Raw genomic sequence first — 72,089 nt, forward strand, 5'->3', positions numbered from 1 at the left:
TGCGGCTCAGAGGACTCCGTGCTGTGGTCTGAGTCGTCGTCGTCGGGGTCTCCTCCAGTGGCTCCTCTAGTAGCTCCTCCAACAGCCGGGACGTCCCGCGGTGGTGCAGGGGGCGCCTCCAGCTGGGCAACAGAGGAACGGGGCCTCACGGACTCCACCTCTCGCTGGGGTGGGGAGGAAGAGCCCTGCTGCTCTCTGTGCTGGCGCCGGCGCTCCTGCTCCTCACGCAGGCGGTGGTGCAGCCTCTCCAGGTGACTCGACTGACCGGACACGGTGCGGTGCAGAGGACGCTCCGCAAGTCGAGACGGCAGGAAAGGAATCACCGACTTACGTGCAGTGTGTCTAAGACGAGCCATCTACAAAAGACACCGTAAGCACAAGAGTAAGAGCAGAACTAATATGACAAGTGAGTAAACCATAAACAGAATGAGATAAAATTTTTTTAACAAGGTGTAGTATATATAGATAGTAAAACATAGGGTTGGTCGAGGTGACCGACTTTTGAAGTAACATCAGAGGTCAAGGTGAGGGGGAGGGTCAATAGTCCTTAGTACGACCAGTGCTACTCTAGGTCAGCGGTCCTACAGTCAGCACGGCTTTGATACCACTTATGTCACACCCGGTTTTGGAAGGCAAACCGAATGCGAACTATGTACGTGCCAGGATCAGAACTCACGTACACAGCGATTACATAAATGAACATCATCACACAATGCTCGAATAATAACATAAAAGAGTACTTATTACATCATCGAGTCATAGACATCCACATAGTCATTGTCTTAACAAGTAAATCAAAGTGCTAAACGAAACGCAGTAAAGCTAAGGCCTTCACAGGCAGCTGACTGGGGGTTGCCGCCAACCCACACCTAGAATTCGTCGTAGTCTTGGAACTCCTGGAAGTCTCCTTCCACGGCTTCACCTTCTCCTGAGCAGTGGTTACAATGCGGACAACCTGGTGTTTTGTGGTAAAGCAAGGATGAGTACACATCAACGTACTCAGCAAATGTCCCGTTTGGCTGAAGTGGACTAGCTTTATGTGGGGTTAGGCTCAAGCAGTTGCTTTTAGTTGGTCAAGTATTTATCATTAGTAGAAGCCAGATTTTAGCATTAACCAACTCGTAAACCATTTCCTCATCGAGGAACATCATCATCATAGTCGAACCAAAACCATATCATAATCATTGTATCTCGAACCATCTGTATCTCTAATCAAAGAGGATCCCAAGGCTGCTCTTAACCGTGAGCACGGCTGATATATCAGTTTCACTACCCTCTGCAGAGGTTGCACACTTTACCCATGAGTCATGATTCCCTTTCTACCCGGGGAGAGCTAATCCCCATTGACCACTACCTAGGTGGTCCGGCAGGGCATCACTACGTAGCTTTTACAAAGATTCCCCAGAGATCATAGCTGCCCGTTAGGTTTCTCCAGTTTGATAAACACAGTACCCCTCCCCGCAGGAGAGTGACTAACAAAGAGCAAAACGAAAGAACCTCGGCACTCAGCCTCGGTAGAGCAAGCACTGTGCCTGGACCCCATTGACGGCACGACGGCTAAGCAACTACACCTCTAGTTCATCTAATTAATCGGCTAAGGGCATCCCATTTCACCCTCATGGTTGCACTGTTATCCCGGGTGGTCTCTCAACGAACCAGTCCTTACGGAGAGGTACTCAGGAAACAGCCTGAGCCCCCTAGAGTATCACAAGATCATCAACATCATCAGGATAACAGTATCATAAATAGTCACATCATGTTCATTGATTATGTTAAAGCAATAGCAAAGTGCTAACCATAATAGTCCATAAGGTCATCAAGGATAAAGTAAAATGTAAAGCTAGTCAATCCTTAGGTTTCAAGTAAGTAGTGCGGGGTAGTAAGTTATAAATGAATAGGACATAATGGGACAGAGGACACTTGCCTTCACCAAACTGCTGATCAGGGACTTCCTCTGCAACTTCCTCGGGAAACACAGACTGCTCGTTGTCTACGTAAAGTAATCATTCACACTATGCACTTGGGAAGATAACAAACAAAAGCAACATACCAAACATATGCAGCAAAGAGATCACAAGTTCATAGCAGAAAAGGGATAGGCACTCTGGTGTTCCCTAGGTCTGGGGTAGAGGACTATACAAAGTGATTCATTATCCACTAATCAGGTTTAAGTCAGGGGTGGGATTAAATCATTACATGGTTTTAAGTTCCTAAACCTAGGTGTTTAAGTCCATAAACTTAAGTACTCTAACTTTTATTAAAGTCTACCAACTTCTAATTATCTCAAATAGGGTTCCAATAACCTTAATCCTATCCTAATGATTAACCATTAATTGGTACATGGAAACAGCAGGGAAACATTGTTTAAATAGATAGACAAAAACATCATGAGCATTTTGCAATTTGAAGCACCTACTTTGGAGTTCATATGACAAAGTTATGGATTTTACAAGTTTAGGGGTTAAAAATATACCCTAAATACCTATTTTGAATTAAATAAAAGGGCCAGGGACTTAACTGCGAGAAACCAGGGACGGCGGGTTCAAATTCCAGAAAACCGGGGGTCTCTTTAAGAAAATGCGCAGGCGAAGGGGTATCGGGCTCCTACGGCCGTCGGATCTCAAGCGAACGGCCAGGATTAGATCCTGCGGGCGGGCGCGCGAGCGCGCGGCGGCCTGGGTGACTGACAGGCGGGACCGGGCAGGCAGAGCGCGCGCGGGCAGGCTGACAGGCGGGGCCGGCGGGCAGGGCGAGCGCGCGGGCGGGCTGACAGGCGGGGCCGGCGGGCAGGGCGAGCGCGCGGGCGAGCTGACAGGCGGGGCCCAACTGGCAGGGAGATGGGGTGAGGGGGAAGTGGGCCTGGGCCGCTGGATCTCCGGCGGACGGCCAGGATTAGGTCCGGGCGAGTTGAATCAGGGCCGCCCGATCTGGGATGAACGGCGGGGATCGGGTGGGCGGCCTGGGTCTTTCCTACGGCTAACTGGGGCGGCGGCGCTCGTCCCCGCGGCGGAGGGCTCGCCGGAGACGAGGGGCGCGGGCGTTTGGCGGCCTCTGGGGCGACCTGAGTGGCCGGGAAGGTTGGGGAGGGCGCGGGGAGTTCTCTGGTGGGGTCTGGGTCGGGGCAGAGGCACCGGAGGGGGGCGGTTCACGGCGGAGCGGCTCGGCGGCGGGATTACTCTACTCCGGCGAGGAATTACACACGGCAGAGAGCAAAACAAAGGGCGATAGGGGCGGGAGAGGTCCCTTACCTCAAGACGGGCTCCGGGGACTCCTCGGCGGCGACAATGGCACGACGGTGGTCCGAGGCGACGGTGGGGGACCTCCGCGGCTGCACGGGGAACGGCGGGTGAGCGCGAGCAGAGAGAAATAGGGAGGGGGAGAGGGAATTGGGGCGCGTCCCGGGTTGCGGACGCCGTGGCGAAGCTCACCGTGGCAACGGACACGACGGAGCTCCAACGGCGGCCGGGAAACGAGCTCGAGACGGCGGGGGTTATGGCGGCGGCGCTCTGCGTGCGCGCAGCGAGGGGGAAAGAGGGTCTACTGGGGCGCAAATGGGGGAGGGGTGAGGGCGAGTGGGGTTCGGGGCTCAAGTGGCCAGGGGCGGGTCAGTTCCGAGCTCCACGCGCGACGTGGGCGCGGGGAAGGCGGACGCGCGCAGCTCGGCGGCGGTTACGCGGGGACGACGGGGCTGACAGCCCGGGCCCGCGAGCAGAGAGAGAGGGGAGAGCGGAGGCGGGCGCGCGGGAGGCGGCTGCGCTGACGGGCGGGCCCGCCAGGGCAGAGAGAGCGGGGGGGAAGAGGCGCGCGCGCGGGATGGGCCGGTTGGGCCGAAAGGCCGAGGGGGCGGCGGGGTTGGGCCTATTTCTCTTTTCTTTTTATTCTGAATTTTTTTCCCTTTTCTTTTTACTTTCCCTATTTGATCCAAATTCAAACAAGCCACAAATTCAAACCAAACCTTCCAAGAATTATGCACCAAGCAAAAGTGAAATCTAGGGTTCAACATGATGCAACAATTCATACTCCCTTAGGGTTTAACATAATAAACTATAATTACAAATAAAATAAGCACTTATCTCCTATAGAAATGAGAAAGAAAAGAATGAGGAAGGATGAGAAAAGGAAGTAACACCTGAATTTGTGAATATGAGCAAAGAAATTTTATACCCCCAAATTCAGGGTGTTACAATCGGTCATACAGACCGGTCGATGCTTCTCCTTAATCACTTGGGTCACTAAGAGCCCGCAAGGATCACCACACACTTAGGTGTCTCTTGCTAGCTTTACAAAGCACTTAGAAGAATAAGAATGAGAAGGAGAAAGCAATCCAAGCGACAAGAGCAATCAAAAGAAACACAAATGATCCTCTCTTAAGTCTCTAAGCAATTGAGTTGATTTTGGAGCTTGGAGGGAATTGAATGCTTTGATTGTATCTTTGCAGTATTGCCTTTGCTCTTGTATTGAATGTGAAGTTAAGAAAACTTGGATGGCTTGAATGGAGGTGGTTGGGGGTATTTATAGCCTCCAACCACTTCCTAGCCGTTGGCAGACTTTGCTGTCGACGGGCACATCGGACAGTCCGGTGGTGCACCGGACATGGCACTGTTCATTGTCCAGTGTGTGCCACGTCAGCTGCCCGTTGGGGTTTCGAGCGGTTGACCATTGAAGTCATTTGTCCTCTTGCGACACCGAACAGTCCGGTGTGTTCTGACTTTGCAGCTCTGACTTCTGACTTGCGCACTGTGTGCTTTTACTGTTCACACAGTCGACCGTTGGCGCATTTGACTGTTGCTCCGTTGGCTCACCGGACAGTCCGGTGAATTATAGCGGAGCAACTCCCTGAGAAACCCGAGAGTGGCCAATTCGCGTTGTGCTCGCACCGGACACTGTTCGGCACGCCACTAGCGACACCAATGCTAGTCTTTGCTCCAAACTTGGTTGAGTCCCCAACTTAATTTCTTTTTTGGTTTATGTTGAACCTTATGCACCTGAGATAAATGATAACTAGGCAAACTAGTCAGTCCATGTGGTTTATCATGGACGTCAAACACCAAAATCGATTATAAAAAATGTTTTAAGCCCATTTTCCTTTTAGTATACATTTGGGCCGCCCAGCTCAACCTGGTCCAAGCCCGAAATGGCCCGACCCGTTTGAATTTCGGGTTGTGCCAGGCCGGCCCACGGGCCTAGCCGTCGGCCCACGACCTAGCACGTAATTGCTTAAACGTGTCGGGCTCATTTCGGGGGGGGCGAAATTATAAAAAGCCCAAAATTCAATTTTGGCCCCAAATTCACATTAGACCCCTAAATTCAAAACAAATTTAATATAACAAATAAAAGATAAGACAAATAAAATTGATCAAAAGCAAACTTAATATTTGTATTAAGTTACTAGAGCTATGCAATGACTAACTCGTTTAAAAATTATTTTTTTAGAAGGAAAAAAGAGAATAATTAGCTCTTTACAAAGTTCGTAAGTTCAGTTCATTATCTAATGTTCATAACAAAAGTAAAATTACATCACATATTTTAATTAAAAGCTACAAAAAAACATCTAACTAGCATCATCTCTAGGTTTGTGTTCTTTATCAAGTACATGAAAGTGTGAAATGAAGTATAGTTTTAATGAATGTATGGGCCTTTTCGTGCCTCTATATGAGCCATTTCGTGCATGCCTTAAACGGGTTGTGCTCGTGCCCGCCCATAGGCCGCGACTCGGCCCAAACTTGGCCCGACACTAAAACATTCCGGGTCGTGCTTTTTTGTGCTTCGGGCTAGCGTGACACTCCCGACCCAAATGTACACCTATAGTTCTAACGAGTTTAGCTGCATGTTTGTTGGAGTGATCTTATATTTATGGAGCAAATAAAGCATTAAATACGTTTTTTGGTTTCCATGCATGCCAATTCATTTCCTTTCATTGCACATTCTTGTCATCTTAAATTTGTGCGCATGCAGCAGAAAACAAATTTTTACTTAGTGTACCAAATTGCATAAATACATAAATCGTGTAGCATAATTAGTATCAATATATATCATAAACGAGTTCTAACGAGTTTGGTTGCATGGCTGTTGGAGCTGCCCTATATTTATAGAGGAAATAAAGCATTAAATATGATTTTTTTCCATACATGTCAATCCATTTTTCTTTCATCGTACATTTTTGTCATCCTAATTTTGTGCGCACGCAGCATGTAACCGATTTGTACGCAGTGTACTAAATTGCATAAATATCTACACCATGTAGCATATTTAGTATCAATATATATCATAAACTGGTCCTAACGAGCCTAGTTGCATGACTGTTGCAGCGATCATATATTTATGGAGGAAAGAAAACATTTAAAAATAAAAATCGTCACATATCTCTTTCCTAAATTTATGCGCATGCAGGAAACATGTTTGACTCATGCATACATTCCTTTTTTTTGTGCGCAGATGTAGGGTGGGGGGCACACCCGACAGCCTGGCTTGGCGAGTGGGTGGACACGCCAGGATAGACAGTGGAACCGCTACCCTTTGGAACTGCCGCCTCGTATCTGGGATGCGCCACCACTACGTGCCTAGGGGAGGCTGCCGTCGTCGCTCGCGCCTAGGGAAGTTTGCCATCGCCGCTCCCGCCTTGGATGGCATCGCAGTCGTACGCGCTCAGGGGTTGACCCGGGTAATCGTGCATCCCGAGATCCGTCGGACCAGCCGCTCCCACCTCGCCGTCATGCACGCCTTAGGGGTGCCGTCGTTGCTCACGTGCCCCCAAGATCCACCGTCGCAGCCGCTCCCACCTCACCGTCGTGCGCACCTCAAGGGGTCGCTGCCGCGTGCATCTCAGGGAGACGCCGTCGCGCTCGTGCCCCCCGGGATCCACTGTCACGTCCGCTGCCACCTCGTCGTCGTGCGCACCTCATGGAACCGCCGCCGCGTGCGTGCCCTTGGGATCCGATGCCGCAGCCGCTCCCACCTCGTTGTCGTGCGCGCCTCAAGGGGGCCATCTGAAAGGGAAATGTGCCTTGGGCCATTTCTAAGTATTTTGGTGATTTAGTGTCAAACACAAGTGCTTAAGTGTAAAATGGTGGTCAAAGTACAAACCAAGGATAAATGTATGTTTCTCAGACTTAGTACATTGTTTTATGTACTAATGTATTGTGTCTAAGTGCTGGAAACAGGAAAAATCCAATTGGAAATGTCTTGGCTCGAGCAGCCAAGACTCTGCTCAGTCTGGGAGCACCGGACTGTCCGGTGGTGCACCAGACAGTGTCCGGTGCGCCAGGCTGGCTCGAGCGAACTGGCCGCTCTCGGGAATTCATCGGCGACGTACGACTATAATTCATCGGACTGTCCGGTGTGCACCGGACTGTCCGGTGAGCCAACGGTCGGCCGCGCGATCTGCGCGGGACACGTGGCCGAGCCAACGGCTAGAAGGGGGCACCGGACTGTCCGGTGTGCACCGGACATGTCCGGTGCGCCAACGGCTCTCAAGCTGCCAACGGTCGACTGTACCATTTTTGGAAGGAAATCAGGCACCGGACAGTATCCGGTGTGCACCGGACTGTTCGGTGCGCCAGTTGACAGAAGGCAAGATCAGCCTTCCTAGAATGCTCTCAACGGCTCCTAGCTGCCTTGGGGCTATAAAAGGGACCCCTAGGCGCATGGAGGAATATACCAAGCATCCTTTGAGCATTGTTGATCACTCACACATCATTCCTGCGCACTTGTTCGACATTCTAGTGATTTGAGCTCCGTTCTAGTGTGCTAGTCTCTTGAGCTCAAGTCTGGGTCTTGTGTGTGTGTATTTGCTGTGATCTTTGTGTCTTGTGTGAGTTGCTAATCCCTCCCTTACTCCGTGCTTCTCTGTGAACTTCAAGTGTAAGGGCGAGAGACTCCAAGTTGTGGAGATTCCTCGCAAACAGGATTAAGAAAAGCAAAGCAAAACACCGTGGTATTCAAGTGGGTCTTTGGACCGCAAAGAGGGATTGATTGCAATCCTCGTCCGTTGGGACGCCACAACGTGGAGTAGGCAAGCGTTGGTCTTGGCCGAACCACGGGATAACCACCGTGCCATCTCTGTGATTGATATCTTTGTGGTTATTGTGTTTTGTTGAGACTCCTCTCTAGCCACTTGGTGATTATTGTGCTAACACTTAACCAAGTTTTGTGGCTTAAGTTTTAAGTATTACAGGATCACCTATTCACCCCCCCCTCTAGGTGCTCTCAATTGGTATCAGAGCCGTTCTCTTCAAGAAGGGACTAATCGCCCGAAGAGATGGATCCTAAGGGAAAGGGGATGGTGGTCAACAACAACGAGAAGGAGTCTATCTTCAACGAGCCGAAGGATGACAAGCCTACCGACTCGGGCTCGGGCCACAAGCGCAAAGATGGGAAGAAGAAGAAGACAAGACGCATCAAGGAGATCGTCTACTATGACGACAGCGATGAGTCCTCTTCTTCCCAAAAGGACGACGACGACTACGAGAAAAAGAAAACGGTCAATTCGAACTTTTCTTTTGATTACTCTCGTATTCCTCAAAGTACAAATGCTCATTTATTATCTATTCCACTTGGTAAACCTCCTCATTTTGATGGAGAGGACTACGGATTTTGGAGTCACAAAATGCGTAGTCACTTGTTCTCTCTCCATCCTAGTATATGGGAGATTGTAGAGAGTGGAATGCACTTTGATAGTACGGATAGTCCCATGTTCATTAATGAGCAAATTCATAAAAATGCACAAGCTACTACTGTTCTTCTTGCTTCATTGTGCAGGGATGAATACCACAAAGTGAGTGGCTTGGATAACGCCAAGCAAATTTGGGACACTCTCAAGATCTCTCATGAGGGGAACGACGTCACAATGCTCACCAAGATGGAGTTGGTGGAGGGCGAACTCGGGAGATTCGCAATGATAAGGGGAGGAGAGCCAACCCAAACGTACAACCGGCTCAAGACCCTTGTCAACAAGATAAGAAGCTATGGAAGCACGCGATGGACGGACCACGACGTCGTCCGCCTAATGCTAAGGTCTTTTACTGTCCTTGATCCTCATCTTGTGAACAATATTCGTGAGAATCCTAGGTACACCAAGATGACGCCCGAGGAGATACTTGGAAAGTTCGTGAGCGGGCGAATGATGATCAAGGAAGCAAGATACGTGGACGACGCATTGAATGGTCCAATCAATGAGCCTCAACCTCTTGCTCTCAAGGCAACAAGAGGCAAGGAGACGCTACCTAGCAAGGTGGCACAAATTGAGGCGGCCAGACTTAATGATGAAGAGATGGCCCTCATCATCAAGAGATTCAAGACGACGCTAAAAGGTCGCAAGGAGCACCCCAACAAGAACAAGATGAAGGGGAAGCGCTCCTGCTTCAAATGTGGTAAGATTGGCCATTTTATAGCTAATTGTCCCGACAATGATAGTGACCAGGAAAAGAAGAATGGAAAGTGGGAAAAGAAGAAAAACTACAAGAAGGCGAAGGGCGAGGCACATCTTGGAAAGGAGTGGGATTCGGATTGCTCCTCGTCCGACTCCGACAATGAAGGACTCGCCGCCACCGCCTTCAACAAATCATCCCTCTTCCCAAACGAGCGTCACACATGCCTTATGGCAAGGGAGAAGAAGGTATGTACTCGAAACTCTACTTATGCTTCTTCAAGTGAGGACGAATCTAGTGATGAGGATGAAATAGATTATTCATGTTTATTTAAGGGCTTAGATAGATCTAAGATTGACAAAATTAATGAATTGATTGATGCTTTAAATGATAAGAATAGGCTACTAGAAATCAAGAGGCTCTTTTGTATGAAGAACATGATAAGTTTGTAGAGGCACAAAAATCCCTTGCATTAGAAATTAAGAGGAATGAAATGCTTGCTTGTGAGTTGTCTACATGCCATGATTCTATTTCTAACTTAAAGAGCATTAATGATGATTTGAATGCTAAGTTAGAAATAGCTAGTAAATCAACAACTTGTGTAGAAAATGTTGTTATTTGCAATAGATGTAAAGATTTTGATATTGATGCTTGTAGTGAACACATAGCTTATATTGCAAAGTTAAATGATGAAATGGCTAGTCTTAATGCCCAACTTAAGGCTAGCAAAAGTGATTTTGATAAACTAAAATTTGCTAGGGATGCCTACACGGTTGGTAGACACCCCTCAATTAAGGATGGGCTTGGCTTCAAGAGGGAAGCCAAGAACTTAACAAGCCATAAGGCTCCCATCTCCGCCAAGGAGAAAGGGAAGGCCCCTATGGCAAGTAGTACTAAAAAGAACCATGCTTTTATGTACAATGATAGAAGACAGTCTTATAGGAGTTGTAATGCTTATGATGCTTTTAACTCTCATGCCATGCTTGCTTCTAGTTCTTCCTATATGCATGGTAGAGATGTGTTTAGAAGAAATGTTGTTCATCATATGCCTAGGAGAAATGTTGTTAATGTGCCTAGGAAAGTTAATGGACCTTCTACAATTTATCATGCTTTAAATGCTTCATTTGCTATTTGTAGAAAGGATAGGAAGATAGTTGCTAGGAAATTAGGGACAAAATGCAAGGATGATAAAACTTGCATTTGGGTCCCTAAGACAATTGTGACTAACCTTGTAGGACCCAACAAGAGTTGGGTACCTAAGACCCAAGCCTAAATTTGCCTTGCAGGTTTATGCATCCGGGGGTTCAAGCTGGATTATCGACAGCGGATGCACAAACCATATGACAGGGGAGAAGAAGATGTTCACCTCCTACGTCAAGAACAAGGATTCCCAATACTCAATCATATTCGGTGATGGGAACCAAGGCAAGGTGAAAGGCTTAGGCAAGATTGCAATATCAAATGAGCACTCAATCTCTAATGTGTTTTTAGTTGAGTCTCTTGGATATAATTTGCTATCTGTTAGTCAATTATGCAATATGGGATATAATTGCCTTTTCACAAATATAGATGTGTCTGTCTTTAGAAGAAGTGATGGTTCACTAGCTTTTAAGGGTGTATTAGACGTCAAACTTTATTTAGTTGATTTTGCAAAAGAGGAGACCGGACTAGATGCATGCTTAATTACTAAGACTAGCATGGGCTGGCTGTCGCATCGCCGCTTAGCACATGTGGGGATGAAGAACCTTCACAAGCTTCTAAAGGGAGAACACGTGATAGGTTTGACTAACGTGCAATTCGAAAAAGATAGACCTTGTGCAGCTTGTCAAGCAGGTAAACAAGTGGGAGGAGCGCATCACAGCAAGAATGTGATGACCACTTCAAGACCTCTGGAGCTGCTGCATATGGACCTCTTCGGACCCGTCGCCTATCTGAGCATAGGAGGAAGTAAGTATGGTCTAGTTATTGTTGATGACTTTTCCCGCTTCACTTGGGTGTTCTTTTTGCAGGATAAGTCTGAAACCCAAGGGACCCTCAAGCGCTTCCTAAGGAGAGCTCAAAATGAGTTTGAGCTCAAGGTGAAGAAGATAAGAAGCGACAATGGGTCCGAGTTCAAGAACCTTCAAGTGGAGGAGTTCCTTGAGGAGGAAGGGATCAAGCACGAGTTCTCCGCTCCCTACACACCACAGCAAAATGGTGTGGTAGAGAGGAAGAACAGGACGCTCATCGATATGGCGAGGACGATGCTTGGAGAGTTCAAGACCCCCGAGTGCTTTTGGTCGGAAGCCGTGAACACGGCTTGCCACGCCATCAACAGGGTCTACCTTCATCGTCTCCTCAAGAAGACGTCGTATGAGCTGCTAACCGGTAACAAACCCAATGTATCGTACTTTCGTGTATTTGGGAGTAAATGCTACATTCTAGTGAAGAAGGGTAAGAATTCCAAATTTGCTCCCAAAGCTGTAGAAGGGTTTTTGTTAGGTTATGACTCAAATACAAAGGCGTATAGAGTCTTCAACAAATCATCGGGTTTGGTTGAAGTCTCTAGCGACGTTGTATTTGATGAGACTAATGGCTCTCCAAGAGAGCAAGTTGTTGATCTTGATGATGTAGATGAAGAAGACGTTCCAACGGCCGCAATACGCACCATGGCGATTGGAGAGGTGCGGCCACAGGAACAAAATGAGCAAGATCAACCCTCTTCCTCAACTATGGTGCATCCCCCAACTCAAGACGATGAACAGGTTTATCAACAGGAGGCATGTGATCAAGGGGGAGCACAAGATGATCATGTGATGGAGGAAGAAGCGCAACCGGGACCTCCAACCCAAGTTCGAGCGATGATTCAAAGGGATCATCCCGTCGACCAAATTCTGGGTGATATTAGCAAGGGAGTAACTACTCGATCTCGATTAGTTAATTTTTGTGAGCATTACTCCTTTGTCTCTTCTATTGAGCCTTTCAGGGTAGAGGAGGCCTTGCTAGATCCGGACTGGGTGTTGGCCATGCAAGAGGAGCTCAACAACTTCAAGAGGAATGAAGTTTGGACGCTGGTGCCTCGTCCTAAACAAAATGTTGTGGGAACCAAATGGGTGTTCCGCAACAAACAAGACGAGCACGGGGTGGTGACAAGAAACAAGGCTCGACTTGTGGCTAAAGGTTATGCCCAAGTCGCAGGTTTGGACTTTGAGGAGACTTTTGCTCCTGTGGCTAGGCTAGAGTCTATTCGTATCTTGCTAGCATATGCCGCTCACCATTCTTTCAGGTTATTCCAAATGGATGTGAAGAGCGCTTTCCTCAACGGGCCAATCAAGGAGGAGGTGTACGTTGAGCAACCCCCTGGCTTCGAGGATGAACGGTACCCCGACCACGTGTGTAAGCTCTCTAAGGCGCTCTATGGACTTAAGCAAGCCCCAAGAGCATGGTATGAATGCCTTAGAGATTTTTTAATTACTAATGCTTTCAAGGTTGGGAAAGCCGATCCAACTCTTTTCACTAAGACTTGCGATGGTGATTTGTTTGTGTGCCAAATTTATGTCGATGACATAATATTTGGTTCTACTAACCAAAAGTCTTGTGAAGAGTTTAGTAGGGTGATGACGCAGAAATTCGAGATGTCGATGATGGGCGAGTTGAACTACTTCCTTGGGTTCCAAGTGAAGCAACTCAAGGACGACATCTTCATCTCCCAAACGAAGTACACGCAAGACTTGCTAAAGCGGTTTGGGATGAAGGACGCCAAGCCCGCAAAGACTCCGATGGAGACCGACGGACACACCGACCTCAACAAAGGAGGTAAGTCCGTTGATCAAAAGGCATACCGGTCCATGATAGGGTCTTTACTTTATTTATGTGCTAGTAGACCGGATATTATGCTTAGCGTATGCATGTGTGCTAGATTTCAATCCGATCCTAAGGAATGTCACTTAGTGGCGGTAAAGCGAATTCTTAGATATTTAGTGGCTACGCCTTGCTTCGGGATCTGGTATCCAAAGGGGTCTACCTTTGACCTGATTGGATATTCAGATTCCGACTATGCTGGATGTAAGGTCGATAGGAAGAGTACATCGGGGACGTGCCAATTCTTAGGAAGGTCCCTGGTGTCATGGAATTCTAAGAAACAAACTTCCGTTGCCCTATCCACCGCTGAGGCCGAGTATGTTGCCGCAGGACAGTGTTGCGCGCAACTACTTTGGATGAGACAAACCCTCAGGGACTTTGGCTACAATCTGAGCAAAGTCCCACTCCTATGTGATAATGAGAGTGCTATCCGCATGGCGGAAAATCCTGTTGAGCACAGCCGCACAAAGCACATAGACATCCGGCATCACTTTTTGAGAGACCACCAGCAAAAGGGAGATATCGAAGTGTTTCATGTTAGCACCGAGAACCAGCTAGCCGATATCTTTACTAAGCCTTTAGATGAGAAGACCTTTTGCAGGCTGCGTAGTGAGCTAAATGTCTTAGATTCGCGGAACTTGGATTGAATTATAGCATACATGTGTTTATGCCTTTGATCATGTTCATTCTGCATTTTGTTGCTTATTGTGGTGCTCAAGTTGTACAAGCACTCCCCGGATCTCACAAGTCCTTGTGCAAGTGATGCACATATTTAGGGGGAGGTGTGTTACAACTTGACCCTTTTGAGACTAACCATGTGCTTGAGTTTGTTTTAGCCTCAAAGGAGGATTGAAAGGGAAAAGGTGGACTTGGACCATGCAAGACTTCCACTGCACTCCGATGAAAAGAGTAACTTCTCCAAGTTCATCTTTATACTCTTATTGCCTATTTGCTCTTAGTTGAAGATTTTGGTGAGGCAATGGGGTTAAAGGGCCAAGATTGATCTCGTTTTGGTACTTTATGCCAAAGGGGGAGAAAATAAAGGCCAAAGCAATAAATGGATCAGCTACCACTTGAGAGATTTTGAAAATAGTAGAATAGAGCTTTTGGTTTGTCAAAACTCTTCTATTGTCTCTCTTGTCAAAAGTTGGCTTCTTGTGGGGAGAAATGTTAATTATGGGAAAAGGGGGAGTTTTTGAAATCTTGAATCAATTTCTCTTGTAATGACTCTCTTTATGGTTCAACATGTGTGTTTGACTTAGAGATAGGAAATTGAGGTTGATTTGCAAAAACAAACCAAGTGGTGGCAAAGGATGATCCATATATGCCAAAATTGAATCAAAACATATTTGAGTTCTTATTTGAATTGATTTTGTGCTTGTTCTACTTGCTTTATATTGTGTTGGCATAAATCACCAAAAATGGGGAGATTGAAAGGGAAATGTGCCTTGGGCCATTTCTAAGTATTTTTGTGATTTAGTGTCAAACACAAGTGCTTAAGTGTAAAATGGTGGACAAAGTACAAACCAAGGATAAAGGTATGTTTCTCAGACTTAGTACATTGTTTTATGGACTAATGTATTGTGTCTAAGTGCTGGAAACAGGAAAAATCCAATTGGAAATGTCTTGGCTCGAGCAACCAAGACTCTGCTCAGTCTGGGAGCACCGGACTATCCGGTGGTGCACCGGACAGTGTCCGGTGCGCCAGGCTGGCTCGAGCGAACTGGCCGCTCTCGGGAATTCATCGGCGACGTATGGCTATAATTCACCGGACTGTCCGGTGTGCACCGGACTGTCCGGTGAGCCAACGGTCGGCCGTGCGATCTGCGCGGGACACGTGGCCGAGCCAACGGCTAGAAGGGGGCACCGGACTGTCCGGTGTGCACCGGACATGTCCGGTGCGCCAACGGCTCTCAAGCTGCCAACGGTCGACTGCGCCATTTTTGGAAGGAAATCGGGCACCGGACTGTCCGGTGCGCCAGTCGACAGAAGGCAAGATCAGCCTTCCTAGAATGCTCTCAACGGCTCCTAGCTGCCTTGGGGCTATAAAAAGGACCCCTAGGCGCATGGAGGAATATACCAAGCATCCTTTGAGCATTGTTGATCACTCACATATCATTCCTGCGCACTTGTTCGACATTCTAGTGATTTGAGCTCCGTTCTAGTGTGCTAGTCTCTTGAGCTCAAGTCTGGGTCTTGTGTGTGCGTATTTGCTGTGATCTTTGTGTCTTGTGTGAGTTGCTAATCCCTCCCTTACTCCATGCTTCTCTGTGAACTTCAAGTGTAAGGGCGAGAGACTCCAAGTTGTGGAGATTCCTCGCAAACGGGATTAAGAAAAGCAAAGCAAAACACCGTGGTATTCAAGTGGGTCTTTGGACCGCTTGAGAGGGATTGATTGCAATCCTCGTCCGTTGGGACGCCACAACGTGGAGTAGGCAAGCGTTGGTCTTGGCCGAACCACGGGATAACCACCGTGCCATCTCTGTGATTAATATCTTTGTGGTTATTGTGTTTTGTTGAGACTCCTCTCTAGCCACTTGGTGTTTATTGTGCTAACACTTAACCAAGTTTTGTGGCTTAAGTTTTAAGTATTACAGGATCATCTATTCACCCCCCCTCTAGGTGCTCTCACCATCGCGCGCTGGCCTCAGGGATCCGCCGCCGCGAGCGTGTCCCTCGGATCCGCCATCGCGCGCTTGCTCCCAGGATCCGCCACCGCGCACACCTCTCGACGATGGGGGCGTAACTGTCGGCGTCGCTAAAACTGAACTCTAGCGATCTGGAACTTCTTTTATAGACGCTTCGGACCTGGTGTGACTGAACTGGTTGGCAACATCGGGTTAGGGCTTTCGCCCAGCTATTGAAAGCCTCTCCTTTATATATATATATATATATGCTTGGTAATAATCTGCCCGGTCGGGCCCAGCTCCACCATATCGCATTGTTATGGACATTGGTTCAATATTTTGCACACAGGGAGACCGATAGTAGGCTATCTCCAGCAGGATACTTATCGCATTCTATATCTCACCATTTATTTTAAACTTCACTCTATTTATAAAGTCGTCTACAGTATAAAAACAATGTTTTGCACACACGTTGAGTCAGCTAAACTCGACTCCATTTATATGTGGCCGATATCATCCATGGCAGAGCTAGCTGGGACAAGGACAATGCTTGGAATCTAATGATGCTCTTGTCTATTTCCGTACGTTAGTACGTACCAACCGTGTGTAGCAACTTCTTCTTGGCATCTAGTTTTAGTTACATGTATGTATCAATCAAAGAAGAAAAGCACAAGAAAAACGAACAAACCAAACCTTCTCTCGATAACGAACCAATCGAACAAACCAAGAATAAGACGATCCATCCGAGTATGCTCTCGCGCTCCATTACTTTTTATTAATTCCCACTGTATGTGTACGTACTAGCTCATCGCCTGCTTGTCGTTGACTTAACGGCACCGCCGCCACCCGGTCGCGGTGATCAGCTGCGCTCTACCGTCTCTCCACCCCAGCGACACGGCCCTGCCACCATCCCCCTCCTCCACGACCCGGAACCCGCCGCCGCACCCGCTCTTCATCTTCAGCAGCAACTTCGCCTGGCTCACCGCTCGCGAGCTCAGCTCCACGCCCTCGAACCCCGCGCGCTCCATCATCTGCCTCCAGCTGCAGCCGGCAGTGGCACTGCTGCTCGGCTCATCATCGCCGCCGTAGCTGCTGCTGCTGTAGTCTGCTAAAGAGGCCACGGCGTCGCTGATCTCCGCGCCGAGGTGGTCCCTCTCGATCGCGAGCCTCTCGGCGCTGTCGGCGGGGAGGCGCTCGTGCAGCGAGTCGAACACCGCGGCGAAGTACCGGAGGCTGGCCGCGAACGGCGCCAGCAAGCTTGGGCGTCGTCCTCTCGACGTGGCATTGCCGCCGCCGCCGCCTTTCTCTACCAAGAACACCAGGGAAGGGTCCAGTGAGCGGATGCGAGCCAGCGCGCTGCACGCTCCTTCTCTTGTGCTGCTCGTCGCCGAGGAGCTCCGTGCTGCTGCTGCTGCCGCCGCCGGGAACACCAGGTTGACAACCACGGTCGCGCCGTCGTCGACCGTGATGCGTTCACTGTCGTCTGCGCCATCCACGATGCCCTCGAACTCGAACCGTAGGTTGGGGCACCCGCTCGCGAACCGCGCTAGCCGCGCCTCGGTCTGCCTCAGCTCGTCGGCGCTCGTGCCGAAGCCGGTGATTCGCAGGGAGACCGGCTCGGCGCAGTCGCCGTCGCGTGAGCTGCTGCTCGTGCTCGCGGCGGCGTCCGACAGGGACTGCATCAGGGAGGGCCACTGGAAGCCGTATGACACGTCGAAGTCGACGACGTGGAGGCGGCCGCCGCCGCTCTCGAACGCCTCGAGGATCGCCTGGTTCGCGGTGAAGTGCGCCAGCTGGTAGATCGGGGAGGCCTGGTAGAACATGGTGTACGCCAGGAACTGCTCGGCGCGCGTCGGCGGCGGCCGGCCGACGAGCCTCGACGCCAGCGCGTCGGCGAAGTAGGCGGCGACGCGCTGCGCGGGGTCGCCGCTGCGGAACGACGCGCGGCGGCAGGCCTCGCGCAGGGCCGCGGCGGCCTCGCGCGCGTCGCCGGACTCCGCCGCGGCCACCGACGACAGAAGCAGGTGCATGAGCCGCAGGCCCCCGCCAATGTCACCGGGAGATGTTTCCGCTGCAGCCACCCTCGGGTCGTGGTCGTGGTCGTCGTCGTCGGCGGCGGCGGCCTCCAGCTTCGCCAGCTTCCGTTCCCTGGCCTGTACCTGTACGAGCCTCGCGACGACCCTGCTGCTGCGGTCTCCTCCACCATCGCGGCTCATCACGTCGTCGTCGGCGCTGTCCCGCAGTAGCTTGCGCTTCTTGGTCGTGCCGCCGCCGCCGCCATCGTTGATGGCTAGACTGAGCGTCAGGTTCATGTAATCGCCGACGACGACGGCGACGCGGCGAGGATGATGGGGACGATCGGAAGGGAGGGAGAGAGGAAGGGGGGTACGGCGCGATCGAGAGCTATATATAAGGGCAATAATGCCAAGGCAGCAAGGGAATCTAGGAGATCTCGGCAAGAGGAGGAAGAGGGAATAGCGTGTAGCTTTGGATGCAAGAAATGCTGCGTGCTTCGTTTTGGCTCCGTCCCCGGCGACGTGGCCTTGGATTCCAAGGATAGGATATGCCTGCCGGGGGTCGTAGCTAGCCTAGCGCTCGTTGGATTGGCTACCATCTAGCTGCTGCTGCTGCCTCTTTGGTTTATGCACGAGGAGGATCTTCCTGTCTCTACCGGCATCATCAGGGCCACCAGACCCCCTGCTGGCCGTACTTGGAAACATTGTTCAAAGGCGGATGCTGCTGCTGGTACGTACTATGTGTGTGTCGTACGTACGTATGGCATGCATCTTCTCCGTGCTGCGGCGTCCGAGGTGTGCTTTTACACTGTGAACTGTATATATCGACGGGTACGTACGATTTCTATACGGCTTAATTCAGTTCTCCGAACTCTTGATTCGCTTCTAATTAAGCTGGCGACCCGGCACCATCGTATACGTCAAGGCCATACGTTCTGTGGAATTTTGACTCTGTGTGTCTGGACATGGGAGTGCTGGAACCGGTAAAATCCGTGGAAAGGGGGGGCGGTGGTGGTTGCCGGTTGGGAGGGAGGTGAAAAAGGCGCCGCCGGCGAGAAGATGCGACGAAGGGGGGATATGGCAGTGGACCCTGAAAAGTGAAAAAGGAGCTAGCTAAAAGGGCTACGGAGACACTTGAGTCCGAGTCTGAGTCCTCTCTCTAGAGTCTAGACCGCCATTCTGGAGACTATCAGAGGAGCTGGTGGTGGTGGCCTTGTTCTTGTTGGTTTACATTCTGGGTGCCTGGGTCCAGTTCATTCCAAACCCTGGCGCTGGCGGGCGTGCAGCCGGCCGGGAGGCGTACCAGCACAGCACGACGACCCATTGGCATGCGGATTACGTATCGCGATTTGGAAAGGGTAGTAGTGGTAGTAGGTGTAGCCTGTAGGGCAAAGGAAATGGTCAGCGAAAATAAATAAATAATGGTCTGTTCGTGCTGCCACACACACACCATAGTCAAACTGGCGGCATGCATAGCCCGACAACGCATGCCCATATAATCATTTAAAACAATATTTTATATTGTCTAACAGTGTATTTATATGATCTATTGTACTGTTTATTAAAATAGGAGATAAGAGCAACTCCAAAAGGATGTTAAAAAGTTTACCCAAAAAATGATTATTAAGAGCAGGCTAAAAAAATTTAAGAGCATCTCCAAAAGGATGCTAAAATCAATCCTTAAACGTGTTTAGGGGTGGAAAAACGAAATTTCTCCGTCCAACAGACCTCCCTTCCTTCCCCTAAATTACATGCGTCCCGCATCCATGGTCCGCCCTCCCGCAAATATCCGTGAGCAAGGTCTTTCCCCAATCCATCCTTGCGCACGCTTCGCCAGTCGTTTCCCGCGGTATTTTTCGCTTGGGTGATCGGGATAGAGGCCAGCGACAGCACCTGCAAGTGGCTAGTTTTGTTTGAGCGTTCGTTTTTGCGTGAACTGATGGAGCTATACTTTGTTTACACCATGAAAAAGATTTAGTATGTCCCCCATAATCAGTTTTTGACGAATAATTTTGTATTTCCTTTTGGAGATGCTCTAAGAGTGAATTATGATGGGTACTCCAACAGTTTCTTTAATTATGACATGTGGCGCAATCTGTACAGTCGTCGGGAGGCCGTGAATGATATGATACGTTGATGAATGGATTGGTGAGAGATAGAACACACCAAAATATGAGGGAGAGGAGACTGTGGATGCAGGACGCTAATTTTTTGGGGGCAAGAATGAGGGAGCTGTTGAAGTAAGAAAAACAACTATTCTTGACTAATATTTGTTTTAGGATTAGTTTACACATTCTTTTGGAGTTGCTCTAAGACGAGAAAAATGATGAGTAAACTAGTAGATCTAATCTTAGCGGCCCCTTTAAACCCGTCTAGTTAGTCGGGCTTTGTTGGGATAGCCCGCGTAGCAGCGGCTTGTCAGACTATTAACCGTGTCAGACCGAGGTGTTAATTTGATATTTTCATTATGATATAATGTGAATAAATTACGAAAATAGCCACAAAATAAGTGAGTGAATAGGACTCAAAACTGTTGTTGGTTTGAGAAAGAAATACAGCCGCACTCTTCTAACCGGTGTAACTCAAGTTTAATTATGTTATACGAAGGATATACCCCCTCGCGCCAATGTATTGTCCAAGAGACTAGCTAGATGTATTGCTACTGAGTACTCAACTGACATAACAGAAAAAGGTTGGAGGAGGAATTAGCGGAAAAATAAAGAGCAGAGTGTGAAACAATGGCGAGGCAACGAACTCCAGCAGCCAAAACCAGCTGGGAGGCAGCCTGGCCGATCCGGCCGGGAGGTTGACTTGGATGGCCTGTTTGGTTGGTCGCCCTACATGGCCGGTTTTGAGCAATACTATGGTTTTACTGTGGTAAAGTAAAACCGTAGTATTTGTGTTATGTATAATTGTAAACTGTGGTATTTCAAAATTACAGTATTTCAAAACTGCATTTACAAACAGTCCCTCACAATGCAAGATGTTAGACTATTACTAGTTACATCTAGAAGTCATGTAGTTTCAAAATCATCGAAATAAAATATGCTTGAAAATTACAAACTTTTTTTTGTAGGCAAGGAACTACACATCTCAGTCTAACTTGTTGCAAAACAACAAGGACTAAAGAAACCGAACCTACTAATTTGATGGACATGGAAATGGAGAGCATCTATGGAGTAAGAATCCCATCGCTGTTCAAAAAGACCAGCCCTTTACCAACTAATTTGATGCACCCTGCAATATCTGTGTATAACTAAAAAAAGGGCAAATAAACCCTCTTTTTGTATGAAAATCAATGAATCGAGCAGTATGATTGTTTGGATTTTAGATTTTGAATGCGTCAGAACTTCACTACGTTTCGAAAGTATTAGGAACAATAAAAACTGGGTATACCTAGCAACTCAAACCCCAATCAATATAACACAATCCAGAATAACAACTAGTATAGAACATCTTGCAACAGCATGCGCCAGATTTAAAACGAGATTATCAGCGTTCCGCGATTATTTAACCACCTCAGATCCTATCAGGATTGCGAGCGAATTCATAACAGCCCGCCTAAACCATACCACCAGTCCACCACCGCGTACTAAAACGCAAGTCACATAATATTAAATTAGCCGGAAGGCGAAAAGGAATCCCATAATAATAATAAAATGTGCCGGAAGGAAGGAGAGACAGAATTCTTAGATCTTGTCGATGTCCTCGTCCTCGAACTGGATGTAGTTGTAGTCGCCGTTCTCCTCGCCCTCCTCGGGCCCATCGACGTCGACGCCCTCGTTGAGCCTGAGCGTCTCGGGAAGCTCCCCGTAGGCCTTGAGCAGGCGCGCCTCGTCGTTCATGTACTTGAGGATGACGTCGGCCTTGTCGTCCTGGTAGTCGCGGAGGCCGACGAGGACGATGTCCCCGGCCGCGATCCACACCTTCTTGTGCATCTTGCCCCGGATATGGCAGAGGCGACGCGTGCCGTCCACGCAGGTGGCCTCGCACCGCCCGTTGCCGAGCATCCGGGTCACCTGCGCATACTCCTGCCCGTCTTCCTTGAAGACGAGCTCGCGCTTGTCGTCGTCAGCCTCGTTCTTTCCACGCTTCCGGTTCTTGCCTCCCTTACCCTTGTTCTTCGGCATCTTCGCGGAGGACGAGAGCGGTGTGGCGAAAACCTAGCGCGAGATCGAGGTGGGGAAAGGGCGTGCTGCGGGCCGCGTTTCCTGCGGAACTTTTTTAGAAGTGTGCGGCGGTGTTTGGTGAACGCGAGGGGAGGAGGTCTTGAGCCGTATGGTTCGTTGGATCTAGGGTTCGGCGGCGTGGACCGCTCGCATAGGAAGGGCGGTGTCTGTTTCTGGATAAGCAGGGCGCGGTGTAGGCTGAAAACGGGTCGGACAATATTTTTAGGGTGTCTTTAGATTCACCAACTAAAATCTAATCACTGTTATATTAATGTTTGGTGCTTATTATAAATATTAAATATAGTTTAATTATAAAAATAATTATGTAGACGAGAAATAACGACAAAACAAACCTATTAAGGTGTTTGTTTCTAAACCTATAAAACTAATATTTAGCGTCTAAAATTAGCCGAGAGGTTTATAACACATCAACTAATAGACCAACTAATGATTAGTTATATCTCTCAAATAGTTATTAGTTGTTAGCTAGTTCAACCTAGCTAATAACTTATTAGCTATCTAACAACTAATGATTTGTTTTGTTTTACTTTTTGGTGACAACTTCACAACTAGCGAGTACCATAGCACCAGAACAGTCTATACATCATGTATTAATTGTACAAACGTTCAGTAGCAGAGTATGATAATAAATATATTTTCACAGAAATGGACTCTGGAATGGACAATTTCTAAAATACACAGGCAGAGGCTAATTTCTAAGCTCTAAATTAAAGAACAAATTGAAGGGCACAAAACAGAAACATAAATAGGCAGGATGTAGAAGTTGGTGTGGCCAATAGAAATTGAAGAATCTCAGCATCAATAGCCAAATCCACTCTTCAAGACTTGCGTCCGTTGAAAGTTTGAAATCTATAACCTCTGAGCTACATCTCCTGGTACATTAGCCATCTTTACACTTCAGGTGCAAGAAGCTCCCCAAGCTTCCATCACTCTTCATGAATTCGTCTTGGCTGTGGAGTATCATCTTGCCCAGCAAAGTACACCATGACAAACAGAAGGGCAATGACGAATATAAGGATGTACAGCGAGGTCAAGCTGACCAGAGAATTCAGGAAACCCATGAAAGAAGGGCCGCTAATTTTCTTCTTTGTTGTTCTTCCTGCTCTGTATCCCTCAAGAAATTGGCTTATTTGAGATGCTTGGTCAGTACCTTCTTCTAATCTCTCTGAACCATCCACCTTCACCAAGAACCATTTTAATTCAATCCCAGAAAATAACAAATTCTTATTTGATGATTATCGGAGAGATGGTAGCAGTTTCTTTCTTAATCAAGTATTAACTTTCTCAGGGAATTATGAGGGTCAACAAACAGGAACCTATAAAAGCAATACCTTTATTGATAGAAAAACTTTTGCATCATTAGTCAGAAACATGCCAGTAACACTTTATATGGATGGTGGTATTAGAAAATAGAATTAATTACTGAGGATACTGTACTTACGAGCTCATACTCCTCATTTCTATCCCACACAAGTAGCTTTGGCAGCTGTGAGCTTTTGGAAACATCAAAAGTCTCCACAAACTCATCCCATTGCTTGATTCCAACATATCCAAACACCAAATCACGGTTTGCGCTAGCAGCAGATCTCAAAATCTTTACCAGCTGTGTAGAATTTTCATCTGAATCATCCTCCAAAATTGTGAGAACAACTTTCCTCTGATCATCATTCAACATTTTTATCGTCTCTGTATTGATTGGGACAACCAAAGGGAGAAGGGATTGTCGTACAAAATCTTCCAAGAAATTTTCTATATCCAAAAAACAACACCATCAGCTATGGCGTTATGGGGAAATCAACATGGCTATGTATGGTATATTAAACGACCATAAGACAATACATGGTGCCTGAAATTACTTCTCAAACTAAGAATCGACATAGAAAAAAAAAGCCATGAACGAACACAAGAAAGGGATAACAATTACCTTCAAATGGGCCATAGAACAAGCTTTGTTCCTTATACTTTGGATGGATTGCAACTAGCGCCGGAACCTTGTCAAATTCATAGGCTACCATGACGTCCTCAGAGAAATCTTTAGCAACAGCAAACCATGCTCTTTTCTTGTATTTCCTTCCATATTCAGCAATCAATGAGTCATTCACCCCAAAACCAAGGAACATAGGAAAGCTTGTACCAGCATTCTCAACAAAGTTCTTTATCGCAGAGTCTGACTCAAGGATAGAAACATCTGGCGCAACAAACTTCTTCAGATTGCGGACAAGCTGATCAGCCTTCCTCGAACCAGTGTATTCAATTGGAACACCGTGGATAAAAAGCATGAGGGTAGGGAACCCACTGCATTTAGGAACTAATAAGCATTAGGCATCCAATCTAAGAATATCTACTCTCCAGCGAAACCAAAATACTTTCAGGCAAGAACTTACTCAACTCCATATTTTGATCCAAGTTTCCTGTATTTATCAGCATTAACTTTGGCAACAACAATGGGCTCACTCAACCCTGCCAACATTGGTGCAGCTTCATCTAACTGCACCAACAAAAAAAAGGAGTAATATCATAACTTCGTTTTCTTAATCCAATTCCCTGGAATTTCTGGCTTTTATGCAATTGTAAGTAAGCAAAAAGTAGTATTTGAGAACGTACTAATTCAGGTGTGTCACACCTAATAGCACTTGTCTTTTTCCACAGGCTAATGTACCGAAATTCAGGTGGTGTCACGCACTACCACTCTGTTTGTTTAATGACTCAATAACAACATTTTTCGTTAAATATTCTGAAAAAATAGCAAGTTGTGTGCTCTCCCACTTCGCTCTAATCTGCTCGAGTTTTCGGGAGTTGGGACTACCCACCCAAAAAAACAAGGAATCCCAGAGTCCGGTGGTGTCACACACTGCTCCATGTTTGTTTAATGACTCAATAAAAACATTTTTTGTTCAAAAAACGAATAAATTTTCTGGAAAACAGTAAGGCTACTCTCCGTGGGAGTTCTATTTCCATTTAACAAGTCGCCACATAAGCGTAGTTGATGATATGACAACGTGTTTAAGAGATAACTCTCTTAGCACAATTACGAACTATTTATGAGTCATTAAAATTAAATGTCTATAAAACTATAGAATGAAACTTCTCATTGAGTGTGTGTGTGTGTTTCATCCATGTTTCATTTCAATGGTGAACGAACTACCGGAAACTACACAACAATGAGCGAGCCTGAGATTGCCTACCAGTCATTTCGTTGCTTGAAAAAATTAGCATGGATCTTAGGAGGAAGGATTGAAGAGCTCTAGAGAAGGTCTGCAAAGGACGATCGGCCACTAGAAAGCAACAATTCAGCTGGAAGTTTGGACACATTGGCTGCAACCCACTTGAACGTTCTAAGGACCACAAATGATAAGATCTAATACCTGGTTTGCTGTAATTCCAATTCTCGGAATCTTTGTTGAATCTCCATAATCTTTAGACTTTTAGATATTCTTGTGGTGCCAAGTGACATGGCAATATTGGAAACAACGCCGCCAAACTCTCCACTCAGACCGGACTGGCCTAAGTTCTGTACTCTCCCACTTCACTAACACAGAATCTGAACTCCAGAGACCCAATTAACCCGTTCCCACAGCACTAACACAGAAGCCAAGATCCACCCCGATCCACGGCAACGGCCCACGGTCGGTATCCCAACGCGCAATCACATCTCATAGGTCTACTAACAACCACCAGCAAGCGACAGGTCGGCAGGAGTTCGTCGTACCTCGGGCGCAAGGCGCTTGCAGTGGCCGCACCATGGCGCGTAGAAATCGACGAAGAGGAAGTCGATGACGCCCAGCGCCGCCTCGAAGTTGCTCTCGTCGAGGTCGATCACCCGCCCGTCGCGTGGGAAATCCTCGCCCGCGGCGACGGTGTCCCGGGCTGAGAGCGGGAGCAGCAGCAAGAGGAGTACGAGAGGGAGCGGCGGCGGCGGCAGGACTCTAGCCGCCATCGCCGTGGCGGGCGCTCGACTCGATCTCCGCCGCGACGGAAGTATGGGGGCACTGAACTTGACTAGTTTCCAAGGGCAAGGGGGTTATTCGGAGAAAGTTCGCATTTATTTACCCTCCTTCGGAATCTGAGTTGTTTTGGTGACTTTTTTCTTTGATATATTAGTATAAAATTCATTTTTATGTGAAATTGAGGGCCACATTGTGCTGTTTGGTTCAACCTTTTTTATAAGCATTTTTAATAATCTGGCTATGGGAGAATTTAGCTAGGGAGAGAATTTGAATATCATGGATATTATGTATAGAGGAAGATAAAAATATCCATGACGTTTAGGATATAGAAAGTGATGGCTTACTACTAATTCAGCGATTCAACTGATTATGTGTTTATGTTGATTTTTTCGATTTTTTACTAAAATGATTCTTATAAAAACTATTTTAAAAACTAATCATTTGTCAGTCTACAACACCTTATGGTGACCAAAAGCTAAAGAACTGAAACAAACAAGGCCATTAATTTTAGATTATGTATACACTCATGGGCTACCTAAAGATTTTGAACATCCTTGCATACTGATCCTACTAAATTGAAGTTTTTGTCATTTCCAGGAAACGAATGTTAAAAACATAAAACCTACTCGTATGACACGAAACACTTAGACCGTCTCCAACAGCATACTCTATATCTATTATTTACCGTCTCTTCTAAAAGATTTCAGCCTGTATATCTTCTTTATCTCTAACAACGTCCTCTAAATCACGTCCTCTATACGTAAATACCTATATTAGAGACATTTTTTATTTTAATTTTTTTATATATACGTAATTATCATACTCTCAAATATATTATATATTAGTTTTGTTAAACCGGTTGTTTAAAGTATTCAAATGGATAGAGCGGAGGAGAGAGAAACTCTATATATAGAGGATCCAGCAGCTTTCTCTAAATTTAAAGGACCATTTAGAGAACGTTACTAGAGGGAGTAGAGGACGAAATCTTCTCTACAATTTAAAGTAAAGAACTCTTTAGAGGGTCTGTTGGAGCTAGTCTTAGGCCTAGTTTAAGAAAGCTTCACTTCAAAAATTTTAAGTCTATTTCATTTTCTTCTATTCAAACAGATCCAGCCCCATTAGCTCTAGCTTCAAAAAATACTATAACTAGAGCCTAGTTTTATGAAATTTTCAAAGCTCCTCAAAGGGTGCTCAAAAACATTGTTTTCATACATTCTCATGAAGTTGCATAAAAATTACCCACCATGACATCGTTTACATGATCTACCGATACATGTTTCTTTCTCATTCCACTAATCATTAAGGGTAATTAAGGAAATTCATACAAATAAATTGTATTACAAAAGCTGAAGTCTATGTGCAAGCCAAACACTCTTGATCCCCGTCTTACCAATCTATTGAATCTGTTTTATAGTGAAATTAGAGAACCAAAGCTAAATTTTTAAAGTGAAGTTCTTCCAAACATGACCTTAAAAAAGGAAGAAGTAACTGGGCACTTTGAATCTAATTTTCAGCTGCTACCTGATGGTCACCGTCTCACCGAGGCTTTAGTCCAGTAATGTCAAAAGGGCGGCCACCACAGAACCTGATATCAAAGATGCACCCCTTTGCTACTACATAATTTCCATTCATTATTATAAGACTATCTCCAATAGTTTTATATTATCTTATATTTTAAAAAATACTTTGTAAACAGTGTTATCTACAGTAAAAAAACATCTCATGTTCGTACATGTAAACAGTGTTGTGTACAGTAAAAACATCTCATGATCATATACACAATCTACTGTAAGCAACATATGTTGGAACCGGACCGCCGACACATGGCGTGTCCGTCGGGGCCGCCCGCACTCACGGCGCGCCCACCCAGGCTGTCGGGCCGCGACACACGCGCCCACACGTATAGCAGTGGGCTTTAGGTCTCTTGGGCCAATACTCCCCCAAAAAGCTAGCCCTTCAGGGGGTTGCACCTTCAACCATATAAACCATGCTTTTTCACTCTCACCAGACAATGTGTGACTATTCCCAACAATCTCCCCCTCACACATTGTGAGCCGAGATTTGTCTGAGAATGCACTGGGCCAACCTGGCTTTGATACCAATTGTTGGAACCGGACCGCCGACACATGGCGTGTCCGTCGGGGCCGCCCGCACTCACGGCGCGCCTACCCAGGCTGTCGGGCCGCGACACATGCGCCCGCACGTATAGCAGCGGGCTTTAGGTCTCTTGGGCCAACACTGATGTTGGATCCTGGACTCGGCAGCTGGCTTTGCAGACAACGGAGCTGGGCGGCGAGTCGGGCTTCTGGGGGCGGTCACCGTGGTGGAGCGAGCGCCACCAGAGAAAACCCCAGAAAACCCCAGGTATGAGAAACACAAGCACAGAGAGAAAATGAGATGGGTCTGCGCAACTGTCACAGCGCAACCTTTTGCTTTTCTGTTATTTAAAGTAAAAAGCAATTACATGGCCTAATGCCCGGATCTCCCGCCGCCACAAGTCCATGCCCCACATTCTCCCCCTTTTAAGGAACACAGTGGACAGGTGCAGCATGTTCAGCGACAGGATATATCTAACTTGGCGGTCACGACGCAGTCAGGCACCGCACTGACACGCTCGCGATTCTACGCCTCAACAATCAACTAGATTACAGAAAGCAAATGTTTATGGAAAAACTAACAAATCACCCCCTAATCTAGTTGAACCGGAGCCACTCCCAACTTTGTCCTGAGCTCCACGAACTTGATTCTGCCCAATGGCTTGGTCAGTATATCTGCAAGCTGATGATCACTTCCCACATGGTCTACATCTACCATGCCTTGTTCAATGCAATCACAGATGTAATGGTAGCGAGTGTCAATGTGTTTGTTCCTATCATGGTGCACTGGATTCTTGCTTAGTTCTATTGCTGACATATTATCGATGAGTAGACTAAACTTCTGCACCTCTTCTTTTGTAATATCGGCTAACAGCATACTTAGCCAGACCCCCTGACACACACCCAATGCTGCTGAAATGTATTCTGCTTCACAAGATGACAGAGCAACCACTCTTTGTTTTTGAGATGACCAGGTTACTGGATTGATGCCCAAAAAGAATAGGATACCTGAGGTACTTTTCCTGTGAACGAGATCACCCGAACAGTCACTGTCAGTGTATCCTAGTAAAGACAGACCCCCTCCTCCTTTTTTGAATTTTACTCCAAAATTGATTGTTCCAGCTATATACCTCACAATCCTTTTCACAGTATTCCAGTGCTCTTTGTTTGGAGTCTCCATGAACCTGCGAACAAGTCCAACTGAGAAAGACAAATCAGGTCTTGTATTCACCAAATACCTTAGACTGCCAATGATACTTCTATATCTTGTTTGATCAACTTCAGTTCCTCTTGCACCGGATGTGAGCTTTGTTCGTTGTTCCATGGGAGTGTCTGTAGGATTACATCCTGTCATATTACACTGATCAACGATCTTTGCTGCATAAGAGCTCTGGCAGATTGTAATCTCACTCTCCAATTGTCTGACCTCCATACCTAAATAGTAACTGAGCAAGCCTAAGTCACTCATGCTGAAAGTATGCTTCATCTGCTGCTTGAAAATTGTGATTTCTGTCACAGAGGGCCCACAGATAATAAGATCATCAACATAAACTCCTACCACCAACAAAGAATGACCAATCCCTTTCCTGTACACAACATGTTCCACCTTACATTTCTCAAAACCCAGAAGAGTTAACTCAGAGTCAAGTCTGGCATTCCAAGCTCTTGGAGCTTGTTTCAAGCCATATAAAGCCTTCTTCAATCTCAGAACTTTTCTAATTCCTTTTGGGTCTTCAAAACCTGGTGGTTGCAATACATACACCTCTTCTTGCAGGTTGCCATTTAAGAAAGCTGACTTTACATCCATATGATGTACCTGCCAGTTTCCTTGTGCTGCCAGTGCCAACAGAACTCTGACGGTCTCTAATCTAGCCACTGGTGCAAAAACTTCATCATAGTCCACACCTTCTTTCTGTGCATACCCTTTGGCAACAAGTCTCGCTTTGTGTTTGACAACATTACCTGCAGCATCTTTCTTAAGTTTGAAAACCCACTTCAAACCTATGGCTTTGTGACCTCTAGGCAGATCAGACCAAAACCAAGTGTTGTTGGCTTCTATTGATTTGAGTTCTGATTGCATAGCTTCTCTCCACTTTAGACTCTTCAGAGTTGTTTCAACATCCACAGGTTCATCCACTGCTAACATACATACAGCACTGTACTCATAATCGAGTATTTCTTCAGTATTTTCAAACAGGTCAGTCAATGTCCTATATTTCGCAGGAACCATTCCTGAACTTTCTGAACTAGATGGTTGTGAATTGTAACTAGTAACTGAAACTGAGCCTAGATTTTGTGCTTGTGATCCTGAAAGTATAGGTTGAGTTCTTGAATTTTGAGGGGTCACAGGTGATTGTGGTAGTGGTGACACAGGTGATTGTGGTAGTGGTGACACTGAGGGTACTTCACCACCCCCAGAACTCTCACCCTCCTCACCTGTACCAGAAGGATACAACATAGCCTGACTGGGAACAGTGAACTGAAACTGAAAATTTGAGTTTTCTGGGCCAACTTCAGTCAACTGATCTTTGTTATTACTGTCCCAGTTGAGAGCACCTAGAGGGGGGGGGGGGTGAATAGGTGATCCTGTAAACTTCAAAACTTAAGCCACAAAACTTTGATTAAGTGTTAGCACAGTTAATGCCAAGTGGCTAGAGAGAAGATCTTGCACAATATGATAATCACAAGGAGTTCAACACAGAGAAGACACAGTGATTTATCCCGTGGTTCGGCCAAGTACAAAACTTGCCTACTCCACGTTGTGGCGTCCCAATGGACGAGAGTTGCACTCAACTCCTCTCAAGTGATCCAATGATCAACTTGAATACCACAGTGTTATGCTTTTCTTTCAATATCCCGTTTGTGAGGAATCTCCACAACTTGGAGTCTCTCGCCCTTACACTTGAGATTCACAAAGAAATACGGAGTAAGGGAGGGAAGCAACACACACAAATCCACAGCAAAACGCGCACACACACGGCCAAGAGTCGAGCTCAAAAGACTATCTCAAGGTTCTCACAAGAACGGAGCTCGAATCACTTAGAATGACAATCGGATGCGCAAAGACTGAGTGTGGATGATCAGGAATGCTCTAAGGTTGCTTGGTTGTCTCCTCCATGCGCCTAGGGGTCCCTTTTATAGCCCCAAGGCAGCTAGGAGCCGTTGAGAGCAAATCCAGAAGGCCAATCTTGCCTTCTGTCGTCGGGCGCACCGGACAGTCCGGTGCACACCGGACACTGTCCGGTGCCCGATTTATTTCCATAAACAGCGCAGCCGACCGTTGCCGACCGTTGCAGATCTGGCGCACCGGACAGTCCGGTGCACACCGGACAGTCCGGTGCCTCCTTCCGACCGTTGGCCAGACCACGTGTCGCGCGCAGATTCTGCGGCCGACCGTTGGCTCGGCCGACCGTTGACTCACCGGACAGTTCGGTGCACACCGGACAGTCCGGTGAATTTTAGCCGTACACCGTCAGCAAATTCCCGAGAGCGGCCTCTTCGGCCGAGGCAGCCTGGCGCACCGGACACTGTCCGGTGTGCACCAGACCGAAACAGCCTGTTGGCTGTACACAGCCAACATTCTCCTTTTCTTCTTCTCTCTGTTTCTAACACTTAGACAAATATATTAGTACACAAAACCAATGTACTGAGGCTTAGAAACATACCTTTACTTGTGATTTGCACTTTGTTCATCCATGGGCATAGATTCACATTTAAGCACTTGTGTTGGCACTCAATCACCAAAATACTTAGAAATGGCCCAAAGGCACATTTCCCTTTCAATCTCCCCCTTTTTGGTGATTTATGCCAACACAACATAAAGCAACTAGAACAAGTGCAGAATCACTCCAAATAAAACTTAAATTCATTTTGATTCGATTTGGCATATATGGATCATCCTTTGCCACCACTTGGTTTGTTTTTGCAAATCAAACTCAAATCTCTATCTCTAAGTCAAACACACATGTTGAAGCATAAATAGAGTCATTCCAAAAGAGATTGATCAAAGATTTCAAAAACTGTCCCTATTTCCCATAATTAACACTTCTCCCCACAAGAAGCCAACTTTGACAAGAGAGACAATAAGAGACAACAAAAAAGTTTAACAAAACAAAAACTCTATTCTACTATTTTCAAAATCTCTCAAGTGGTAGCTGATCCATTTATCGCTTTGGCCTTTATTTTCTCCCCCTTTGGCATCAAGCACCAAAACGGGATCAATCGTGGCCCTTTAACCCCATTGCCTCACCAAAATCTTCAATTAAGATCAAATGGCAATAAGAGTTCATGAGATGGACTTGGAATAAGTTACCCTCGCATCGGAGTGCAGTGGAAGTCTTTCATGGTCCAAGTCCACCTTTTCCCTTTCAATTCTCCTTCGAGACTAAATCAAGCAAACTCAAGCATATGGTTAGTCTCAAAGGGTCAAGTTGTAACACATCTCCCCCTAAACATGTGCATCACTTTGCAACGGACTTGTGAGGTCCAGGGAGTGTTTGTACAACTTGAGCACCACAATAAGCAACAAAATGCAGAATGAACATGATCAAAAGCATAAACACATGTATGCTACAATTCAATCCAAGTTCCGCGAATCTAAGACATTTAGCTCACTACGCAACTTGCAAAAGGTCTTCTCATCTAGAGGCTTAGTGAAGATATCGGCTAGCTGGTTCTCGGTGCTAACATGAAACACTTCGATATCTCCCTTTTGCTGGTGGTCTCTCAAAAAGTGATGCCGGATGTCTATGTGCTTTGTGCGGCTGTGCTCAACAGGATTTTCCGCCATGCGGATAGCACTCTCATTATCACATAGGAGTGGGACTTTGCTCAGATTGTAGCCAAAGTCCCGGAGGGTTTGCCTCATCCAAAGTAGTTGCGCGCAACACTGTCCTGCGGCAACGTACTCGGCCTCAGCGGTGGATAGGGCAACGGAAGTTTGTTTCTTAGAGTTCCATGACACCAGGGATCTTCCTAAGAATTGGCACGTCCCTGATGTACTCTTCCTATCGACCTTACATCCAGCATAGTCGGAGTCTGAGTATCCAACCAAGTCAAAGGTAGACCCCTTTGGATACCAGAGCCCGAAGCAAGGCGTAGCAACCAAATATCTAAGAATTCGCTTCACCGCCACTAAGTGACATTCCTTAGGATCGGATTGAAATCTAGCACACATGCATACACTAAGCATAATATCCGGTCTACTAGCACATAAGTAAAGTAAAGACCCTATCATTGACCGGTATGCTTTTTGATCAACGGACTTACCTCCTTTGTTGAGGTCTGTGTGTCCGTCAGTCCCCATCGGAGTCTTTGCGGGCTTGGCGTCCTTCATCCCAAACCGCTTTAGCAGATCTTGCGTGTACTTCGTTTGGGAGATGAAGGTGCCGTCCTTGAGTTGCTTCACTTGGAACCCAAGGAAGTAGTTCAACTCGCCCATCATCGACATCTCGAATTTTTGCGTCATCACCCTGCTAAACTCTTCACAAGACTTTTGGTTAGTAGAACCAAATATTATGTCATCGACATAAATTTGGCACACAAACAAATCACCATCACATGTCTTAGTGAACAGAGTTGGATCGGCTTTCCCAACCTTGAAAGCATTAGCAAGTAAAAAGTCTCTAAGGCATTCATACCATGCTCTTGGGGCTTGCTTAAGTCCATAGAGCGCCTTAGAGAGCTTACACACGTGGTCGGGGTACCGTTCATCCTCGAAGCCAGGGGGTTGCTCCACGTACACCTCCTCCTTGATTGGCCCGTTGAGGAAGGCGCTCTTCACATCCATTTGGAACAACCTGAAAGAATGGTGAGCGGCATATGCTAGCAAGATACGAATTGATTCTAGCCTAGCCACAGGAGCAAAGGTCTCCTCAAAGTCCAAACCTGCGACTTGGGCATAACCTTTTGCCACAAGTCGAGCCTTGTTCCTCGTCACCACCCCGTGCTCGTCCTGTTTGTTGCGGAACACCCACTTGGTTCCCACAACATTTTGCTTCGGACGAGGCACCAGTGTCCAAACTTCATTGCGCCTGAAGTTGTTGAGCTCCTCCTGCATGGCCAACACCCAGTCCGTATCTAGCAAGGCCTCCTCTACCCTGAAAGGCTCAATAGAAGAGACAAAGGAGTAATGCTCACAAAAATTAACTAATCGAGAACGAGTAGTTACTCCCTTGCTAATGTCACCCAGAATTTGGTCGACGGGATGATCCCTTTGAATCATCGCTCGAACTTGGGTTGGAGGTGCCGGTTGCGCTTCTTCCTCCATCACATGATCAACTTGTGCTCCCCCTTGATCACATGCCTCCTGTTGATGAACCTGTTCATCGTCTTGAGTTGAGGGATGCACGGTTGTTGAGGAAGAAGGTTGATCTCGTTCAACTTGTTCCTGTGGCCGAACTTCTCCAATCGCCATGGTTCGTATAGCGGCCGTCGGAACATCTTCTTCATCTACATCATCACAATCAACAACTTGCTCTCTTGGAGAGCCATTAGTCTCATCAAATACAACGTCGCTAGAGACTTCAACCAAACCCGATGATTTGTTGAAGACTCTATACGCCTTTGTATTTGAGTCATAACCTAACAAAAACCCTTCTACAGCTTTGGGAGCAAACTTAGAATTTCTACCTTTCTTTACTAGAATGTAGCACTTGCTCCCAAATACACGAAAGTAAGATACATTGGGTTTGTTACCGGTTAGTAGCTCATACGACGTCTTCTTTAGGAGGCGATGAAGGTAGACCCTGTTGATGGCGTGGCAAGCTGTGTTCACGGCTTCCGTCCAAAAGCACTCGGGGGTCTTGAACTCTCCTAGCATCGTCCTTGCCATATCGATGAGCGTCCTGTTCTTCCTCTCTACCACACCATTTTGCTGTGGTGTGTAGGGAGCGGAGAACTCGTGCTTGATCCCTTCTTCTTCAAGGAACTCTTCCACTTGAAGGTTCTTGAACTCGGACCCGTTGTCGCTCCTTATCTTCTTCACCTTGAGCTCAAACTCATTTTGAGCTCTCCTGAGGAAGCGCTTGAGGGTCCCTTGGGTTTCAGACTTATCCTGCAAAAAGAACACCCAAGTGAAGCGGGAAAAGTCATCAACAATAACTAGACCATACTTACTCCCTCCTATGCTCAGATAGGCGACGGGTCCGAAGAGGTCCATATGCAGCAGCTCCAGGGGTCTTGAAGTGGTCATCACATTCTTGCTGTGATGTGCTCCTCCCACTTGTTTACCTGCTTGACAAGCTGCACAAGGTCTATCTTTTTCGAATTGCACGTTAGTCAAAACTATCACGTGTTCTCCCTTTAGAAGCTTGTGAAGGTTCTTCATCCCCACATGTGCTAAGCGGCGATGCCACAGCCAGCCCATGCTAGTCTTAGCTATTAAGCATGCATCTAGACCGGCCTCTTCTTTTGCAAAATCAACTAAATAAAGTTTGCCGTCTAATACACCCTTAAAAGCTAGTGAACCATCACTTCTTCTAAAGACAGACACATCTACATTTGTAAAAAGACAATTATATCCCATATTGCATAATTGACTTACAGATAATAAATTATATCCCAAAGACTCAACTAAAAACACATTAGAAATTGAGTGCTCATTAGAAATTGCAATTTTACCTAACCCTTTTACCTTGCCTTGATTCCCATCACCGAATATGATTGAATCTTGGGAATCCTTATTCTTGACGTAGGAGGTGAACATCTTCTTCTCCCCCGTCATATGGTTTGTGCATCCGCTGTCGATAATCCAGCTTGAACCCCGGATGCATAAACCTGCAAGGCAAATTTAGGCTTGGGACTTAGGTACCCAACTCATGTTGGGTCCTACAAGGTTAGTGCAAATATCCTTAGGGACCCAAATGCAAGTTTTGTCTCCCTTGCATTTTGCCCCTAACTTCCTAGCAACAATTTTCTTATCCTTTCTACAAATAGCAAAGGAAGCATTTAAAGCATAATAAATTGTAGAAGGTTCATTCACTACTTTCCTAGGAGCATGAGTAATATTCTTTCTAGGCATAGCATTTTTCCTAGACATATTTCTATTTGTCGGGGACCATAATTAGGGGTACCCTCAAGACGCCTAATTCTCAGCTGGTAACCCCCATCAGCATAAAGCTGCAAAGGCCTGATGGGCACGATTAAGGCAGGGATCAGTCCACACGAGTGACTCGATCGCGCTTCACCCGAGCCTAGCCTCGGCCGAAGGCAGCCGACCTCGAGAGACTTCCGTCTCGCCCGAGGCCCCCTTTTTATGGCGGACACATCACCGGCTTGCCCAAGGCCTTGGCTTCGCTCAGAAGCAACCTTGACTAAATCACCACACCGACTGACCAAATTGCAGGGGCATTTAACGCAAAGGTGGCCTGACACCTCTATCCTGACACGCGCCCCCGGCAGAGCCGAGGTGACCGCCGTCACTCCACCGCTCCACTGGCCAGTCTGACAGAAGGACAGCGCCGCCTGCGCCACTCCGACTGCAGTGCCACTCGACAGAGTGAGTCTGACAGGCAATTAGGCCTTGCCAAAGGCGCCACGGCGAACTCCGCTCCGCCCGACCCCAGGGCTCGGACTCGGGCTAGGACCCGGAAGACGGCGAACTCCGCTCCGCCCGACCCCAGGGCTCGGACTCGGGCTAGGACCCGGAAGACGGCGAACTCCGCTCCGCCCGACCCCAGGGCTCGGACTCGGGCTAAGACCCGGAAGACGGCGAACTCCGCTCCGCCCGACCCCAGGGCTCGGACTCGGGCTAAGACCCGGAAGACGGCGAACTCTGCTCCGCCCGACCCCAGGGCTCGGACTCGGGCTAAGACCCGGAAGACGACGAAACTCCGCCTCGCCCGACCCCAGGGCTCGGACTCCGCCCTGGCCTCGGCCGGACGACTTCCGCCTCGCCCGACCCCCTGGCTCGGGCTCGGCCACAGCAACTGAAGGCAAGACTCAACCTCGGCTTCGGAGGAAACCCCACGTCGCCCTGCCTAGAGCACAGACCGCCACGTCAACAGGAAACGTCATCATCATCCTACCCCGAATCGACTCGGGTCACGGAGAACAAGACCGGCGTCTCGTCCGGCCAGCTCCGCCAGAGGGGCAATGATGGCGCTCCACGAGCTCTATGACGACGGCGGCCCCCAGCTCTCTTACGGCAGCAGGACAACGTCAGCAGGGACTCGACCGCTCCAACAGCTGTCCCTCCATCAGGCTCCGTCGCACCTCCGATAGCCACGACATCACGCCAGCAGGATGCCCAGATCTCTCCGGCTGCCACATCGGCATGTACCTAGGGCACTAGCTCTCCCTCCGCTAGACACGTAGCACTCTGCTACATCCCCATTGTACACCTGGATCCTCTCCTTACAACTATAAAAGGAAGGACCAGGGCCTTCTCAGAGAAGGTTGGCCGCGCGGGACCGAGGACGGGACAGGCGCTCTCTTGGGGCCGCTCGCTTCCCTCACCCGCGTGGACGCTTGTAACCCCCTACTGCAAGCGCACCTGACCTGGGCGCGGGACGAACACGAAGGCCGCGGGACTTCCACCTCTCTCACGCTCGGCTCCGGCCGCCTCGCCTCTCCCCCCTCCGCGCTCGCCCACGCGCTCGACCCATCTGGGCTGGGGCACGCAGCACACTCACTCGTCGGCTTAGGGACCCCCCTGTCTCGAAACGCCGACAGTTGGCGCGCCAGGTAGGGGCCTGCTGCGTGCTGACGAATAGCTCCCCGTCAAGCTCCAGATGGGCAGTCTCCAGCAACCTCTCCGGCCCGGGACGGTGCTTCGTTTCGGGGCTCTCGAGTTCATGTCCTTCGACGGCAGCTACGACATGATACTTCTTCCACCGCCGTGCGACCACGACAATGGCGGCCGACAACCCGCCCGCCGGCGGCGGAATCGACGACGTCTACCCCGCGTGGTGGAAAAGCAACATTCGGGCTCGCTCCGTTCTCTCCCCCGCCAACGGAGGAGGAGGCGGGGCCGTCAAGGCCAGACGGGAGGCCGCGCTTCGCCGGCCGTCGAGCGAATCGACGCCCCCGACGCCCCGACGGAAGGCACGCCGGACATCGACCTCGCGTTCAAGACGGAGGCAAGCGCCGTCCCCCCGCGGCACGACGACCCCGAGCAAGAAGACGACGCCGGCGCGCTCGCGGAAAGCCTGCAGGACGTCGCCCTCGAACCAGAGATGACGGCGCAACCAGTCCCCGATGTGACTACGTCGCTCCTCGTCGACCAAAAGGTAACGACTAACTCCCATCTTGCGTCATTTCGACTCGGCCTCAACCCGCCAAACGACCTCGTTTTGGCGGGCGCCCTCATTGAGGCGAGTGCAACCCCACTGAGGTTCTGTATGCGATCGCCTTGGGACCGACTGACGGACGTCTCGACCTACGGGCCCTCTGGGTCCGAGGAAGATGATGACCCCAGCATCGGTTGGGATTTCTCCGGACTTGGCAACCCCAGTGTCGTGCGGGACTTCATGGCCGCATGTGACTACTGTCTGTCTGACTGTTCCGATGCAAGCCGCAGCCTTGGCGACGAGAGCTGCGGCCCAAGCCGCGAATGTTTCCACATCGAGCTAGGGAATCCCACCGAAGGCAACCATCTTGGCATGCCGGAGGATGGTGATCTCCCTAGGCCGGTGCCTCGCGCCGACATCCCACGGGAGCTAGCTGTGGTCCCCGCTCCGGCGGGGGGTTACGACCCACAACTCGAGCAAGTCCGCGAGGCGCAGGCCAGGCTCAACGAGGGAACGGGAGCGCTTGAGCCGATCCGTCGGGACGTCGGACAGGCATGGGTGGGCCAACCCCTGGCCGGAGAAATACGTCATCTGCCCCAAGGTCTCCAGCACCGCGTCGCCAACGACGTCAGGATCAGGCCGCCGCCCGCATCCAGCGGGGTCGGTCAGAACCTGGCAACCGCAGCAATGCTCATCCGCGCGATGCCGGAGCCGTCAACCACCGAGGGTCGGTGGATCCAGGGAGAACTCAAGAATCTCCTGGAAGGCGCCGCGGCCCGGCGGGCCGAGAGCACTGCATCCCGAAGGCAAGGATATCCCTCGGAACCTCATGCCGCGACTTCCCGATTCATGCGGGAAGCCTCGGTCTACACCGGGCGCACGCGCAACACCGCGCCTGCGGCCCCGGGCCACCTCGGCAACGAGCACCATCGACGCGACCGTCGGGCTCACCTCGACGAAAGGGTGCGCCGAGGCTATCACCCCAGGCGTGGGGGACGTTACGACAGCGGGGAGGATCGGAGTCCTTCGCCCGAACCACCCGGTCCGCAGGCTTTCAGTCGGGCCATTCGACGGGCGCCATTCCCGACCCAGTTCCGACCCCCGACTACTATCGTAAAGTACTCGGGGGAAACGAGACCGGAGCTGTGGCTCGCGGACTACCGCCTTGCCTGCCAACTGGGTGGAACGGACGACGACAACCTCATCATCCGCAACCTCCCCCTGTTCCTCTCCGACACTGCTCGTGCTTGGTTGGAGCACCTGCCTCCGGGGCAGATTTCCAACTGGGACGACTTGGTCCAAGCCTTCGCTGGCAATTTCTAGGGCACATACGTGCGCCCCGGGAATTCCTGGGACCTTCGAAGCTGCCGGCAACAGCCGGGGGAGTCGCTCCGGGACTACATCCGGCGATTCTCGAAGCAGCGCACCGAGCTGCCAAACATCACCGACTCGGATGTCATCGGCGCGTTCCTCGCCGGCACCACTTGCCGCGACCTGGTGAGCAAGCTGGGTCGCAAAACCCCCACCAGGGCGAGCGAGCTGATGGACATCGCCACCAAGTTCGCCTCCGGCCAGGAGGCGGTCGAGGCTATCTTCCGAAAGGACAAGCAGCCCCAGGGCCGCCCATCGGAAGAAGCCCCCGAGGCGTCTGCTCCGCGCGGCGCCAAGAAGAAAGGCAAGAAGAAGTCGCAATCGAAACGCGACGCCGCCGACGCGGACCTTGTCGCCGCCGCCGAGTATAAGAACCCTCGGAAGCCCCCCGGAGGTGCAAACCTCTTCGACAAGATGCTCAAGGAGCCGTGCCCCTACCATCAGGGGCCCGTCAAGCACACCCTCGAGGAGTGTGTTATGCTTCGGCATCATTTCCACAGGGCCGGGCCACCCGCCGAGGGTGGCAGGGCCCGCGACGACGACAAGAACGAAGATCACCAAGCAGGAGAATTCCCCGAGGTCCGCGACTGCTTCATGATCTACGGAGGGCATGCAGCGAATGCCTCGGCTCGGCACCGCAAGCAAGAGCGCCGGGAGGTCTGCTCGTTGAAGGTGGCGGCGCCAGTCTACCTAGACTGGTCCGACAAGCCCATCACTTTCGACCGAGCCGACCACCCCGACCATGTGCCGAGCCCGGGGAAATACCCGCTCGTCGTCGACCCCGTTGTCGGCGATGTCAGGCTCACCAAGGTCCTGATGGACGGGGGCAGCTGCCTCAACATCATCTACGCCGAGACCCTCAAGCTCCTGCGCGTCGATCCGTCCACCGTCCGAGCAGGCGCTGCGCCCTTCCACGGGATCATCCCTGGGAAGCGCGTCCAGCCCCTCGGGCGACTCGACCTCCCAGTCTGCTTCGGGACACCCTCCAACTTCCGAAGGGAGACCCTGACGTTCGAAGTGGTCGGGTTCCGAGGAACCTACCACGCCGTGTTAGGGAGGCCATGCTACGCGAAGTTCATGGCCGTCCCCAACTACACCTACCTGAAGCTCAAGATGCCGGGCCCCAACGGGGTCATCACCGTCGGCCCCACGTACAAACACGCGTTCGAATGCGACGTGGAGTGCGTGGAGTACGCCGAGGCCCTCGCCGAGTCCGAGGCCCTCATCGCCGACCTGGAGAACCTCTCCAAGGAGGTCCCAGACGTGAAGCGCCATGCCGGCAACTTCGAGCCAGCGGAGACGGTCAAGGCCGTCCCCCTCGACCCCAGCGGCGACACCACCAAGCAGATCCGGATCGGTTCCGGGCTCGACCCCAAATAGGAAGCAGTGCTCGTCGACTTTCTCCGCGCAAACGCCGACGTCTTTGCGTGGAGTCCCTCGGACATGCCCGGCATACCGAGGGATGTCGCCGAGCACTCGCTGGATATTCGGGCCGGAGCCCGACCCGTCAGACAGCCTCTGCGCCGGTTCGACGAGGAGAAGCGCAGAGCGATTGGCGAAGAGATCCACAAGCTAATGGCGGCAGGGTTCATCAAAGAGGTATTCCATCCCGAATGGCTTGCCAACCCTGTGCTTGTGAGGAAGAAAGGGGGGAAATGGCGGATGTGTGTAGACTACACTGGTCTCAACAAAGCATGTCCGAAGGTTCCCTACCCTCTGCCTCGCATCGACCAAATCGTGGATTCCACTGCTGGGTGCGAAACCCTGTCCTTCCTCGATGCCTACTCGGGGTATCACCAGATCCGGATGAAAGAGTCCGACCAGCTCGCGACTTCTTTCATCACGCCGTTCGGCATGTACTGCTACGTCACCATGCCGTTCGGCCTGAGGAATGCAGGCGCGACGTACCAGCGGTGCATGAACCATGTGTTCGGCGAACACATCGGTCGCACAGTCGAGGCCTACGTCGATGACATCGTAGTCAAGACACGGAAGGCTCCCAACCTCCTCTCCGACCTTGAAGTGACATTCCGGTGTCTCAAGGCGAAAGGAGTCAAGCTTAATCCTGAGAAGTGTGTCTTCGGGGTGCCCCGAGGCATGCTCCTAGGGTTCATCGTCTCTGAGCGAGGCACCGAGGCCAACCCGGAGAAGATCGCGGCCATCACCAGCATGGGGCCCATCAAGGACTTAAAAGGGGTACAGAGGGTCATGGGATGCCTCGCGGCCCTGAGCCGCTTCATCTCACGCCTCGGCGAAAGAGGTCTGCCCCTATACCGCCTTTTAAGGAAAGCCGAGTGTTTCGTTTGGACCCCTGAGGCCGAGGAAGCCCTCGGCAACCTAAAGGCGCTCCTTACAAAGGCGCCAGTCTTGGTGCCGCCGGCGGATGGAGAAACCCTCTTGGTCTACGTCGCCGCGACCACTCAGGTGGTTAGCGCCGCGATTGTGGTCGAAAGGCAGGAGGAAGGGCATACATTGCCCGTTCAGAGGCCGGTTTACTTCATCAGCGAAGTGCTGTCCGAGACTAAGATCCGCTACCCACAAGTTCAAAAGCTGCTGTATGCTGTGATCCTGACGAGGCGGAAGCTACGACACTACTTCGAGTCCCATCCGGTGACTGTAGTGTCATCCTTCCCCCTGGGGGAGATCATCCAGTGCCGAGAGGCCTCGGGCAGGATCGCAAAGTGGGCAGTGGAGATCATGGGCGAAACGATCTCGTTCGCCCCTCGGAAGGCCATCAAGTCCCAAGTGTTGGCGGATTTCGTGGCTGAATGGGTCGATACCCAACTACCAACGACTCCGATCCAACCGGAGCTCTGGACCATGTTTTTCGACGGGTCGCTGATGAAGACGGGGGCCGGTGCGGGCCTGCTCTTCATCTCGCCCCTCGGAAAGCACTTGCGCTACGTGCTGCGCCTCCACTTCCCGGCGTCCAACAATGTGGCCGAGTACGAAGCTCTGGTCAACGGATTGCGGATCGCCATCGAGCTAGGGGTCAGACGCCTCGACGCACGCGGTGATTCGCAGCTCGTCATCGACCAAGTCATGAAGAACTCCCACTGCCGCGACCCGAAGATGGAGGCCTACTGCGACGAGGTTCGGCGCCTGGAAGACAAGTTCTTCGGGCTCGAGCTCAACCACATCGCTCGGCGCCACAACGAAACCGCAGACGAGCTGGCGAAGATAGCCTCGGGGCGAACGACAGTCCCCCCGGACGTCTTCTCCCGGGATCTGCATCAACCCTCCGTCAAGCTCGACGACGCGCCCGAGCCCGAGGTATCCTCGGCTCAGCCCGAGGTACCCTCGGCTCAGCCCGAGGTACCCTCGGTTCAGCCTGAGGCACCCTCGGCCCAGCCCGAGGTACTCTCGGCCCCCGAGGGCGGGGCATTGAACGTCGAGGAAGGGCAGAGCGGGGCCACGCCAGACCAGGATTGGCAGGCCCCGTACCTGCAATATCTCCGTCAAGGAGAGCTACCCCTCGACCAAGTCGAGGCTCGGCGGGTAGCGCGACGCGCCAAGTCATTCGTCTTGCTGGGCGACGAAGAGGAGCTCTACCATCGCAGCCCCTCGGGCATCCTCCAGCGATGCATCTCCATCGCCGAAGGTCGGGAACTGCTGCAAGAAGTACACTCGGGGGCTTGCGGCCACCACGCAGCACCCCGAGCCCTTGTTGGAAATGCTTTCCGGCAAGGCTTCTACTGGCCAACGGCGGTGGCTGACGCCACTAGAATTGTCCGCACCTGCGAAGGGTGCCAATTCTATGCGAAGCGGACACACCTGCCCGCTCAGGCTCTGCAGACAATACCCATCACCTGGCCCTTCGCTGTATGGGGTCTGGACCTCGTCGGTCCCTTGCAAAAGGCGCCCGGGGGCTACACGCACCTGCTGGTCGCCATCGACAAATTCTCCAAGTGGATCGAGGTCCGACCTCTGAACAGCATCAGGTCCGAGCAGGCGGTGGCATTCTTCACCAACATCATCCATCGCTTCGGGGTCCCGAACTCCATCATCACCGACAACGGCACCCAGTTCACCGGCAAAAAATTCTTGGATTTTTGCGAGGATCATCATATCCGGGTGGACTGGGCCGCCGTGGCTCATCCCATGTCGAATGGGCAAGTAGAGCGTGCCAACGGCATGATTCTACAAGGGCTCAAGCCTCGGATCTACAACGACCTCAACCAGTTCGGCAGGCGATGGATGAAGGAACTCCCCTCGGTGGTCTGGAGCCTAAGGACGACGCCGAGTCGTGCCACGGGCTTCACGCCGTTTTTCCTGGTCTATGGGGCTGAAGCTATCCTGCCCACTGACCTGGAATACGGCTCCCCAAGGGCGAGGGCCTACACCGAGCAAAGCAACCAAGCCAGCCGAGAGGAATCGCTGGACCAGTTGGAGGAAGCTCGGGACAGGGCCTTACTACACTCGGCGCGGTACCAACAGTCCCTGCGACGTTACCACGCCCGAGGGGTCCGGTCCCGAGAACTCCAGGTGGGCGACCTGGTGCTTCGGCTGCGACAAGACGCCCGAGGGAGGCACAAGCTCACGCCCCCCTGGGAAGGGCCGTTCGTCATCGCCAAAGTTCTGAAGCCCGGAACATACAAGCTGGCCAACAATCAAGGCGAGATCTACGGCAACGCTTGGAACATCAAACAGCTACGTCGCTTCTACCCTTAAGATGTTTTCAAGTTGTTCATATACCTCGCACCTACGCAAAGTTTAGTTGTCAAGGAAGGGTCGGCCTAGCCTCGGCAAGGCCCGACCCTCCCTCGGGGGCTAAAAGGGGGGAGACCCCCTCTGCGTCGAATTTTTTCCTCGAAAAAGGACCTCTTTTTAGCAGGATTTCTTCCGTGCTTCTTGACTACTTTGGAAAGCGGATCCTGGAAACGACGAGGTACACGTAAGCAGCCAAGGCTGACCGAGCCGAGGGACTCCTACGCCTCCGGGATACGGATACCTCACTCGTCCCCTTCTGCGATAAGTAACTTGCGCTCGGATAAAGCGACTCCGTGGACCAAACGAGTCATCACGTTCGGAAGCTCTCCTGCCGAAGCAGTCCTTCAAGCTTTCTCGACTAAATCGGGGACAGGGCCTCATGGACGGGTGAAAGTACGCGTAAGCGGCAAGGCCGACCGAGCCGAGGGATTCCCACGCCTCTGGGATACGGATACCTCACTCGTCCCTTCCGCGAAAAGCAACTCTCGCTCACACAAACATCCCTATTACCGACAGAGTCCAGATGCTCGAAACAAGAGGAAAAAAGGACGCAGCTTCGCAAGCGCGGCGAGGGCGTGTTCTTCTGGCCTCGGCGGCCGCAGAAAGCGCACGCTACAAGATGATCTGATCCTGCAGGCTCGGGTCTTCACGCCGAAGGGAGCCGTAGCACCCTCGGCATCGACGACGTCTACAGCAAAGCCCGACCCAGCCTCGGGCGGCGCCGAGGTCCAGGGGCTCCTCCAGGAATCCGGCCCGAGCAGGCGGCTCAACCGGTTACCCCTGGGGCCTCGGGCAACCGGCTTCCAAGGGCGCTAGCCCGATCCGAGGCCTCGACTGACCGACTTGGGCGTCGGCACCGCTGACGGGCGACACGGCTAGGCTCCGGCCAACCAGGTTCCCCATTCTCGAGCCAACTCCGCCTCTGTTCATACTGATATCGCTACCCCCGGCCTCGATCCACCAAAGGGCGGCCGAGGGGTCCCTTCAACTAAGCTAGAGGAGCCTCACGTAACAAGGCCGAACGGGCCGAGGGATTCCTACGCCTCCGGGATACGGATACCTCACCCGTCACCTTGACACGGGGCAACTCATGCTTGGTAAAGCGGTTCAGATAATAAAACAGGCGAGACTTAGTGCTCGGAAATGAGGAAAAAACACGGCTCCGTGCCGAAATTACATACACGTTCAGGCCTCGATAGCCACAATGAACGAACTCACTGGCATTCGAAGTGCCATTACAAACGGAACTCCGGTTCCCCCTCCGCAGGTACAAACAACCCCACTCCGAGGGGGAAGGCCTGCGGAGCAACGGAAGGCCGACGAGTGGTGCGCCGTCGCCCGCTCCAGCAGCAGCGACGACAACGCCTTCTGCTCCGAGGGACCAAGCAGCGGCAGCGCCAGCCTCGGGCTCGATGCCGCTGCCAGGAAGCCCCCGCCCATGCCAAAACTTGTGAGGCAAGGACGGGCAGAAGGCCATAGAGTCGGAGGTCAGCCCGCGGTCGGCCCCGGCCATCTCGCCGGCGGGAGAACTTCTTCAAGCTGCCGCGGCGGATGCCGGCGCCGCGAGTGGCTCCGAAGCCACTCACGCCTGAAGGCCAGGCACGCTGCAGCTGCCAGCGCCACGGGCGACGGCCGCCTTTCCCTCCGATCACTGAGTGAAGGAGCGGGCTGCCGCCCACGCGGGGGCCGACCTCAACTCGGCGCACTCCCCTCCCCAGCCCTGGCGATGAAAATCCTTGAGGCTGAGGGAGAGGAAGAGGCCGCGGCCCGGCTCGCTTTCCCTCACCATCAAGTCGGAGGTCGCCATCTCAGGTGACCGCCGGCGGAGGGGAGCAGCCGGGCAGCATGATGAAAATCCTTGAAGCCGAACGATGGCTGAGAGGTACCAACTCTCATGGAGTTGTGTTCCTCCAACGAGGAGGCGGAAAGGCGGCGGATATCCCCCATCCGGGGGCTTGGAAGACGGGAAGACCCAGCGCTTAAGGGAGGAAGAAGACATGGTTGCCTTACGAAAGGAGCCTCCCTCCTTTTAAAGGCAACTCCCCCTACGTGCGCCCCCAAGCGCCGCGGGCCGAGTCTTCTCCAACACGCTCCAAGGCCCTCCCCTGCGACTCGGGGGCTGGGTCCCGCATGTCATACAAGCCGGCTCAGGGCAGAAGAAGCCAAACCGCCGCGCATGGTGCGCACGACCGTCCAGCGGTTACAGGCGACCCCCCATTTTCGCCCAGACCAACGGGCAGAAGGGGCAAGCAGCCATGCAGGCGGCATGCAACCGCGCCAGATGGACGCGCTTCTCCAACTTCTGACACGCCAGCCTGGGGCCCAGGCCCACGCGTCGAGCAACTGGCGCGCCAGTTGCTGCATGCAAGCAACCGCACCGCCACTTGTGCCACCATCGCGCCTCTTCGGTTGCGAAGCCTATGCCACGACTCGAGGCGACCCAACAGCGCCAGACTGGCGCGTCGGTCAAAGCGACCGAAAGTGGGCCGGCAGTAATAGCGGTGGCAGGCGGGCGGGCGCAGCGGTCACGTCGTCAGCCAGGCTCACGTCCCATCCTGAGACAGCAAGAGAGCCTCCTCTCACGGCGTGAAGACGGTGCACCCGTGACCCGTTCCTCGAACGGATCACCCGCGCGCAACGGCCGCCCCGCCAACCACTCGCCCCGTCGCATTAACTCCGCGGCGGGACACGCGGCGCTTCTGGTAGGAGGAGCGCGCGACGCTTCACCTTCGCCTTAATAACCGCGTCAGAAAAGGTACGCCACGTCGTCTGATTTCGTATCCTTTTCCGTTTTCCTCTTTCTCTATCTCTTGCAACAGGGACCGGGGAAGGGGGATACCCCGAGAGGGATCCTTCTCCACGAAGGAACCGGGCTCCGCGCCCCCCATTACTGATCAGGGGTTCGAAGGCTGGCCCCCCGAGGGTTCAACAGCCGCCTCAGATCGCGTGGGCCCGACACCCACTACTGGTCAGGGGTTCGAAGGCCAGCCCTCCGAAGGGCTCCACGGCCGCCTCAGGCTACTCGGGCTCCGCGCCCATTACTGATCAGGGGTTCGAAGGCTGGCCCCCGAAGGGTTCACAGTCGCCTCAGACACCGAGCGAGGGATGACCAGGGGTACGTTCGATACATAACCGAGGCTCGGGCTGCGCTCCCGAGGTACCCTAGGACATATCCGAGACCAGCGGGAACGATCTTGTAACGGAATCCCATCGGAGGGAGGCATCGAGCCCTCGGACCCCGTCGCCAGGGGACCGGGTCCGGCAAGTCACCCGCAGGTACTTTTGGGCGTGCCTCTGGGCCCCTAGCCGACCCCCAACGAACGGGGCACGGACGTCCACTCGGATTACCCGCTTGCAGCTCACCGGAGACACCATGTTCGGTGCCCATCGAGGGTAACATGGCGCACTCCCCCCCTCCTCCTTGCGGAAAGGCGACGTAGGGGCGTATGTAAAAAGCCGAGTCTGTCCCTGATCGTCCTCTCGCCCTGTGCAGAGGCTCGGGGGCTGCTCTCGCAAAAACCGGCTCCGGCCAAATCGTTGACAGCGTCAACATACCAGCCCGAGAGCTTGGGCCCCGACCGTGCACCCGGGCTACGGCCAGTTCGCATGAGGGAACGACCAGACCAGCCGAAGCGTTAAGCGAAGTATTAAGACCTCGAAGGAGTGTAACCACTCCTCCGAGGCCTCGGGGGCTACACCCGGCGGGTGCGCTCGCGCGCACCCACCGGAACGAAATGCAACCGAGAAAGGCTGGTCCCCTTGCAAAAAAGTGCGACAAAAGCCTCCAAGCGAGTGCTAACACTCCCTTCGAGGCTCGGGGGCTACTGTCGGGGACCATAATTAGGGGTACCCTCAAGACGCCTAATTCTCAGCTGGTAACCCCCATCAGCATAAAGCTGCAAAGGCCTGATGGGCACGATTAAGGCAGGGATCAGTCCACACGAGTGACTCGATCGCGCTTCACCCGAGCCTAGCCTCGGCCGAAGGCAGCCGACCTCGAGAGACTTCCGTCTCGCCCGAGGCCCCCTTTTTATGGCGGACACATCACCGGCTTGCCCAAGGCCTTGGCTTCGCTCAGAAGCAACCTTGACTAAATCACCACACCGACTGACCAAATTGCAGGGGCATTTAACGCAAAGGTGGCCTGACACCTCTATCCTGACACGCGCCCCCGGCAGAGCCGAGGTGACCGCCGTCACTCCACCGCTCCACTGGCCCAGTCTGACAGAAGGACAGCGCCGCCTGCGCCACTCCGACTGCAGTGCCACTCGACAGAGTGAGTCTGACAGGCAATTAGGCCTTGCCAAAGGCGCCACGGCGAACTCCGCTCCGCCCGACCCCAGGGCTCGGACTCGGGCTAGGACCCGGAAGACGGCGAACTCCGCTCCGCCCGACCCCAGGGCTCGGACTCGGGCTAGGACCCGGAAGACGGCGAACTCCGCTCCGCCCGACCCCAGGGCTCGGACTCGGGCTAAGACCCGGAAGACGGCGAACTCCGCTCCGCCCGACCCCAGGGCTCGGACTCGGGCTAAGACCCGGAAGACGGCGAACTCCGCTCCGCCCGACCCCAGGGCTCGGACTCGGGCTAAGACCCGGAAGACGACGAAACTCCGCCTCGCCCGACCCCAGGGCTCGGACTCCGCCCTGGCCTCGGCCGGACGACTTCCGCCTCGCCCGACCCCCTGGCTCGGGCTCGGCCACGGCAACTGAAGGCAAGACTCAACCTCGGCTTCGGAGGAAACCCCACGTCGCCCTGCCTAGAGCACAGACCGCCACGTCAACAGGAAACGTCATCATCATCCTACCCCGAATCGACTCGGGTCACGGAGAACAAGACCGGCGTCTTGTCCGGCCAGCTCCGCCAGAGGGGCAATGATGGCGCTCCACGAGCTCTATGACGACGGCGGCCCCCAGCTCTCTTACGGCAGCAGGACAACGTCAGCAGGGACTCGACCGCTCCAACAGCTGTCCCTCCATCAGGCTCCGTCGCACCTCCGATAGCCACGACATCACGCCAGCAGGATGCCCAGATCTCTCCGGCTGCCACATCGGCATGTACCTAGGGCACTAGCTCTCCCTCCGCTAGACACGTAGCACTCTGCTACATCCCCATTGTACACCTGGATCCTCTCCTTACAACTATAAAAGGAAGGACCAGGGCCTTCTCAGAGAAGGTTGGCCGCGCGGGACCGAGGACGGGACAGGCGCTCTCTTGGGGCCGCTCGCTTCCCTCACCCGCGTGGACGCTTGTAACCCCCCTACTGCAAGCGCACCTGACCTGGGCGCGGGACGAACACGAAGGCCGCGGGACTTCCACCTCTCTCACGCTCGGCTCCGGCCGCCTCGCCTCTCCCCCCTCCGCGCTCGCCCACGCGCTCGACCCATCTAGGCTGGGGCACGCAGCACACTCACTCGTCGGCTTAGGGACCCCCCTGTCTCGAAACGCCGACACTATTATGCACATAAGAAGAACTAGAAGCAACCATGACATGAGCATCAAAATCATCATAAGCATTATGACCCCTATAAGCACTTCTAGTTTGTCTTCTATCATGATACAAAAAGCATGGTTCTTTTTAGTGCTATTAGCCATAGGAGCCTTCCCTTTCTCCTTGGCGGAGATAGGAGCCTTATGGCTTGTCAAGTTCTTGACTTCTCTCTTGAAGCCAAGCCCATCCTTAATTGAGGGGTGTCTACCAACCGTGTAGGCATCCCTAGCAAATTTTAGTTTATCAAAATTACTCTTGCTAGTCTTAAGTTGAGCATTAAGACTAGCTAATTCATCATTCAATTTTGAAATAGAAACTAAGTGTTCGCTACAAGCATTAATATCAATATCCTTACACCTAGTGCAAATTTCAACATATTCAACACAAGAGTTGGATTTATTTGCTTCTACTAGTTTAGCATTTAAATCATCGTTTATGCTCTTTAAGTTAGAAATAGAGTCATGGCATGTTGACACTTCACAAGCAAGCATTTCATTCCTCTTAATTTCTAATGCAAGGGATTTTTGAGCCTCTACAAACTTATCATGTTCTTCATACAACAAATCCTCTTGCTTTTCTAAAAGTATATTCTTTTCATTCAAGGCATCAATTAATTCATTAATTTTGTCTATCTTAGATCTATCTAAGCCCTTGAACAAACATGAATAATCTACTTCATCCTCATCACTAGATTCGTCCTCACTTGAAGAAGCATAGGTAGAGTCGCGAGTACATACCTTCTTCTCCCTTGCCATAAGGCATGTGTGACGCTCGTTGGGGAAGAGGGTTGATTTGTTGAAGGCGGTGGCGGCGAGTCCTTCATTGTCGGAGTCGGAAGAGGAGCAATCCGAGTCCCACTCCTTGCCTAGATGCGCCTCGCCCTTTGCCTTCTTGTAATGCTTCTTCTTTTCCCTCTTGTTCCCCTGTTCCTGGTCACTATCGTTATCGGGGCAGTTAGCGATAAAATGACCAATCTTACCGCACTTGAAGCATGAGCGCTTCCCCTTTGTCTTGGTCTTGCTTGGCTGCCCCTTGTGACCTCTTAGCACCGTCTTGAAGCGTTTGATGATGAGAGCCATCTCTTCATCATTAAGTCCGGCCGCCTCAATTTGTGCCACCTTGCTAGGTAGCGCCTCCTTGCTTCTTGTTGCTTTGAGAGCAAGAGGTTGCGGCTCGTTGATTGGTCCATTCAAGGCGTCGTCCACGTACCTTGCTTCCTTAATCATCATTCGCCCGCTGACGAATTTTCCTAGGACTTCTTCGGGCGACATTTTGGTGTACCTGGGATTCTCACGAATATTATTCACCAAATGAGGATCAAGAATGGTAAAGGACCTTAGTAATAGTCGGACGACGTCATGGTCCGTCCATCGCGTGCTTCCATAACTCCTTATTTTGTTGATAAGGGTCTTGAGCCGGTTGTATGTTTGGGTTGGCTCCTCGCCCCTTATCATTGCAAACCTTCCAAGCTCGCCCTCTACCAATTCCATTTTAGTGAGCATGGTGATGTCGTTCCCCTCGTGAGAAATCTTGAGGGTGTCCCATATTTGCTTGGCATTGTCCAAGCCGCTCACCTTATTGTACTCGTCCCTGCACAAAGAGGCTAGCAACACAGTAGTAGCTTGTGCATTTTTGTGAATTTGTTCATTAATAAACATAGGGCTATCCGAGCTATCAAATTTCATTCCATTCTCTACGATCTCCCATATGCTTGGATGGAGAGAGAATAAATGACTACGCATTTTGTGACTCCAAAATCCGTAGTCCTCCCCATCAAAGTGTGGAGGTTTGCCAAGAGGAATGGAAAGCAATTGCGAATTCGAACTATGTGGAATACGAGAATAATCAAATGAAAAGTTTGAATTGACCGTCTTCCTGTAGTCGTTGTCGTCGTCCTTTTGGGAAGAAGAGGATTCGTCGCTGTCGTAGTAGACGATCTCCTTGATGCGCCTTGTCTTCTTCTTCTTCCCATCTTTGCGCTTGTGGCCCGAGCCAGAGTCGTTGGATTTGTCATCTTTTGGCTCGTTGACGAAGGACTCCTTTTCCTTGTCGTTGATCACGATTCCCTTCCCCTTAGGATCCATCTCTTCGGGCGATTAGTCCCTTTCTTGAAGAGAACGGCTCTGATACCAATTGAGAGCACCTAGAGGGGGGGGGTGAATAGGTGATCCTGTAAACTTCAAAACTTAAGCCACAAAACTTTGATTAAGTGTTAGCACAGTTAATGCCAAGTGGCTAGAGAGAAGATCTTGCACAATATGATAATCACAAGGAGTTCAACACAGAGAAGACACAGTGATTTATCCCGTGGTTCGGCCAAGTACAAAACTTGCCTACTCCACGTTGTGGCGTCCCAACGGACGAGAGTTGCACTCAACTCCTCTCAAGTGATCCAATGATCAACTTGAATACCACAGTGTTATGCTTTTCTTTCAATATCCCGTTTGCGAGGAATCTCCACAACTTGGAGTCTCTCGCCCTTACACTTGAGATTCACAAAGAAATACGGAGTAAGGGAGGGAAGCAACACACACAAATCCACAGCAAAACGTGCACACACACGGCCAAGAGTCGAGCTCAAAAGACTATCTCAAGGTTCTCACAAGAACGGAGCTCGAATCACTTAGAATGACAATCGGATGCGCAAAGACTGAGTGTGGATGATCAGGAATGCTCTAAGGTTGCTTGGTTGTCTCCTCCATGCGCCTAGGGGTCCCTTTTATAGCCCCAAGGCAGCTAGGAGCCGTTGAGAGCAAATCCAGAAGGCCAATCTTGCCTTCTGTCGTCGGGCGCACCGGACAGTCCGGTGCACACCGGACACTGTCCGGTGCCCGATTTATTTCCATAAACAGCGCAACCGACCGTTGCCGATCGTTGCAGATCTGGCGCACCGGACAGTCCGGTGCCTCCTTCCGACCGTTGGCCAGACCACGTGTCGCGCGCAGATTCTGCGGCCGACCGTTGGCTCGGCCGACCGTTGACTCACCGGACAGTCCGGTGCACACCGGACAGTCCGGTGAATTTTAGCCGTACACCGTCAGCAAATTCCCGAGAGCGGCCTCTTCGGCCGAGGCAGCCTGGCGCACCGGACACTGTCCGGTGCACCACCGGACAGTCCGGTGCCCCAGACCGAAACAGCCTGTTGGCTGTACACAGCCAACATTCTCCTTTTCTTCTTCTCTCTGTTTCTAACACTTAGACAAATATATTAGTACACAAAACCAATGTACTGAGGCTTAGAAACATACCTTTACTTGTTATTTGCACTTTGTTCATCCATGGGCATAGATTCACATTTAAGCACTTGTGTTGGCACTCAATCACCAAAATACTTAGAAATGGCCCAAAGGCACATTTCCCTTTCACCAGTTCCATGCCTCATCTTCTTCAAACTAACTTCACATCCCTACTGATGCACAATTTTTTAGTAATTGGATCAACCATTCTGTAGCCTTTTGTCCCTGGTTCATAGCCCAACAGGACCATTTTAGTGGATCTATCTGCCAGCTTATCTACTCCGGGGCCTATTTTCTTGACATGTCCAATACAGCCAAAAGTTCTGAAATGTCCCACTTGAGGTTTCTTGCCGTGCCAGGCCTCATACGGAGTTTTCCCTTGTACACTTTTAGTAGGTGACCTGTTCAGCAAATACACAGCAGTAGAGACTGCCTCTCCCCAGTATCTTGGAGGGACACCCTTACTTTTCAACATACATCTTGCCATTTCAACCACAGACTGGTTTCTCCTCTCTACCACCCCATTCTGCTGAGGGGAGTAGGGAGTGGTAGTGTAATGCATTATCCCTTGATCACTGCAGAAAATAGAAAACTGGCTCGAATTGAATTCACCTCCTCTATCAGTTCTCAATGATTTCAACCTGCCTTCCTGGTCAACCTCAGCCCTCTCTTTTATCTTCTTTAGATAGAATAACGCTTAATCTTTGGTTCTTAACAGCTCTATCCACATGAAACGACTGAAATCATCTACAACCAGTAAGAAATAATTCTTTCCCCCTAGTGTCCGTGGCCTGACTTGTCCACAAAGATCTGCATGAAACAACTCCAGTCCCTTTTTAGCTCTAAAAGAGGACTGCTTTGGAAAAGGAGTGCGATGCTGCTTTCCTAGAGTGCAGCCATCACATACTTGTTCAACTCGATCTACTACAGGCATTCCCACATCCATTTGTCTCTTGCCAAGTTCACGAAGAGCTCTAAAATTGAGATGTCCATACCTGGCATGCCACTTCCACGCAGTGTCATTCAGCTTCATTAGTAGACAAACAGGAGGTGTTACAGCTAGCTTTACTGTGTAGAGTTTCTTATCAATGCGGGGTGCACTGACCAACAGATTGTGGTCTGGGTCAAATATTTTTAGACACCCATCAAATAACCTGATGTCGCAACCAGCCTCCTCTAATTGTCCAAAACTGACAATATTACTTTTTAACTTCGGGATGTAATACACTCTGGTTAAAACCTTGTGTTGACCCTATCGACCTTGTATCACTACAGATTCAAGTCCACATATTTCTACTGCAGATCCATCCCCAAATCTCACAGAGCCGTGGACATTATTATTGAGATGTGTCAGTACTGACCTTGAACCAGTCATGTGATTACTGGCTCCTGTGTCCAGCACCCACATCCCTTCTGGACACATTTTTGGCACCAGTTTCTCTTCACCTTCAACTGTGCTCCATGTTCAGCTAGTTCAGCTAGCAGGAGTGCTCCATGTTCTTCACCTTCAACAACCACATTTGCTTCCGGTTGCTTCTGTTCTTTCTTCTCCCTCTTGGGTCTTTTGCAGTCTTGTGCCCAGTGTCCATAAATACCACAATTGCGACATCTTCCTTTCCTCCTTGGTGTTCCCTGTGATGTGAACTTCCCTTTGTTTGAGCTGCTTGAACTCCCACCATCTGATCGATGTTAAGCCTTTGCCTTCCACTGACTTGAAGCATTACAACTACTGTCTTTATTTGTATTGGCCTGAAAACGATGCTTATGTTTTTCAAGCCAATCCTCCTCAGCTAATAGTAACCTCCCTGCTTTGTCAGTGACATGATCCAAATTATTCTCAAACCTGTCTTCAGCTGCACGTAAACGTCCAACTAAATCCTCCACAGTGAGTGTCTTTGTATCACAAAACATTTCAATCGAAACTGCTACTTGATTAAAACGAGGTGGAACCACTCTCAGAAATTTTTTGACAACTCGAGCATCATCTACAGTTTCCCCAAGGGATTTTATATTGGTAACGAGATTAATGATTCTCATACCAAAATCTTCTACACTCTCCCCTTCTTTAAACTCGATGTTTTCAAATTCCTTCAGGAGTTTCTGAACATTGACCTCCTTTACTCTGTCAGCTCCAACCCTCATGACCATCACTGTTTCCCAAGCCTCCTTCACCATCGTCTTGGCACCTAGAGTGCCCCACATTTCTTTGGGCACAGATCTCATCAGAGCACCCATGGCCTGTCGATCCTGTGAACGTCTGACATTTGTACCCGGGTCGATCACATCCCAGATCTCCATTGCCTCATAATTGATTTTCATCAACAGTGACCATTCAGCATAATTGGATCGATTTAACATTGGCCATACCAGAGAACTTTCTTTGATGCCTGACGACGGGGCGCTGGGGCCTGTGCGCGTGTCCACCATCGTCGTCTCCACTGGCGACCGACGTGGGATCACTCGCTTCTTGTTCGGAAATTCTCACGACGGGCTCACAGAACCACCGTAGAACTTCCCCTGGCTTTGATACCAGATGTTGGATCCTGGACTCAGCAGCTGGCTTTGCAGACAACAGAGCTAGGCGGCGAGTCGGGCTTCTGGGGGCGATCACCATGGTGGAGCGAGCGCCGCCAGAGAAAACCCCAGGTACGAGAAACACAAGCACAGAGAGAAAATGAGATGGGTCTGCGCAACTGCCGCAATGCAACCTTTTGCTTTTCTGTTATTTAAAGTAAAAAGCAATTACATGGCCTAATGCCCGGATCTCCCGCCGCCACAAGTCCATGCCCCACGTTCTCCCCCTTTTAAGGAACACAGTGGACAGGTGCAGCATGTTCAGGCGATGGGATATATCTAACTTGGCGGTCACGACTCAGTCAGGCACCTCACTGACACGCTCGCGATTCTACGCCTCAACAATCAACTAGATTACAGAAAGCAAATGTTTATGGAAAAACTAACAACATAAGCTTCTGGATGCAAAAGCAAGGGACACCTCAAAACGTAGTACACCTGCTATCCGGGCTCAGCAGTCAGCGCAAGCAGCGTGACCAGAAACCAAACAACAACAAAAATATATCACTGCTATGGTTTCTCCAATCTCCATAGTCTCGCCACGCTATTATTCACAGAAAAGTTGTGTCCTACACCAAATAGCAACAAATGAGGTTATAACTTATGGACTCATTATGATACTATGATGTGTTAGGTTGGAATGGTGGCTGAAGAAGATTCGGTTTAGAACTTGGGCCCCCGCGTCGCTCTCGCTTGGGCGACTCAAGTGGTGAAAACCTAGCCGCTTTCTCCTACTCTACCTTAAGGGTGAAAACGGGATGGATAATAGCTCATCTTGTATCCTACCCTAATGTATTTCAATTGGATTCGGTATCGAATACGGGTAGTTAGAAACGGGATGAATACGGATACATGGACCATAGATTTATTCAGACGGATAAGTGACAGATACAAATATTATTTGGTCGGATATTAGATGCTTGTCGGATAATACAAGAATTGCTTATCGTAAAATATTCATAAAATATTCTTGCTGGAGCAGGAAATTGCAAATAAATTATCAAGACTAATAAACATTTCATAAGAAGATAACCTCAAGTTCCCACATAAAATGATAAAGTGAAATATTGATTAAGTTAAAACTTAGATACTTAGAGTGATTTCACGTGTAACTCATACAATAAATGGAAGTGAAATAAAAGAAACGCTGACATCTTGTAGATTTTATGGTCCTGTTATTTTTTATGACTATATGTGGCCATATGTTGTGTCTCCATATAATTTCATGAATTTCTGAGACAATTTATAAATTATTAATTTATTTCTACAGAAAATCATTAAAATGTAATTAAATTCATAAAATACTCTAGTTTCAACAAAAAATTGTGAATAACTTACCAAAAGTAATAAACATTCTATACGAAGATAACATCAAGTCCCCACATGAAAATGATTAGTGAAGTATTGATTACGTTGAAACTTCGATACATAGAATGATTTCCGACCCAAATATACACTATCTGGGTACTACGCGTATCCGTCCCGGATATAAAAATACCTGAGTCTGTATCCAAAAATCTAGCATTTACACAATCTATATCTGGTACCAGATGAGTATACCTGACCCGTGTTCACCCCTACTGCCCCTCCCCTCTCTACCTCACCACCGCTAGAGCTAGCCGCCGGGGAGCTCGCGCGGCTCACGGTGATGGCGGTGGGAGGGAAAATCGGTTGAACCTCGCGTCTCCTTCCCTTCCTCCGTGCCAGCAAGGAGGGTGTTGTCGGTGTTTTGGGTCCGACCGCGCACCCAGGGTTACCCCCAAGGTGCTTTTAGGAGTAGGACGGTGTTACCTGAAAGGGAAATAGGCTTACACCTTTTCCTAAATAGATTTTGGTGGTTGAATTGCCCAACACAAATAATTGGACTAACTAGTTTGCTCTAGTCTATAAGTTTTATAGGTGCCAAAGGTTCACAATAGACCAATAAAAAGACCAAGAAAGGGTTCAAACAAAGAGAGCTAAAAAAATCCCAAAGGCACCCTGGTCTGGCGCACCGGACTGTCCAGTGTGCCACCGGACAGTGTCCGGTGCACTAGGGAACTCGACGCTGAACTCCTCACCTTTGGGAAAATCAGAGGGCGCTTCGCTATAATTCACCGGACCGTCCGGTGAGGCACCAGACAGTGTCCGGTGGCACACCGGACTGTCCGGTGTGCCAGCGGAGGAACAGCTACTTCAAGCGCAACGGTCGACTGCAACGCATTTAATGCGCGCCTGCGCGCGCAGAGGTCAGAGCATGCGCAGTTGGCGCACCGGACAGTCTACAGGAGATGTCCGGTGCACCATCGGACAGTCTACAGGAGATGTCCGGTGCACCACCGGACAGCTCAAAGGCCCCACCAGTCAGAGCTCCAACGGTCGAACCCTAACGGCCAGGTGACGTGGCTGGCGCACCGGACTGTCCGGTGCGCCCGTCGACAGCAGCCTCCACCAAACGGCTAGTTTGGTGGTTGAGGCTATAAATACCCCAACCACCCCACATTCAATGGCATCCAAATTTCTACACTTCTACACCTTACAAGAGCTATAGCATTCATTACAAGACACACCAAAGAGATCAAATCCTCTCCCAACTCCACACAAAGCTTTAGTGATTAGAGAGAGTGATTTGTTGTGTTCATTTGAGCTCTTGCGCTTGGATTGCTTCTTTTCTTTCTCATTCTTCTTGTGATCAAACTCAATTGTAACCAAGGCAAGAGACACCAATTGTGTGGTGGTCCTTGCGGAGACTTTGTGTCCCGTGTGATTGAGAAGAGAAGCTCACTCGGTCTAAGTGACCGTTTGAGAGAGGGAAAGGGTTGAAAGAGACCCGGTCTTTGTGACCACCTCAACGGGGAGTAGGTTTGCAAGAACCGAACCTCAGTAAAACAAATCCGCGTGTCTCACTCCTTATTTGCTTGCGATTTGTTTTTCACCCTCTCTCTCGGACTCGCTTATATTTCTAACGCTAACCCGGCTTGTAGTTGTGATTAACTTTGTAAATTTCATTTTCGCCCTATTCACCCCCCTCTAGGCGACTTTCAATTGGTATCAGAGCCTGGTGCTTCATTAGAGCCTAACCGCTCGAAGTGATGTCGGGAGATCACGCAAAGAAGGAGATGGAGACCGGCGACAAGCCCACTACAAGCCACGGGAAGGCTTCATCGGAAGAGTCCCGCAACAAGGGGAAGGGGAAGGAGAAGAAATCCTCTTCCCACAAGTCGCATCGGAGTGGCGACAAGAAAAAGAAGATGAGGAAGGTGGTCTACTACGAGACTGATTCTTCATCGCCTTCCACCTCCGGCTCCGACGCGCCGTTCATTACTTCTAAGCGCCATGAGCGCAAGAAGTATAGTAAGATCCCCTACGCTACCCCCGTATTTCAAAGCGTACTCCTTTACTCTCTGTTCCATTAGGCAAACCACCGGTTTTTGACGGTGAAGATTATAATATGTGGAGTGACAAAATGAGGCATCATCTAACCTCACTCCACACAAGCATTTGGAATGTTGTTGAGTTTGGTGTACAGGTACCATCCGTAGGGGATGAAGACTACAACTCCGACGAAGTGGCCCAAATCCACCACTTTAACTCCCAAGCCACCACTATACTCCTCGCCTCTCTAAGTCGAGAGGAATATAATAAGGTGCAAGGGTTAAAGAGTGCGAAGGAAATTTGGGACGTACTCAAGACCGCGCACGAAGGAGACGAGGTGACCAAAATCACCAAGCGGGAGACGATCGAGGGGGAGCTCGGTCGGTTCCGACTCAACCAAGGCGAGGACCCTCAAGCCATGTACAATTGCTTGAAGACCTTGGTGAACCAAGTGCGAAACCTCGAGAGGACCAAATGGGATGACCATGAGATGGTCAAGGTTATTCTAAGATCCCTCATTTTCTTAACCCTACGCAAGTTCAATTAATTCGAGGAAATCCTAGATATACACAAATGTCTCCCGAGGAAGTAATAGGTAATTTTGTGAGCTTTGAGTTGATGATCAAAGGCTCAAAGAAAATTATCGAGCTAAGATGGCCCCTCCACGTCCAAAGCACAACCGGTCGCATTCAAGGCAACGGAGGAGAAAAAGGAGGAGTCTACATCAAGTAGACAACCCATCGACGCCTCCAAGCTCGACAACGAGGAAATGACGCTCATCATCAAGAGTTTCCGCCAAATCCTCAAGCAAAGGAGGGGGAAGGATTACAAGCCCCGCTCCAAGAAGGTTTGCTACAAGTGTGGTAAGCCTGGTCACTTTATTGCCAAATGTCCTATTTCTAGTGACAGTGACAGGGGCGACGACAAGAAAGGGAGAAGAAAGGAAAAGAAGAGGTACCACAAGAAGAAGGGCGGCGATGCTCATGTGTGCCGTGAGTGGGACTCCGACGAGAGCTCCACCGACTCCTCCTCCGACGAGGACGCCGCCAACATCGCCGTCACCAAGGGCCTTCTCTTCCCCAACGTCGGCCACAAATGCCTCATGGCAAAGGACGGCAAAAGAAAGAAGGTTAAATCTAAATCCTCCACTAAATATGCATCCTCTAGTGATGAAGATAATTCTAGTAATGAGGAGGATAATTTGCTTACTCTTTTTGCCAACCTTAACATGGAACAAAAAGAAAAATTAAATGAATTGATTAGCACCATTCATGATAAGGATGAACTCTTGGATAGCCAAGAGGACTTCCTAATTAAGGAAAATAAGAAACATGTTAAGGTTAAGAATGCTTATGCTCTAAAAAGGGAAAAATGTGAAAAATTATCTAGTGAGCTAAGCACTTGTCATGATGTTATTGCCAACCTTAGAAATGAAAATGCTAGATTAATTGCTAAGGTTGATTCAAATGTTTGTGATGATTCAAATGTCAATCTTAGAAATGATCATGATATTTCTATTGCTAAGATTGAAAAATTGAATGCCTCTCTTGCTAGCCTTAGATGTGAAAATGAAAAATTGATTGCTAAGGCTAAAGAATTAGATGTTTGCAATGCTTACATTTCCGATCTTAGAAGTGAAAATGATATTTTGCATGCTAAGATTGTTGAACTAAATACTTGCAAACCCTCTACATCTACCATTGAGTATGTTTCTATTTGCACTAGATGTAGAGATGTTGACATTGATGCTATTCATGATCATATGGCCTTAATTAAACAACAAAATGATCATATACCAAAATTAGATGCTAAAATTGCCGAGCATGAACTTGAAAATGAAAAATTTAAATTTGCTCGTAGTATGCTTTATAGTGGGAGATGCCCTAGCATCAAGGATGGCATTGGCTTCCAAAAGGGAGACAATGTCAAACTTAATGCCCCTCCTAAGAAATTGTCTAACTTTGTTAAGGGCAAGGCTCCCATGCCTCAGGATAACGAGAGTTACATTTTATACCCTGCCGGTTATCCCGAGCACAAAATTAGGAGAATTCACTCTAGGAAGTCTCACTCTGGCCCTAATCATGATTTTATGTATAAGGGTGAGTGTAAGTGCAATCAACCCCAAGTGAGGGTTTTGGTGATTTAATGACAAAACAAATAAGGGTACTAACAGTTTTTGTTCTCAATGTATGATTCGAAAGAAACAGGAACTTAAGGAAGCACCAAGGACTTCATGCAACGGACGTATAAAATTTTATGTAAAATCTTGTGTTGCATGATGTAATTCTTCCTTATTCTTTTCCGCACAGGTATAGGTGTTTGCTATAGCTCAAGTCCCCAAATTCAAAAGCTATTTTTGAAAACCAAAATTCACTTTAACATTATTTGGTTGACCATGGTTAGGGTTGAGAAACCTAGAGTGTTCTTGCTGAAAAGCAGCTGAACTTCTTCAACTGCAGCTGAGCTTTCCAGCTGAACTTAACTTCAGCTGTGTTGAGCTTCTTCAGCTGCAGCTGAGCTGGACTTCAGCTGAGTTGAGCTGAACTTCAACTTTAGCTGTGGACCACTTTGACCATACACCAGCTGAGCTTGCCCCCGGGCAGCTGAGCTAGGGTTTTCTCTCCAAAACTCTCTGGTCTAGACCAGCTAAACTGGTCCTGGGGGGCAGCTCAACTGGTCTCTGTCCCCTCTGACTTCTGATCTGCAGTCTGCCAGTCAGACTGGCAGTCAGGTCAACGGGGTTGTCAGGGGGCGATTCAACTGGTCCTGTCCTGTCTGACCCGCCTGCAGGTCAGTCTGCTAGTCAGTCTAGCAGTCAGACTGGCAGACAGTCTGCTGACCTGTCAGGGGGTGGTTCAACCGCCCTAGGGGACGACTCAACCGGTTTTCTGCGAGGTTTCTGGTCAAACGGCTAGTTTTTGAGCCGTGACTATAAATAGAACCCTCTCTCTCCCTTCTTCAATGCGGCTGGACACTCACACATTTATTGCTCACCTAACTTGAGACAAAGCACTCATCTCTCCCATCTCTCTCACACTTAAATCTTCCTCAAGATTCAACCTTGTTGGAGGAGCTCTTGGGTGTGAGGTTTGTGCTTGTGCTCACGATTTGGCTTTCCTCTCCCATCTCTTTTTATAAAGACTTGAGCTTGTGCAAACCTCTCTTGTGCTTTCTTGGTGTTCTTGAAACCTTAGGTTTCAAGATCTTTTGAGATTGCTTGGGAGTCTCCAAATTTGTGGATGACCCCAAGAAGTTTGTATCACCCGCTCTTTGAGCTGAGATAAGAAGAGATTGCCTTGACCTTTGTGGTCGGCTTTTGGAGGATTAGGGTTGAAAAAGACCCAGCCCTTTGTGGGCTCCTCAACGGGGAGTAGGACACCTTTGTGGTGTGGCCGAACCTCGGATTAAATCTTGTGTCTTGTGTTCTTGCTTGTATTTAACTTAAGATATCTTTACTTGAAAGATTGACATAAAGATTTTTCCGTAGAGTTTATCTAGAAGTGAAATAGCCTTTACATATTCATCTTTTCATTCTAACTTAGCTATACCTTACTTCTCACAAGAACTCGTGAAATACTTTTTTGAGTAGATTTTAGTCTAAAAGTTTATAAAACAGTTGGATTGGTTCAGAGTGGTTCAACTTGCGCACGTAGCTGTTGAACCGGCCTGCACCAGTCGAACTGTGTATTTAACAATCTTTCGAAATTTGTTGTGAAAATTTTCAGATTAGCCTATTCACCCCCCTCTAGGCTACTTTCAATTGGTATCAAAGCTTCGTACCTCGTTTTACGCTTAACCGCGTGAGGAAACGATCATGTCTACTTAACGGGACCATGTGGATCCTCTCCTCGAGGAAATCCCCATCACATCTTCCGGTGAGGAAGTGGACCCCAAAGTCCTTGACCTCGCCATGAAGATTGCTGAGAAGATGTTCCTCAAAATGAAAGAGGAAGATGCTAAGAAAAAGGCCGAAGAAGAAGAATCAAGAAGAAAGGCCGAAGAAGATAAAGGTAAAGGAAAATTTGATTACAATGACGATCTAGTGGATCTTTTGGTGTCGAAGGTGTTGAGCAAGGTAAGTCTCAACACCGAAGGATCATCTACCAAAAGCAAAGGTAACGAATTTAGTAAAGTTCAATTTGATTACTCTAGAAATTTTATTCCCAACTTCTCTTTCGCCCCATTTGGAAAGTTACCAACTCTTAGTGAGTTGAACTATGACGAGTGGGCCGACAAGATGAAGTCGCATTTAATCGGTGTGCATCCTAGTCTTTGGGAGATTGTTAATGTAGGTATGTATAAGCCCGCCCAAGGAGAAGAGATGACTCCAGAAATGATGCAAGAGGTTCATTGCAATGCTCAAGCAGTGAGCATAATTAAAGGAAGTCTTTGTCCGGAAGAATACCGGAAAGTTCAAGGAAGAGAAGATGCCCGTGACATTTGGAATATTCTTAAAATGTCACATGAAGGAGATCCCAAAGCTAAGAGACATAGAGTTGAAGCTTTAGAGAGTGAGCTTGCAAGATATGATTGGACAAAGGGTGAGTCGCTTCAATCACTCTTTGATCGGTTGATGGTGTTAGTAAACAAAATAAGAGTGCTTGGAAGTGAAGATTGGAGTGACTCCAAGGTCACAAGATTATTCATGAGAGCATATAAAGAAAAGGATAAGAGTCTAGCAAGGATGATAAGGGATCGTGATGACTATGAGGATATGACGCCTCATCAATTATTTGCAAAGATTCAACAACACGAGTCCGAAGAAGCCCCTATCAAGACAAGAGACTCTCATGCCTTGATCACTAATGAACAAGACACCCCCAAGAAGAACAAAGACCACAAAGCAAAGAAAGTGGTCGAGACATCAAGTGATGAAGATAGCTCAAGTGATGAAGACACAACTATGTTCATCAAAACATTCAAGAAATTTGTAAGGAAAAATGACAAGTTCCAAAGGAAAGGAAAGAAGAGGGCATGCTATGAATGTGGCCAAACCGGTCATTTCATAGCGGATTGTCCTAACAAGAAGGAACAAGAAGCCAAGAAGGAATACAAGAAGGACAAGTTCAAAAAGGGAGGCAAGACCAAGGGATACTTCAAGAAGAAGAAATACGGTCAAGCCCATATTGGTGAAGAATGGAACTCCGATGAAGAGAGTTCTAGCTCCGAGGAAGAGGAAGTGGTGGCAAACGTGGCCATCCAATCTACGTCAAGCTCGCAACTCTTCACCAACCTACAAGACGACTCCTACACCCCAACTTGCCTCATGGCAAAAGGAGATAAGGTAACCTTATTTAGTAATGATTTTCCAAATGATGATGAACAAATTGCCATGAAAAATAAAATGATTAAAGAATTTGGCTTGAATGGATACAATGTTATCACCAAATTAATGGAGAAGCTAGATAAAAGAAAAGCAACTCTTGATGCTCAAGAAGACTTGCTTATCCTTGAAAAGGAAAGAAACCTAGAGCTTCAAGAATTGCTACACAATAAAGATGAAATGCTAGATGTCTTGACTAAGGAAGTATCTTTAGTCAAGATAACTATAGAGAATAAAGAAAAAGAAGTAATTAATATGAAAACCTCTATAGCTAATCTTGCAAATGAAAAGAATGCACTTGAATCAAGCATGTTAAGCTTGAATGTTCAAAATCAAGAACTTCAAGTGCAACTTGAAAATTGCAAGAACATCAATGCCTCATCTTTAGTGATTGAATCTAAGTCTAGCTCCTTAAATGATATTTTTTGCAAACATTGTGCCAAATATCATGCTTCTTGTTGTCTAACTAACCATGCAAGGAAGAATAGCCCACAGGTGAAGGTCAAAGGAATATTGAAAAGATGCTCTAGCAATGATGGGTTAAAGAAAGTTGAACCCAAGTACAAGTCCCTAAAGCCCAACAATGGAAGAAGGGGGCTTGGGTTCAACTCATCCAAGGAAAACCCTAGCACAGTGCATAAGGGGTGGAGATCCCCCAAGTTCATAGAGGGAACCACCCTATATGACGCATTGGGGAGGATTCACTCCTCAAATGACAAGTCACCTCAAGTAAAGGTAAACTTGAGTTCCACAAAGAGTAAGATGAAGGAAGTGGGATCCACAAGTGGACAACAATTTAATGCTCCCATTTCTCACTCTTATCTTTGTGGTTATATGTTGACTTGGGATTTAGGGAAATTGGTTGTCAAATATGTGGGTGTCTACACTAAAAGAAAAGTCATGAAAAGAAGTGTGTGGGTACCCAAGGCTATAACTAACACTGTAGGACCCAATTCAATTTGGGTACCTAAAAGCATAGCCTAAACTTGTTTTGCAGGTCTACTCCTCTGGTGGGTCAAGTTGGGTGCTTGACAGTGGATGTACAAATCACATGACCGGGGAGGAAGACATGTTTCAGTCATTGCAACTAACTCAAGAAGCACAAGAAATTGTGTTTGGAGATAGTGGCAAGAGTAAGGTGATTGGTATTGGTAAAATTCCTATCTCTGACCAACAATCACTTTCAAATGTTTTATTGGTAGATTCTTTAAGCTACAATTTGTTGTCTGTTTCACAACTTTGTGGAATGGGTTATAATTGTTTATTTTCTGATGTGGATGTGAAGATCCTTAAAAGGGAGGACTCCTTAGTTGCCTTTATGGGTCGCTTGAAGGGCAAGCTTTATCTTGTTGATTTCACAACAAGTAAAGTGACGTCTGAGACTTGTTTTAGTGGCAAAGACCGACAAGGGTTGGCTTTGGCATCGCCGGCTAGCCCATGTCGTTATGAGGAATTTGGCCAAACTTCAAAAGGATAATCACATCATTGGACTAACAAATGTTGTATTTGAGAAAGATAGGGTTTGTGGCGCATGCCAAGCAGGAAAGCAACATGGAGTCCCACATCTATCAAAGAATGTGGTCACAATAAAGAGGCCATTGGAGCTTCTCCACATGGACCTCTTCGGACCTGTGGCTTACATTAGCATTGGTGGTAGTAAGTATGGTTTAGTCATTGTTGATGATTTTTCTCGATTCACCTAGGTTTTCTTTTTGAGTGATAAAGGTGAAACTCAAGAAATATTGAAGAAATTCATGAGAAGAGCTCAAAATGAGTTTGAGCTCAAAATCAAGAAAGTGAGAAGTGATAATGGGACGGAATTCAAGAACACAGGTGTCGAAGAATTTTTAGGCGAAGAAGGAATCAAACATGAGTTCTCGGTTCCTTACACTCCACAACAAAATGGTGTTGTGGAAAGAAAGAACCGAACTTTAGTTGAAGCAGCTAGAACCATGTTGGATGAGTACAAGACACCTGACAACTTTTGGGCAGAGGCGGTCAACACCGTCTGTCATGCAATCAACCGTCTCTATCTTCACAAGATCTACAAAAAGACTGCTTATGAGCTTCTCACTGGTAACAAACCTGAAGTTGATTATTTTAGAGTATTTGGTTGTAAGTGTTTTATTCTTAACAAGAAAGTCAAGAGCTCAAAGTTTGCTCCTAGAGTGGACGAGGGTTTCTTGCTTGGTTATGCATCAAATGCGCATGGATATCGCGTTTTCAACAATACCACCGGTCTCGTTGAAATAGCGATAGACGTGACATTTGATGAGTCTAATGGCTCGCAAGGGCATGTTTCTAATGGCACTGCAGGAAATGAAGAACTACCTTGTGAGGCAATAAAGAAACTTGCAATAGGTGAAGTGAGACCTCAAGAAAAGGATGATAAGGAAGGAACTTTGTGGATGACCAATGAGGTTGTTGATGTGGGTGCAAAGGTGGTGGGTGACAAATCCTCCACCCAAGCAAACCCATCAACCTCAAGTCATCCAAGTCTTGAAGAAAATCATCAATTCCAAAGGATGCCAACTGTGGTAGAAGATGAACACGAAAGTGTTAATGGTGAAGTGCCTCTTGATCAAGTGAATGATGAGGAGGAGCAAATACAAAGACAACCATCAGTGCCTCATCCTAGAGTCCATCATACCATTCAAAGGAACCATCCGGTGGTGAAAGGGAAATGTGCCCTTGGGCCATTTCTAAGTATTTTGGTGATTGAGTGTCAACACAAGTGCTTAAATGTGAATCAATGCCCATGGATGAACAAAGTGCAAATCTAGAGCAAAGGTATGTTTCTAAGTCTTAGTACATTGGTTTTGTGTACTAATATACTTGTCTAAGTATCAGAAACAGGAAGAAGAGAAAAAGAGAAAAGTTGGCTGTGTACAGCCAAGAGGCTGTTTTGGTCTGGGGCACCGGACTGTCCGGTGGTGCACCGGACAGTGTCCGGTGCGCCAGGCTGCCTCGGGCGAACTGGCCGCTCTCGGGAGTTGACTGGCGACGTACAGCTAAAATTCACCGGACTGTCCGGTGTGCACCGGACTGTCCGGTGAGCCAACGGTCGGCCGGGCCAACGGTCGGCCGCGCGATCTGCGCGAGACACGTGGCCGAGCCAACGGTCGGAAGGGGGCACCGGACTGTCCGGTGTGCACCGGACATGTCCGGTGCGCCAACGGCTCCCGCATCTGCAACGGTCAACTGCGCTGTTTAAGGAAGGAAATCGGGCACCGGACAGTGTCCGGTGTGCACCGGACTGTCCGGTGCGCCCGACGACAGAAGGCAAGGATGGCCTTCTGGATTTGTTCTCAACGGCTCCTAGCTGCCTTGGGGCTATAAAAGGGACCCCTAGGCGCATGGAGGAGGACACCAAGCATTTCTACAACATTCCTAAGCACCAAGACATTGATCTCACGCATTCGTTTCATTGTGATAGCATCTAGAGCTCTTGTTGAGTTGCGAACTCTTTGAGTTGTGTTGCGAGCTCTTGTTGCGACTTGTGTGCGTGTTGTTGCTCCGATCTTTTGAAGTCTTGTGTGCGTTGCTCATTTCCCCTTTGCTCTGTGTTCTTTGTGAACTTCAATTGTAAGGGCGAGAGGCTCCAAGTTGTGGAGATTCCTCGCAAACGGGATTGAGAAAAAGCAAGCAAAACACCATGGTATTCAAGTGGGTCTTTGGACCGCTTGAGAGGGGTTGATTGCAACCCTCGTCTGTTGGGACGCCACAACGTGGAGTAGGCAAGCGTTGGTCTTGGCCGAACCACGGGATAAACCACTGTGTCATCTCTGTGATTGATCTCTTGTGGTATTGTGTTTTGTTGAGACTCCTTTCTAGCCACTTGGCATTAATTGTGCTAACACTTAACAAGTTTTGTGGCTATAAGCTTAAGTTTTACAGGATCACCTATTCACCCCCCCTCTAGGTGCCCTCAATTGGTATCAGAGCCGTTCTCTTCAAGAAGGGACTAATCGCCCGAAGAGATGGATCCTAAGGGAAAGGGGATGGTGGTCGACAACAACGAGAAGGAGTCTATCTTCAACGAGCCGAAGAATGACAAGTCTACCGACTTGGGCTCAAGTCACAAGCGCAAAGATGGGAAGAAGAAGAAGACAAGGCGCATCAAGGAGATCGTCTACTACGACAGCGACGAATCTTCTTCTTCCCAAAAGGACGACGACAACGACTACAGGAAGACGGTCAATTCGAACTTTTCATTTGATTATTCTCGTATTCCACATAGTTCGAATTCGCATTTGCTTTCCATTCCTCTTGGCAAACCTCCACACTTTGATGGGGAGGACTACGGATTTTGGAGTCACAAAATGCGTAGTCATTTATTCTCTCTCCATCCAAGCATATGGGAGATTGTAGAGAATGGAATGAAATTTGATAGCTCGGATAGCCCTATGTTTATTAATGAACAAATTCATAAAAATGCACAAGCTACTACTGTGTTGCTAGCCTCTTTGTGCAGGGACGAGTACAATAAGGTGAGCGGCTTGGAGAATGCCAAGCAGATATGGGACACCCTCAAGATTTCTCACGAGGGGAACGACATCACCATGCTCACTAAAATGGAGTTGGTGGAGGGCGAGCTTGGAAGGTTTGCAATGATAAGGGGCGAGGAGCCAACCCAAACATACAACCGGCTCAAGACCCTTATCAACAAAATAAGGAGTTATGGAAGCACGCGATGGACGGACCATGACGTCGTCCGACTATTACTAAGGTCCTTTACCATTCTTAATCCTCATTTGGTGAATAATATTCGTGAGAATCCCAGGTACACCAAAATGTCGCCCGAAGAAGTCCTAGGAAAATTCGTCAGCGGGCGAATGATGATTAAGGAAGCAAGGTACGTGGACGACGCCTTGAATGGACCGATCAACGAGCCGCAACCTCTTGCTCTCAAAGCAACAAGAAGCAAGGAGGCGCTACCTAGCAAGGTGGCACAAATTGAGGCGGCCGGACTTAATGATGAAGAGATGGCTCTCATCATCAAACGCTTCAAGACGGTGCTAAAAGGTCACAAGGGGCAGCCAAGCAAGACCAAGACAAAGGGGAAGCGCTCATGCTTCAAGTGCGGTAAGATTGGTCATTTTATCGCTAACTGCCCCGATAACGATAGTGACCAGGAACAGGGGAACAAGAGGGAAAAGAAGAAGAATTACAAGAAGGCCAAGGGCGAGGCACATATCGGAAAGGAGTGGGATTCGGATTGCTCCTCCGACTCCGACAATGAAGGACTCGCCGCCACCGCCTTCAACAAGTCATCTCTCTTCCCCAATGAGCATCACACTTGCCTCATGGCAAGGGAGAAGAAAGTAAGTACTCGAAACTCTACTTATGTTTCTTCTAGTGAGGATGAGTCTAGTGATGATGATGACATAGACTATTCATACTTATTTAAGGGCCTAGATAGAACCAAGGTAGATAAAATAAATGAATTGATTGATGCCTTGAATGATAAGAATAGGCTTTTAGAAAAGCAAGAGGATTTGTTGTATGAAGAACATGACAAATTTGTAGAAGCACAAAAATCACTTGCATTAGAGATTAAGAGAAATGAAGTGCTTTCTAGTGAATTATCTTCTTGTCATGAAACCATTACTACTTTAAAGAGTGTTAATGATGACTTAAATGCTAAACTAGAAGTAGCTAGTAAAAATTCTTGTGTAGAACATGTTCAGATTTGCACTAGGTGTAAAGATTTCGATGTTGATACTTGTAGTGAACACCTAGTCTCAATTTCTAATTTGAATGATGAAGTGGCTAGTCTTAATGCCCAACTTAAGACTAGCAAAAGCGAATTTGATAAATTAAAATTTGCAAGGGATGCCTATACGATTGGTAGACATCCCTCAATTAAGGATGGACTTGGCTACAAAAGGGAAGCCAAGAACTTGACAAGCCATAAGGCTCCCATCTCCGCCAAGGAGAAAGGGAAGGCCACTATGGATACTAGTGCTAAAAAGAATCATGCCTTTTTGTATCATGATAGGAGACAAACTAGAAATGCTTATAGGAGTTATAACGCTTACGATGATTTTTCTCATGCTATGTTTGCTTCTAGTTCTTCATATGTGCATGATAAAAATGTTGGTAGAAGGAATATTGTTCATAATATGCCTAGGAGAAATGTTGTTAATATTCCTAGGAAAGTTAATGAGCCTTCTACAATATATCATGCTTTGAATGCTTCCTTTGCAATTTGTAGAAAGGATAGAAAGGTGATTGCTAGGAAGTTAGGGGCAAAATGCAAGGGTGATAAAACTTGCATTTGGGTCCCTAAGACAATTGTGACTAACCTTGTAGGACCCAACAAGAGTTGGGTACCTAAGTCCCAAGCCTAAATTTGCCTTGCAGGTTTATGCATCCGGGGGTTCAAGCTGGATTATCGACAGCGGATGCACAAACCATATGACGGGGGAGAAGAAGATGTTCACCTCCTACGTCAAGAATAAGGATTCCCAAGATTCAATTATATTCGGTGATGGGAATCAAGGCAAGGTAAGAGGGCTAGGTAAAATTGCAATCTCCAATGAGCATTCTATCTCTAATGTGTTTTTAGTGGAGAGTCTTGGATATAATTTGCTATCTGTTAGTCAATTATGTCATATGGGATATAACTGTCTATTTACAAATGTAGATGTGTCTGTCTTTAGAAGAAGTGATGGTTCACTAGCTTTTAAGGGTGTATTAGACGACAAGCTCTACTTAGTTGATTTTGCAAAAGAAGAGGCCGGTCTAGATGCATGCTTAATTGCTAAGACTAGCATGGGCTGGCTGTGGCATCGTCGCTTAGCACATGTGGGGATGAAGAATCTTCACAAGCTTCTAAAGGGAGAACACGTGATAGGGTTGACTAACGTACAATTCGAAAAAGATAGACCTTGTGCAGCTTGTCAAGCAGGTAAACAGGTGGGAGGAGCGCATCACAGCAAGAATGTGATGACCACTTCAAGACCCTTGGAGCTGCTGCATATGGACCTCTTCGGACCCATCGCCTATCTGAGCATAGGGGGAAGTAAGTATGGTCTAGTTATTGTTGATGACTTTTCCCGCTTCACTTGGGTGTTCTTTTTGCAGGATAAGTCTGAAACCCAAAGGACCCTCAAGCGCTTCCTAAGGAGAGCTCAAAATGAGTTTGAGCTCAAGGTGAAGAAGATAAGGAGCGACAACGGGTCCGAGTTCAAGAATCTTCAAGTGGAAGAATTCCTTGAGGAGGAAGGGATCAAGCACGAGTTCTCCGCTCCCTACACACCACAGCAAAATGTTGTAGTAGAGAGGAAGAACAGGACGCTAATCGATATGGCGAGGACGATGCTTGGAGAATTCAAAACCCCCGAGTGTTTCTGGTCGGAAGCCGTGAACACGGCTTGCCACGCCATCAACAGGGTCTACCTACATCGCCTCCTCAAGAAGACTTCGTATGAGCTACTAACCGGTAACAAACCCAATGTATCTTACTTTCGTGTATTTGGGAGCAAATGCTACATTCTAGTGAAGAAGGGTAGAAATTCTAAATTTGCTCCCAAAGCTGTAGAAGGGTTTTTGTTAGGTTATGACTCAAATACAAAGGCGTATAGAGTTTTCAACAAATCATCGGGTTTGGTTGAAGTCTCTAGCGACGTTGTATTTGATGAGACTAATGGCTCTCCAAGAGAGCAAGTTGTTGATTGTGATGATGTAGATGAAGAAGATGTTCCGACGGCCGCTATAT

General features: G+C 49.1%; 2 protein-coding genes across 2 annotated transcripts; both read right to left on the reverse strand.

Annotated features, from left to right (window-relative positions):
* Window positions 1-21,327: 21,327 nt before the first annotated feature.
* Window positions 21,328-22,210, reverse strand: LOC100273317 (uncharacterized). Its single transcript, NM_001147758.2, has one exon. It carries the CDS (start codon window positions 21,975-21,977, stop codon window positions 21,537-21,539), a length of 441 nt encoding a protein of 146 aa, NP_001141230.1. The 5' UTR covers window positions 21,978-22,210; the 3' UTR covers window positions 21,328-21,536.
* Window positions 22,211-22,598: 388 nt separating this feature from the next.
* Window positions 22,599-26,014, reverse strand: LOC606478 (protein disulfide isomerase11). Its single transcript, NM_001112333.1, has 5 exons — window positions 25,747-26,014; window positions 24,422-24,525; window positions 23,962-24,332; window positions 23,479-23,786; window positions 22,599-23,215 (listed from the first exon to the last, which is right to left on the reverse strand). The coding sequence occupies exons 1-5, from the start codon at window positions 25,972-25,974 to the stop codon at window positions 22,964-22,966; spliced, it is 1,263 nt and encodes a 420-aa protein (NP_001105803.1). The 5' UTR covers window positions 25,975-26,014; the 3' UTR covers window positions 22,599-22,963.
* Between the last annotated feature and the right edge of the window lie 46,075 nt (window positions 26,015-72,089).

This window comes from Zea mays, chromosome 10, assembly GCF_902167145.1.
Source record: "Zea mays cultivar B73 chromosome 10, Zm-B73-REFERENCE-NAM-5.0, whole genome shotgun sequence".
Lineage (NCBI taxonomy): Eukaryota > Viridiplantae > Streptophyta > Magnoliopsida > Poales > Poaceae > Zea > Zea mays.

Excerpts from the sequence above, each read along its gene's own strand:
- LOC606478 (NM_001112333.1), bottom strand. The coding sequence starts at position 25,974 with ATGGCGGCTAGAGTCCTGCCGCCGCCGCCGCTCCCTCTCGTACTCCTC. Across the intron at positions 23,787-23,961 it reads GTTCTATGGCCCATTTGAAG|AAAATTTCTTGGAAGATTTT; the intron begins GTAATTGTTATC and ends TTTTGGATATAG. Across the intron at positions 23,216-23,478 it reads GAAATGAGGAGTATGAGCTC|GTGGATGGTTCAGAGAGATT; the intron begins GTAAGTACAGTA and ends TTCTTGGTGAAG.
- LOC100273317 (NM_001147758.2), bottom strand. The coding sequence starts at position 21,977 with ATGCCGAAGAACAAGGGTAAGGGAGGCAAGAACCGGAAGCGTGGAAAG.